Source organism: Ranitomeya imitator, chromosome 3 (assembly GCF_032444005.1).
Source record: "Ranitomeya imitator isolate aRanImi1 chromosome 3, aRanImi1.pri, whole genome shotgun sequence".
NCBI classification, from domain to species: domain Eukaryota; kingdom Metazoa; phylum Chordata; class Amphibia; order Anura; family Dendrobatidae; genus Ranitomeya; species Ranitomeya imitator.
This window is the reverse complement of record NC_091284.1, coordinates 164,336,826-164,408,914: the sequence shown is the minus strand read 5'-3', so window position 1 is coordinate 164,408,914 and position 72,089 is coordinate 164,336,826.

Sequence of the window (72,089 nt, the reverse complement as noted above, 5' to 3'; positions counted from 1 at the left end):
CTGAACACGTTCGCCCATCACTAGTTGCTACTGGCTGTTTTTTGGACAGTTTTTCATAAATCTGATTCACTATTTAGAGTATGTACACATGATATATTTTTAGGGTGGATTTCTCCTGGAATGTGCCTGAAAAGCACTGCAAAAATTACTCAAAAAATAATATAATGGACAGCAATGTAAATGACATTGCTGTGCAATTGCTTAGTCTTTTTTTACTTCTTTTAACCACTTCAGAGTTAAAATAGGGTTGGGGAAATTTTGGCCCAAAGGCTGTTAACAACCCGCAATGTAATTTTATTCATCCCTCAGGCAGATTTCAAGTGGATTGCAATGCCTTGGGCTGCAGGCTCCCTAATTTGTTCACTGCTACTGTTTTCAGCGCTACTGCTATTATTAAGGTTTTTACTACTACCATTACTACAACAGTGTCTCTTATAGTGGCATATCAAAGTTTATGCACCCCTGGTCAAAATTACTGTTATTGTGAACAGTTAAGCAAGTAGAAGATGAAATGATCTCTAAAAGACCTATGTGTCATCTTTAAGTCTTGTAGAGATCATTTGATATTCAGCTTGCTTAACTGTTAATAATAACAACAGTAATTTTGATAAGGGGGGCCAAAACTTTTACATGCCACTGTATTTGATGTATGCAGCAGTCGCAGTGTGTCCCATGGAATATATAAATAGCAACCTCAGTCTCTCCTATGTGATGTAAGTACAACAGTATCCATGTCTCCAATGTGATGTATTTACAGGCGCTTCTCAAAAAATTAACCCCTTTACCCCCAAGGGTGGTTTGCACGTTCTGGACCGGGCCAATTTTTACAATTCTGACCACTGTCCTTTATGAGGTTACAACTCTGGAACGCTTCAACGAATCCCGGTAATTCTGACACTGTTTTCTCATTACATATTGTACTTCATGATAGTGGTAAAATTTTTATGATATTACCTGCGTTTATTTGTGAAAAAAACGGAAATATGGCAAATAAATTTAAAATTTTGCAATTTTCCAATTTTGAATTTTTATGCAATTAAATCACAGAGATATGTCACACAAAATACTTAATAAGTAACATTTCCCACATGTCTACTTTACATCAGCACAATTTTGGAACCAAAATTTTTTTTTGTTAGGGAGTTATAAGGGTTAAAAGTTGACCAGCAATTTCTCATTTTTACAACACCATTTTATTTTAGGGACCACATCTCATTTGAAGTCATTTTGAGGGGTCTATATGATAGAAAATACCCAAGTGTGACACCATTTTAAAAACTGCACCCCTAATGGTTCTCAAAACCACATTCAAGAAGTTTATTAACCCTTCAGGTGTTTCACAGGAATTTTTGGAATGATTAAATAAAAATTAACATTTAACTTTTTTTCACAAAAAATTTACTTCAGCTCCAATTTGTTTTATTTTACCAAGGGTTACATGAGAAAATGGACCCCAAACCTTGTTGTACAATTTGTCCTGAGTACGCCGATACCCCATAAGTGGAGGTAAACCACTGTTTGGGCGCATTACAGAGCTCGGAAGCGAAGGAGCGCTATTTGACTTTTTAATGCAAAATTGACTGGAATTGAGATGGGACGCCATGTTGCGTTTGGAGAGCCACTGATGTGCCTAAACATTGAAACCCCCCACAAGTGACACCATTTTCGAAAGTAGACCTCCTAAGGAACTTATCTAGAGGTGTCGTGAGCACTTTGACCCACCAAGTGCTTCACAGAAGTTTACAATGCAGAACCGTAAAAATAAAAAATTATTTTTTTTTCACAAAAATTATCTTTTCGCCCCCAATTTTTTATTTTTCCAATGGTAAGAGAAGAAATTGGAACCAAAAAGTTGTTGCACAATTTGTCCTGAGTACTCTGATACCCCATATGGGGGTAAACCACTGTTTGGGCGCATTGGAGAGCTTGGAAGGGAAGGAGCGCCGTTTGACTTTTCAATGCAAAATTCACAGGAATTGAGATGAGACGTGTTAGGAATCGAGTTTCCTCTGCTGCACAGGGGGAATCTCGATCCGTCTCCGCTGCGGTCTCCCATTCTCCTCCAGCCGCAGTGGGGTCTGCTCAGCAGGGACGTCGCTCCCAGTGTCTTGCTCGCTCTCACTCTGTACAGAGAGTTACTGCTGCTTCTTCAGCTCCTGCCATTAAAGTCAGTGCTGGTCAGCGGCGAGCGGACTTCCCTGGGACTAAGTCCTTGTTTGCGCACACTGAGCATGCCCAGAGCAAGATCTCCCGTTGGAAATCGAGGGTCATGTGCTCTGGCTCTGCAGCGCATTCCATTGGTCCTCTTGGCAGGCCCTGGAAGGGCAAAGTTTCTGTGGCCACTTCCTGTCCTGAAATTATATAAACTGCGCATGACCGCACGGCCATGCGCTAGTGTACAATTGAATACGTGTGTTTGTTGTGAGTGCAAGTCATTCATTAAATACCCCTACGCTATTGTATGACTGTTCGCGTATGGAGTATGGCTGCTATCTAGCGCCCGACAAATCACTCAATGTGTCACACACGTATCAGCGTCTATTGCTGTGACCGCCAGTGCGGCGCCACGTGCCAGTAGTGCGCTTCCTGACCCACGTCTGGGTGCTTAGTGGTGCCTGCCAGCACGGCACAGTTCGCACTTCGGTGCTCTAATTATAAGAGTTGCCTAACACACCCTGTTGCGGTGTTGTGTCAGCAAGTGGTCTAATCGGACTTCAATCCTAGTTGGGGTTAAGTTCGCTGACTGCTTGCTCGCCTTCTATGTGCGGTACCGTGATCCTGTGACGCAACAGGATCGCTTCCTTCACGTTGGGTGAAGTTTAACCCACGCGAGTATACTTATGAGTACCGCCATATAGTCCGTCATTACTCAGCAGCAGGTTCCATCTCTGCACGGTGGGCCCCGGGCTACGAACGCACCATACACTATCAGTCTTATTATTTGGTGCGTTCCGCTAGCCCTAACATTACACTAGCGCCAGGGTCTGGCTAGTGATGACGGACAAACAGCAATCCCTGCGGTATATACAGCAGCTGGAGGGTAGGTTGGCGGCTCTCGAGAGCGCAACCTCAGCTGTGGATGTTACCGCAGTTGCTGTACAGGCTGCCAGCGTGGCTGCAGCAACTTTGTCCATTGCCACCCCTGTTCCGACATTTTCTCGCCTCCCGCTGCCAGAAAAATTTTCTGGTAATAGCAAATTTTGTAGGGGATTCGTGAGTCAGTGCTCTATTCATCTCGAGCTTCTGGCTGCACGTTTTCCCACAGAGCGGGCTAAGGTGGGATTTATTGTGTCTCTATTGTCGGACAGAGCGTTGGAATGGGCTACGCCGCTGTGGGAGCGTGGCGATCATGTGGTGCAGAGTGCTCCTCTGTTTTTGAGCACTTTAAAACAGGTCTTTTTAGGACCTCAAGTCACCCATGACACTGCGCTCCAACTGCTGGCATTAACTCAGGGTGAGTCCTTGGTCAGTCATTTTGCCGTCCAATTCCGCACTTTAGCATCTGAGCTGGAATGGTCGGATAAAGCTCTTATCCCCATATTTTGGAGGGGCTTGGCTGACCATGTAAAGGACGCTCTGGCCACTAGGGAGATTCCTGCCACACTGGAGGAGTTAATAACAGTCTCCACTCGAATTGACCTCTGTTTTAACGAGCGGAGGTTAGAGCGAGCCCAGTGTAGGCAGAGGTTTCGGCTGGCTCCTACTTTCGCCAAACCTCTGGAATCTCCGGTCCTGGTTCCTGAGTCACATGAGGCCAGGGAAGTGTCACAAGCGGGACCTAAGTCCCGGACCGCTTGTGCACTCAGGGTCTGTCATGTTTGCCAGCAGTCTGGACATTTAGCCACCAGATGTCCTCAGCGGTCGAGGAAACGTCAGCATCTAGTGGTCGTAGGTGGAGGTACACTAGACACGGCGACGTTTGCCTCTAAATTGTCCTTTAAGGGGACAATTACTATAGGCTCATTCTCCCACTCGGTAGAGCTCTGCGTGGATTCTGGGGCGGAGGGCAATTTTATGTCTTCTGCCTTCGCCCAACGCCACGCAATACCTCTGGTTATGCTAGCTCAACCTGTAACGGTACGAGTGGTGAATGGGTCGACTCTGCCCTCACAGATAACTCACCAGACCATCCCTTTTACTCTGTCCATGTCGCCATCTCATCAGGAGATTATTTCTCTGCTCGTCATTCCAGAGGCAATTGATGAAGTCCTGTTGGGAATACCTTGGCTACGGTACCACTCTCCTCATATCGAGTGGTCCTCAGGCAGAATTCTGGGATGGGGTGAATCTTGTGGGGGTAGGTGTCAGAGGGAGTGCGTTCAGGTAGCTACAACTGAGGTACCCGCAGATCTTTCCTCTCTCCCCAAGCAGTATTGGTCGTATGCAGACGTATTCTCCAAAAAGGCGGCGGAGACCCTTCCGCCCCATCGCCCCTATGACTGTCCTATTGATCTCTTGCCTGGTGCTGAGCCTCCCCGGGGTCGAGTCTATCCGCTATCTCTCCCGGAGACGGAGGCAATGTCACAGTACATACAGGAAAATCTGGCAAGAGGGTTCATCAGGAAGTCAGTGTCACCTGCTGGGGCAGGGTTCTTCTTCGTGCAGAAGAAGAATGGGGAATTGCGTCCATGCATAGACTACAGGGGTCTTAACGCCATCACCGTTAAGAATAAATACCCTTTGCCTTTGATATCTGAACTGTTCGATAGGCTTCGGGGAGCAAGGGTATTTACTAAATTAGATCTGCGGGGTGCTTACAACCTGATTCGCATCCGTGAGGGGGACGAATGGAAGACGGCTTTTAACATCAGGGATGGGCACTATGAATATCTGGTGATGCCCTTTGGGCTCTGTAATGCCCCAGCCGTTTTCCAAGACTTTGTGAACGATATCTTCCGGGATATGCTTTCCACCTCGGTCGTAGTCTATCTGGATGATATTCTCATCTACTCTCCAGATATTGACTCCCACCGGAGAGATGTTTGCAAAGTCTTCGACCTCCTACGGGCAAACTCCCTCTATGCCAAGTTGGAGAAGTGTATGTTTGAGCAGGAGTCCTTACCTTTCCTAGGCTACATCATCTCAGCCCAGGGATTGGCTATGGATCCTGCCAAACTACAGGCTGTGATGGACTGGCAGGAACCCCATTCTCTTAAAGCGGTGCAGCACTTTATGGGGTTCATCAATTATTATCGCCAGTTCATCCCGCATTTCTCAACTTTGGTAGCTCCCTTGGTTGCCCTCACCAAGAAGGGGGCGAATCCCAAATTGTGGTCTGAGGAGGTCTCCAAGGCTTTTATCTCTATAAAGTCACACTTCGCTAGCGCTCCCATTCTTCATCGCCCCGATGTTGATAAGCCATTTATCATGGAGGTGGATGCCTCTTCTGTTGGTGCTGGAGCAGTCCTCTTCCAAAAGGATGCTCAAGGTCGGAAGCATCCTTGCTTCTTTTTCTCCAAGACCTTCGCACCAGCAGAGAGGAATTATTCCATCGGGGACAGGGAGTTGCTAGCCATGAAGTTGGCTTTCTCGGAGTGGAGACATCTCTTGGAGGGAGCACGTTTTCCCTTCCAAGTCTTCACAGATCACAAAAATTTGGTGTATCTGCAGACAGCTCAGCGGTTGAATTCTCGCCAGGCCAGATGGTCCTTGTTCTTCTCCCGGTTTCATTTCACCCTCCATTTCCTTTCTGGGGAGAAGAACATTCGGGCCGACGCTCTCTCTCGCTCCGTTGTGTCATCTGCGGAGGAGGAGGAGGAGCCTCGGCTTATTGTCCCCACCGAGAGTTTGAGAACCGTGGCCCCGGTTTCGCTGGAGTCTGTGCCCCCGGGCAAGACTTTTGTTCCATCTAGTTTGCGACCGGAGGTTCTCTCTTGGGCGCACTCGTCCAGGGTGGGTGGACATTTTGGTACTAAAAGGACATCAGAGTTACTGGCGAGGACATACTGGTGGCCGCATATGGCTCGTGATGTCGCGGTGTACGTTCGGGCGTGTGTCTCTTGCGCCAGGAACAAGACTCCTCGGCAACGGCCAGCTGGGTTGCTTTATCCTCTGCCCGTGGCTGACAGGCCCTGGGAGATGGTCGGGATGGACTTTGTGGTTGGCTTACCCAAGTCTCGTAATTGCACCATTATCTGGGTGATCACCGATCATTTTTCCAAAATGGTGCATTTGGTGCCTCTTCCACGGCTACCATCTGCACGGGCGTTGGCTGTCTTGTTTATCAAGCATATCTTTCGCTTACACGGTATGCCAGACAAAATTGTTAGTGACCGGGGTCCCCAGTTTGCATCTCGATTCTGGAGGGAGCTATGTCGTCTACTCAGTATTGAGTTAAATCTCTCTTCGGCATATCATCCCGAGACAAATGGGTTGGTAGAAAGGGCCAACCAGACCTTGGTTACATATCTGCGACATTTTGTTTCTGCCAGACAGAATGACTGGGCATCCTTGCTACCGTGGGCTGAGTTTGCACTTAACAATGCCGTAGCCGACTCTACCGGTCAGACTCCATTCCTCTTAAATTACGGCCAGCATCCGCGTGTTCCTGTGCCCATGCCTGTATCTTCCGCTGATCCCAGGGTGGCAGACTGGGCTGTGGAGGCACGGGACATTTGGGATCGCACGCAGGATGCCATTCGGGCCTCCAAGGAGAGAATGAGGTCCTCCGCCGATGTTCATCGGCGCCCCTGCTCCGACTTTTGCCCCTGGCGACTTGGTGTGGCTCTCCGCCCGTAACATCAGGCTGCGAGTTGAGTCCAGTAAGTTTGCTCCTCGCTACTTTGATCCCTTCAAGGCTCTCGAACAGGTTAATCCTGTGGTCTACCGCCTGGCTCTTCCTCCACGCTTGGGTATCACCGACACCTTTCATGTGTCCCTCTTGAAACCAGTATACATGTCCCGGTTTTCCGAGTCATCTGCCGGGACATCGGTTTCGTCTACGGACGATTACGAGGTGAACGCTATTTTGGGGTGCAAGGTGGTACGCGGCAAAAAGTTTTATTTGGTGGATTGGAAGGGTTATGGTCCAGAGGACAGGTCTTGGGAGCCTGCTGAGAACATTCGGGCCCCACAGCTCATTGCTGCCTTCGAGCGTAGCGAGGCCCAAGGAGGGGGGGTAATGTTAGGAGTCAAGTTTCCTCTGCTGCACAGGGGGAATCTCGATCCGTCTCCGCTGCGGTCTCCCATTCTCCTCCAGCCGCAGTGGAGTCTGCTCAGCAGGGACGTCGCTCCCAGTGTCTTGCTCGCTCTCACTCTGTACAGAGAGTTACTGCTGCTTCTTCAGCTCCTGCCATTAAAGTCAGTGCTGGTCAGCGGCGAGCGGACTTCCCTGGGACTAAGTCCTTGTTTGCGCACACTGAGCATGCCCAGAGCAAGATCTCCCGTTGGAGATCGAGGGTCATGTGCTCTGGCTCTGCAGCGCATTCCATTGGTCCTCTTGGCAGGCCCTGGAAGGGCAAAGTTTCTGTGGCCACTTCCTGTCCTGCAATTATATAAACTGCGCATGACCGCACGGCCATGCGCTAGTGTACAATTGAATACGTGTGTTTGTTGTGAGTGCAAGTCGTTCATTAAATACCCCTACCCTATTGTATGACTGTTCGCGTATGGAGTATGGCTGCTATCTAGCGCCCGACAAATCACTCAACGTGTCACACACGTATCAGCGTCTATTGCTGTGACCGCCAGTGCGGCGCCACGTGCCAGTAGTGCGCTTCCTGACCCACGTCTGGGTGCTTAGTGGTGCCTGCCAGCACGGCACAGTTCGCACTTCGGTGCTCTAATTATAAGAGTTGCCTAACACACCCTGTTGCGGTGTTGTGTCAGCAAGTGGTCTAATCGGACTTCAATCCTAGTTGGGGTTAAGTTCGCTGACTGCTTGCTCGCCTTCTATGTGCGGTACCGTGATCCTGTGACGCAACAGGATCGCTTCCTTCACGTTGGGTGAAGTTTAACCCACGCGAGTATACTTATGAGTACCGCCATATAGTCCGTCATTACTCAGCAGCAGGTTCCATCTCTGCACGGTGGACCCCGGGCTACGAACGCACCATACACTATCAGTCTTATTATTTGGTGCGTTCCGCTAGCCCTAACAGACGCCATGTTGCGTTTGGAGAGCCACTGATGTGCCTAAACATTGAAACCCCCCACAAGTGACACCATTTTGGAAAGTAGACCCCCTAAGGAACTTATCTAGATGTGTGGTGAGCACTTTGACCCACCAAGAGCTTCACAGAAGTTTATAATGCAGAGCCGTAAATATAAAAGAAAAATTTTTTCCCACAAAAATTATTTTTTAGTCCCCAGTTTTGTATTTTCCCGAGGGTAACAGGAGAAATTTGACCCCAAAAGTTGTTGTGCAATTTGTCCTGAGTGCGCTGATAACCCATATGTGGGGGGAACCACCGTTTGGGCGCATGGGAGGGCTCGGAAGGGAAGGAGCGCCATTTGGAATACAGACTTAGATGGAATGGTCTGCAGGCGTCACATTGCATTTGCAGAGCCCCTAATGTACCTAAACAGTAGAAACCCCCCAAAAGTGACCCCATATTGGAAACTAGACCCCCCAAGGAACTTATCTAGATGTGTTGTGAGAACTTTGAGCCCCCAAGTGTTTCACTACAGTTTCTAACGCAGAGCCGAGAAAATAAAAAATCTTTTTTTTCCCACAAAAATTATATTTAGCCCCAAGTTTTGTATTTTCCCAAGGGTAACAGGAGAAATTGGACCCCAAAAGTTGTTGTCCAATTTGTCCTGAGTATGCTGATATCCCATATGTTGTAGTAAACTCCTGTTTGGACACACGGGAGAGCTCGGAAGGGAAGGAGCACTGTTTTACTTTTTCAACGCAGAATTGGCTGGAATTGAGATCGGACGCCATGTCGCGTTTGGAGAGCCCCTGATGTGTCTAAACAGTGGAAACCCCTAATTATAACTGAAACCCTAATCCAAACACACCCCTAACCCTAATTCCAACGGTAACCCTAACCACATTTCTAACCCAGACACACCCCTAACCCTAATCCCAACCCTATTCCCAACCGCAAATGTAATCCAAACCCTAACCCTAATTTTAGCCCGAACCCTAACTGTAGCCTTAACCCTAACTGTAGCCTTAACCCTAGCCCTAACCCTAGCCCTAACCATAACCCTAGCCCTAACCCTAGCCCTAACCCTAACCCTAGCCCTAACCCTAGCCCTAACCCTAACCCTAGCCCTAACCCTAGCCCTAACCCTAGCCCTAACCCTAACCCCAGCCCTAACCCTAGCCCTAACCCTAGCCCTAACCCTAGCCCTAGCCCTAACCCTAATCCTAACCCTAATCCTAACCCTAGCCCTAACCCTAGCCCTAACCCTAATGGGAAAATGGAAATAAATACATTTTTTTTAATTTTTTTATTTTTCCCTAACTAAGGGGGTGATGAAGGGGGGTTTGATTTACTTTTATAGCGGGTTTTTTAGCAGATTTTTATGATTGGCAGCCATCACACACTGAAAGACGCTTTTTATTGCCAAAAATATTTTTTGCTTTACCACATTTTGAGAGCTATAATTTTTCCATATTTGAGTCCACAGAGTCATGTGAGGTCTTGTTTTTTGCAGGACGAGTTGACGTCTTTATTGGTAACATTTTCGGGCACGTGACATTTTTTGATCGCTTTTTATTCTGAATTTTGGGAGGCAGAATTACCAAAAACCAGCTATTCATGAATTTCTTTTGGGGGAGGCATTTATACCGTTCCGCGTTTGGTAAAATTGATAAAGCAGTTTTATTCTTCGGGTCAGTACGATTACAGCGTTACCTCATTTATATCATTTTTTTATGTTTTGGCGCTTTTATACGATAGAAACTATTTTATAGAAAAAATAATTATTTTTGCATCGCTTTATTCTGAGGACTATAACTTTTTTATTTTTTTGCTGATGTTGCTGTATCGTGGCTTGTTTTTTGCGGGACAAGATGACGCTTTCAGCGGTACCATGGTTATTTATATCCGTCTTTTTGATCGTGTGTTATTCCACTTTTTGTTCGGCGGTATGATAATAAAGCGTTGTTTTTTGTCTCTTTTTTTTTTCTTACGGTGTTTACTTAAGGGGTTAACTAGTGGGACAGTTTTATAGGTCGGGTCATTACGGACGCGGCGATACTAAATATGTGTACTTTTATTGTTTTGTTTTTTTTTATTTAGATAAAGAAATATATTTATGGGAATAATATATATATATTTTTTTCATTATTTAGGATTTTTTTTTTTTACACACTTGTAAAAAATTTTTTAAACTTTTTTACTTTGTCCCGGGGGGGGGACAATACAGATCGGTGATCTGCCAGTTTGCACAGCACTCTGACAGATCACCGATCTGTCTCAGAGCGCTGCAGCGTTACCAAGTGCCTGCTCTGAGCAGGCACTTGGTAAGGCACCTCCCTCCCTGCAGGACCCGGATCCGCGGCCATCTTGGATCCGGGACTTGCTGCAGGAAGGAAGGTAGGAGACCCCTGGAGCAACACGATCACACCGCGTTGCTGCGGGGGTCTCAGGGAAGCCCGCAGGGAGCCCCCTCCTTGCGCGATGCATCCCTGCACCGCCGACACATCGCGATCATGTTTGATCGCGGTGTGCCGGGGGTTAATGTGCCAGGGGCGGTCCGTGACAGCTCCTGGCACATAGTGCCGGATGTCAGCTGCGATAAGCAGCTGACACCCGGCCGCGATCGGCCGCGCTCCCCCCGTGAGCGCGGCCGATCGCCTATGACGTACTATTCCGTCCTTGGGAAGTAAGGCCCACCCCACATGGACAGAATAGTACGTCTAATGGCAGAAAGGGGTTAAAATATCATCCAAAGGTAATTTATTTCATTTCTTCAATAAAAAAGTAAAACTCATATTATATAGAGTCATTTCAAACAGAGTGATCTATTTCAAGTGTTTTTTTTTTCAGTTAATGTTGATGATTATGGCTTACAGCCAATGAAAACCCAAAAGTAATTATCTCAGTAAATTAGAATAATTAACAAAAACATCTGCAAAGGCTTCCTAAGCATTTAAAATGTCCCTTAGTATCATTCAGTAGGCTCCACAAATGGGGAAGAGTGCTGACTTGACAGATGTCCAGAAGGCAGTTATTGACACACTCCACAAGGAGGGAAAGCCACAAAAGGTCATTGCTAAAGAAGCTGGCTGTTCACAGTGTTGTATCCAAGCATATTAATGGAGAGTTGAGTGGAAGGAAAAAGTGTGGTAGAAACAAGCAACAGGGATAACCGCAGCCTTGAAAGGATTGTTAAGAAAAGGGCCATTCAAAAATTTGGCGGAGATTCACAAGGAGTGGACTGCTGCTTTCAGTCATTGCTTCAAGAGACACCACACACAGATGTATCCAGGATATGGGCTACAAGTGTTGCGTTCCTTGAGTCAGGCAACTCCTGACCATTAGACAACACCAGAAGCGTCTTACCTGAGCTAAGGAGAAAAAGAACTGGACTGTTCCACAGAGGTCCAAGGTGTTGTTTTCAGATGAAAGTAAATTTTGCATTTCATTTGGAAGTCAAGGTAAAAAGAGTCTGGAGAAAGATTTGAGAGGCACACAATCAAAGCCATTTTAGGTCTAGTGTGAAGTTTCCACAATCAGTGATTGTTTGGGGAGTCATGTCATCTGCTATTGTATGTCCCCTGTGTCTTATCAAGACCATAGTAAGTGCAGCCATCTGTTAGAATCTGTTTAGTTTGTGACTATCCACCATTTTCTTGAGGATTTCTGGTTGCTGGTCTTTTTCCTCTGGTGCTGGGTGTGTCTTGGGTCAGGTGTTTGTTTCACTCTTTATTAACCAGCACCTGCCTCCCAGTCCTTGCTGGACAACAGTGTTAATCTGCTTGAGCTCTAGCTTGGTGCTTTGATTTGTGTTCTGTGTGTTATTTATGCAGTGCAGCTACCCATGGTTCTGCTAGCCTTAGTTTCTCTTTTCTATTGATTTCTGTAGCCATCTCTTTGTTTTCTGTTAGGAGGTGATCCATTTTTGTACCCAGTCCTTAGTTCTTTTAAGGGAACCCCTTCCTCTTATCTATAGGTCTTCACTTGAGATTAGCTAGGATCGTCGATGGGACTATTCGCAAGGAATGAGTCGCCCACTCCATCGTAGAGCTTCAGCCTAGTCATAGTGCAGGGTCAGTTTTCCCCCTTCTACCTTAGTCCTGTTTTGCAGATCCGTAACAGTTTGTCCAGCCAGAAAGAAGTATTAAAAAAACAAACAAAAAAAACACCCCTCCCGAATCTCTGCAATAAGAACAGCGTTCAAGATCTTGCTCAGCGTCTGCAAGGGTTAACGTTGGAAGTTGCCAGCTTACAACAGCAAGTGAGTAATTGCCCCGTAATCCGCTCTAAAGAACTAATTTGTGTTTGCCTGAATGTTTTTCTGGTAAACGGCAGGAATTTTTTTCATTTAAAAATCATATTTACTATTTTTTTCAGCTTACACCAAGTCTTCAGAGGCTGAGGGGATGATTATGTCATTATTGCCAGGTGAGCCGCAAGTTTGGGCATTTTCATTGCGTCTGGATGACCCTTGTTGGATATCAGTAGAAGCGTTTTTTTTCTGCTATGGGGGTATTATATGATAATCCTGATCAGGTCACTACAGAAGAGGCAGAACTCAGGTGGCTGAATCAGGATTCTGGCGACACTGAGAGATATTGTACCCTGTTCAGACGATGGTCTGCAGAGGTCAGCTGGAATGATCCAGCACTCAAAATTCAGTTTTTAGCAGGTCTGAATGACAGGGTTAAAGATTTTCTCATTGCATATCCTGCACCTGCTACGCTTGAGGCTGCTATGCAATTAGCTCTCCGGGTGGATAGAAGGTTGAGAGGTAGACAGAATAGGGAGAAGTTTTCAATTTTGCTTTAAAGCCCCATTGACTTTGGGGAACCGATGCATCTTGGGGCAATGTCCTCTCGTTCCCAGGAAAGGCAGAGAAGATTCTCTGAGGGGCTTTGCCTTTATAGTGGTAAGTCTGACCATTTTATTAAGCAATGTGAAGGATGCAGAAACAAGGAAAAGAGAAAAAAGTTAAATCAGAATAACGCTCCCTTTCACATTGCATTTTTACGGTCGGCAGGAATTTCTTTTTCTGGTACTTCTACCTTTCGTGGTCATTTGATTGATTTTCAAGTGATGGTGGACTGTGGTTCTGCACTTAATTTGATTGATCATCAATTTCTATATAAGTATGAGATTGATTCTGTACCTTTATCATGCCCTTTTCCTGTAGTGGTGATTGATAACACTCCTCTAGAGCATGGGTGCGTTTCTCGAAAGGTCACTGGGTTTTCAGTCACTGTGAATGTGGAACACCAAGAATCTTTAGATTTCTTTGTATTTGATAAATTGCCTTTTCCAGTTTTCCTGTGGTTACCCTGGTAAAAATGCACAATCCTGTACTGGACTGGTCGTCAAGTACGATAAGATCCTGGGGTCAGGAGTGTTATGGGAAATGTTGTGATGTACACATTGCTGCTGTTGTGAAAAATGAGCTACCTGAAGCCATTCAGGAAATCTGGAAAGTATTTTCAGAAGTGGAGTCACAAGCTCTACCACCTCATAGAGATTATGATTGCACTATTGTGTTCGTCCCAGGTGCTACTCTCCCTAAGAGTCGTTTATTTAAGCTAACGATTTCTGAGAGGGAGGCCTTGAAGGAATACCTGAAGACTAGTCTTGCTGCAGGTCATATAAGATTCTCTAAGTCCCCTGTGGCTGTGGGGTGCTTTTTTGTAAAAAAAAAAAGATGGGGGTCTTAGGACGTGTCTGGATATCAGGGAGATTAATAAGATCACTGTGTGCAATCCTTACCCCTTGCCAAGTCGTTGCCTTCCTCTGGATCAACATGTTAGAGCATGTTAGGTTAGGCTATGGGTTGAACTAGATGGACTTAAGGTACCGTCACACTAAGCGACGCTGCAGCGATACCGACAACGATGTCGATCGCTGCAGTATCGCTGTTTGGTCGCTGGAGAGCTGTCACACAGACAGCCCTCCAGCGACCAACGATCCCGAAGTCCCCGGGTAACCAGGGTAAACATCGGGTTACTAAGCGCAGGGCCGCACTTAGTAACCCGATGTTTACCCTGGTTACTGTTGTAAATGTAAAAAAACAAACACTACATACTTACATTCCTGGTGTCTGGTCATGTCCCTCGCCTTCAGCTTCCAGCACTGACTGAGCGCCGGCCGTAAACTATAGCGGTGACGTCACCGCTGTGCTTTGCTTCACGGCTGGCCGGCGCTCACCAGTCAGTGCGGGAAGCTGAAGGCGAGGGACATGACCAGACACCGGGAATGTAAGTATGTAGTGTTTGTTTTTTTACATTTACAACGGTAACCAGGGTAAACATCGGGTCACTAAGCGCGGCCCTGCGCTTAGTAACCCGATGTTTACGCTGTTACCAGTGAAGACATCGCTGGATCGACATCAGACATGCCGATTCAGCGATGTCAGCGGGAGATCCAGCGACAAAATAAAGTGCTGGACTTTCCCCAGCGACCAACGATCTCCCAGCAGGGGCATGATCGTTGGTCGCTGTCACACATAACGATTTAGTTAACGATATCGTTGCTACGTCACAAAAAGCAACGATATCGTTAACGATATCGTTATGTGTGACGGTACCCTTAAAGTCTTCCTTCAACCTTAATAACTATGTTAATATGCTACTATAATATAATTTGCTGCGTGTTGAAGAAGGCGATGAATGGAAGACAGCCTTTAATACCCCGGAAGGTCATTTTGAGTGTCTAGTTATGCCTTTTGGTCTTACAAATGCTCTGGCATTAGTGTTGAGCATTCCGATACTGCAAGTATCGGGTATCGGCCGATATTTGCTGTATCGGAATTCCGATACCGATATCCGATATTTTTGTGATATCGGAAATCGGTATCGGAGTGTGCGGTGCGTATGGTTCCAAGGGTCTGGAGGAGAGGAAACTCTCCTTCAGGCCCTGGGATCCATATTAATGTAAAAAATTAAGAATAAAAATAAAAAATATGGCTATACTCACCCCTCCGAAGAACCCTGGCTGTCACCGCTGCAAGCGTCCGCCTCCGTCCTTAAGAATGCTGTGAATGAAGGACCTTCGATGACGTCGCAGTCAGGTGAGCGGTCACGTGAGCGGTCAGGTGAGCGGTCACGTGAGCGGTCAGGTGACCGGTCACCTGATCGCGATGTCATCAAAGGTCCTTCACTCACAGCATTCTTAAGGACGGAGGCGGACGCTTGCAGCGGTGACAGCCAGGGTTCTTCGGAGGGGTGAATATAGCCATATTTTTTATTTTTATTCTTTATTTTTTACATTAATATGGATCCCAGGGCCTGAAGGAGAGTTTCCTTTCCTTCAGACCCTGGGAACCATGCAGGATACATTCCGATATTTGTGTCCCATTGACTTGTATTGGTATCGGAACTCGGTATTGGCGATATCCGATATTTTGCCGGTATCGGCCGATACCATCCGATACCGATACTTGCAAATATCGGAAGGTATCGCTCAACACTATCCAGCGTTCTTTCAAAATTTCAATAACGACATCCTGAGGCTGTTGATTGGTAGGAGTGTGATTGTTTATTTGGATGATATTTTGATCTATTCACCTGATCTGGAGTCACTTTGGCATAGCATCCATGAGGTTCTGCAGATTCTGAGAGAAAACACACTCTTTGCTAAACTGGAGAAATGCGAGTTTGCGGTACAGAAAATTCGTTTTTTGGGGCACTTTGTGTTAAGGGTCAAGTTCCCACCTCTGCACAGCGGGAATCTCGAGCCATCTCTGCTGCGGTCTCCCATTCTTCTCCAGCCACAGTGAAGATGGCTCAGCGGAGACGTTGGTCCCAGCGTCTGGCTCAGCCTGACACGGTGCGGATGGTTACTGCTGATTTTCCAGGCTCAGCCATTGTAGCCACTGCTGGTCAGTGGCGAGCAGACGTCTCTGGGACTAAGTCCTGCTTTTCCCCTTCTGAGTATGCCAAGGGTGAGACCTCTCATTGGAGGTCAGGGTCACATGCTCAGGTTCTGCAGCAGCTCCCATTGGTCCTATAGGATGGTCCTGAAGTGGCTCAGATACTGTAGCAGCTCCCATTGGTCTTCTAGGAAGGTCCTGAAGTTGCTGCAGCTATGAAAGGTTTGCATGGCCGCACGGCCATGCGCTAGTATCTACTAAGTTGTGTGTTCAGTACCAGTGTGGTCTTATGCATGTGATTTCAGGGTTCGGCTGAAATAAGCCCCTAGAATACCGGCACCTCCGGTGAGGAGTTTTGTGTTAGTGATTCAGGGCCCGGCTGAAATAAGCCTCTAGAATATCTGCACCTCCGGTGAGGAGTTTTGCGTGTGCTATTCTGACTTCATGACCACTGTTCACTCTATTTGGTAGCTGTTTTCCTCTGTGAGGTTAACAGGGCACAGCGTTCTCTTGTCTTAACCCTGCTGTTCTGTTCGCATTTGCTATACACTTGTACTGTTCCTGGGTCAATATGACCCGACCTATTAATTCTTGATTTTTAGCTACTCTAAGTGTTTTATTTGAATACTTTTTTCATTATTATACTGTATGTGAACATGGATGATCATAAACAAATTTAGATTTAAACTTAATAATTTTTTTTTTTTTCATAAAAAGGTTACACAGGCTTTTTACAATTATCTTTGATTGTTGGCATTCTGCACACAAATAACAAAGAAGCTTTACATTACTATTACTAAAACATGAAATTTAACTTTTTGAAAACAATATTTATAAATCAACTAATGAAAAATCATAAAAACTTCAACCTTTTTAGAAAGAAAAAAGAAAAACTGAACATGTTCATGCGTTTTTACACTGAACACAATAATAAGACACATGTCCTTTACACAGATATTTTGAACATCCAGCACATGTCAGATTAGTCTTATTGTCACAGGAAGATGGACAGAAGCAACATCTCTTCCTTTTTTTGCTGGTAGCTGTGCTGCTGGTAGCTGTGCTGGTGGAGGCCGTGGATGTGGAGTCTCTTTCTTGAGCATGCTGGACACTTTTTACAATGGCTGTTGCTCCTTCACTTCTGGGGGTCACTTTTCTGCTCTCAATATATGGCCTAACCAGGGATTTGCCCAATTCCTCAAGAAATAATCTTCTTTTATGAAGCTTATTCCAGTTCCAATCGAGGTCGACTTCTCTCCATAAGACAAATGCATTGTATGCAGAAACGTCCAGTATGTTATAAAATAAAATCATTGGCCACTGATTGGTTTTGCGTTTGCATGTATATGTTGATATTGCTTTGTCCAAAGTTTCAACTGCTCCCTTTGTGGCATTAAAATCCAAAATAATGTCAGGCTTTCTGTCTTCTCTATCACTTACGGCATTGTCATGGTGCACTGTGCTCATTAGAATTAACTAAGTTTGGAAAAGAAAAGAATAGTTGTAAAGATATGTATTCACATCGTCAGTCAATAGACATTTTAGAAACATTTTTATCCAAGTTTTGAAAAAAAAAGAATACTGTAAAGATGTGTATTCACAGCTCAGTGCTCTCTCTCTCACAGATTCCAGTGTCTCTTTCACAGGACTTAGCTTCAGGGTGTAAGTCAAATGACTGGTGTCCAATTTATAAGACAACAGTGTCTTCTCTCACAAACTGAAAATGCATTTGACTAAATAAATACTTGATTACTGATGACAGTGAAACCCCCAGCCTTTAAATGATAGACAAGCAGTCTCCTCTCTCACAAACAGCAAATGGATAAAACTAGATAATTACTTGTTTACTGATAAGAACAGTGAAACCACCACCATTTTGAGATGAAGTACACATAAAAAAACACAACTTTTGCAGTCAGAAATAATCAGAGACCTGTAGAACAGTATAAAATGCTATCGGGTCATATTGACCCGAACAGTACAAGTGTAACAATCAGCGTGTAGCAAAAAGTAAACAAACAACACAAAAAATAGAGCTCCACAAATGAGGAGAAATCAAGATACCACTAGTTTCAAATCCTCATATAAAAAAATCTACAGGGTCTCAAAAATCATTTTGGGTCATATTGACCCGAACAGTACAGCAGGGATAAGTGACTCTGTGAAGTAACAGAGTTCATTTATACTGCTATATAGTACCGTCACTTTCTAGCAGCGGGTTTTACTCCTGCACGGTGGACCCCCGGGTTGCGAACGCACCTATTACTTTATAAATAAGTATTTGTTGGGTACCACCAAACCTTAACATAATACTAGCGCCAGGGTCTGGCTAGTAAATGGCAGATAAACAGCAATCTTTGCAGTTCATCCAACAACTGGAGGGTAGGTTGGCGGCTCTCGAGCGCTCAACCTCAGCAGTGGATGTTACCGCAGTTGCTGTTCAGGCTGCTAGCTTGGTGGCAGTAATCTTGTCCACTGCCACCCCTGTTCCGACTCTTCCTCCCCTCCTGCTGCCAGAGAAATTTTCTGGTTTCATGAGCCACTGCTCTATAGATCTCGAGCTTCTGACTGCACGTTTCCCCACAGAGCGGGCAAAGGTGGGATTCATAGTGTCTCTCCTGTCGGACAGGGCGTTGGAGTGGGCTACGCCGCTGTGGGAGCGTGACGATCAAGTGGTGCAGAGAGCTCCGCTGTTCCTGAGCACTCTGAAACAGGTCTTTTTAGGACCTTGAGTCACCTATGATACGGCGCTCCAACTGTTGGCATTGACTTAGGGCTCGTCCTCGGTCAGCCATTTTGCCGCCCACATACCCTGGCATTTGAGTTGGAGTGGTCGGGCAAAGCCCTTATCCCAATATTTTGGAGGGGGCTGGCTGACCATGTGAAGGATGCTCTGGCCACTAGGGAGATTCCAGCCACACTGTAGGAGTTAATAGCTGTATCCACTCGTATTGACCTCCGTTTTTACGTGTGGAGGTTAGAACAAACCCAGTGTTGGCACAGGTTTCGGCTGGCTCCCACCTTTGCCAAAACTGTGGAATCTTCAGTCCTGGTCCCTGAGTCACTTGAGGCCATGGAGTTTTCACGAGTGAGATCTAAGTCCCGGACCACTCGTACACTCAAGGTCTGTCATGTTTGCCAGCAGTCAGGGCATCTTCCCACCAGGATGTCCCCAGCGGTCAAGGAAACATCAGCATCTAGTGATAGTAGGTGGAGGTACACTAAACACGGCAACGTTTGCCTCCAAATTGTCCTTTAAGGGGACAATTACTATAGGCTCATTCTCCCACTCGGTAGAGCTCTGTGTGGATTCTGGGGCGGAGGGCAATTTTATTACTTCTGCCTTCGCTCAACATCACACAATTCCCCTGGTAATGCTAGCTCAACCAGTTACCAAACGAGTGGTGAATGGGTCAACACTGTCCTCACAGATAACACACCATACCATCTCTTTCCCTCTGTCCATGTCGCTATCTCATCAGGAGATTATATCTCTGCTCATCTTTCCTGAGGAAATTGATGAGGTCCTGTTAGGGATACCTTGGCTACAGTACCACTCTCCTCATATTGAGTGGTCCACGGGCAGAATTTTGGGATGGGGTGAATCTTGTGGGGGTAGATGTCAGAGGAAATGCGGTTAGGTTGCTACTACTGAGGAACCCACAGATCTATCCTCTCTCCCCATGCAATATTGGCACTTTGCGGACGTGTTCTCCAAAAGGGCTGCGGAGACCCTTCCGCCTCACTGCCCCTATGACTGTCCTATAGACCTCTTGCCTGGTGCTGAGCCTCCCCGGGGTCGAGTCTATCCGTTATCTCTCTCGGAGACAGAGGCAATGTCACAGTACATCCAGGGAAATCTGGCAAGGGGATTCATTAGGAAGTCAGTGTCACCAGCAGGGGCCAGGTTCTTCTTTGTGCAGAAGAAGAACGGGGAACTATGTCCATATATAGACTACAGGGGTCTTAACGCCATCACCATAAATATCCCCTGCCCCTGATATCTGAGCTCTTTGGTAGGCTTTAGGGAGCAAGGGTAGCAACTAAACTAGATCTGCGGGGTGCTTACATCCTGATTCGCATCCGTGAGGGTGAGAAATGGAAGATGGCTTTTAACACCAGGGATGGGCACTATGAATATCGAATGATGCCCTTTGGGCTCTGTAATGCCCCAGCCATTTTCTAAGACTTTGTAAACGATATACTCTCCACCTCGGTCGCAGTCTATCTGGATGATTTTCTCATCTACTCTCCAGATATTGACTCCCACGGAGAGATGTTTGCAAAGTCTTCGACCTCTTTCGAGCTAATTCCCTCTACGCCAAGTTGGAGAAATGTGTGTTTGAGCAGGAGTCCTTACCTTTCCTGCGCTATATCATCTCCACCCAGGGATTGGTATGGATCCTGCCAAACTACAGGCTGTGATGGACTGGCAAGAACCCCATTCTCTTAATGGGGTGCAGCGCTTTATGGGGTTCACTTCTATTAAGTCCCATTTTGCTAGTGCTCCCATCCTACATCGCCCGATGTAGAAAAGCCACTTATCATGGAGGTGGATGCCTCTTCCGTTGGTGCTGGAGCAGTCCACTTTCAAAAGGATGCTCAAGGTCGGAAGCATCCTTGCTTCTTCTTTTCCAAGACCTTCACACCAGCGGAGAGGAATTATTCCATCGGGGACAGGGAGTTGCTGGCAATGAAGTTGGCCTTCTCAGAGTGGAGACATCTTTTGGAGGTGGCTCGCTTTCCTTTCCAAGTATTCACAGACCACATGAATTTGGTTTACCTACAGACAGCCCATAATATATATAAAACTCCTTTCAAATACCAATGCCCACTAAAGAGGCATAATAATACTGCATATGTGTACAGGATGAATTCAAGCGCAATACATCAATTAATACCCTATACCATAATATTAATTCAGAGAGGATGTACTCCAAGACCCCCTCCAATAGCAATAAATATATAATCTATAGATAAATACATCCCATATGAACCCACTATAAGTCAACCCCTGAAAAATACCTAAAACATACATAAATACTAAAAACTAAAAACAAATATTCTAAAATTATTTTCTTCCTTTTCTTTCTTTTCTTGCTCATCTTCTCCCAGGGAGATAATCGGAACCACTGTACCAGATGAAATGGTCAAAAGACTCCTAGACAGGCCAATAAGCAAAAAACTCTCATATACTAAAAAACACAAAAATAACTGTTAGAAGATAAAAACAAATAACACCAATATAATTAAATACATAACAAGTAATACCCCTCAAACCCCTAAAAAGATACCAATTACACAAATGCAGAGAAACCCATGCTTTCATTCAATCCTGCAGGGCTCATGGTACCTAAACGAAAAATCCAACGGCACTCCAATTGTGCCAAGGCTTTAATAACATCACCACATCTAGCTCCCCGATTCAATTGATCATTGGCTTTAATTCTTAAACCCCGAGACTTGCATTTGTGGTATTTCTTGAAATGCCGTGGTAGCGTTTTCAAAAGAGTGTCATTCTCAATGGTTGCAGCTTTCTCAATATTCAACACATGTTCTCTTACCCTCAATTTTAATTCTCTGGTGGTGAGGCCGACATATATTTTCCCACATGGGCATGGCGCATGGTAAATTATTTCTTTGGAGGAGCATGTGAGGTGCTTACGAATGTCATATATTCGTGAACCATCAGCATTGGAAAATTTCCTTGAGTTATCCAAGTTCAAACAGACTTTACACAGCCCACAGGGGAAGAAACCAGGGGATAGCTGTCTATGGCTAGATGGACGTTTCGGGTTATAGTTAGGGTTGAGCAAAACGGATCGGACAATTTCAAAAATCGCCGACTTTTGGCAAAGTTGGGTTTCCTCATAGCTGCATTGCTGTTTGTATGCCGCTGTGCAAACCAACTGCTTTTTTAAAAGCAAAAATCCTGTTGCTCCTTTCTGCACAGTTCTCTTGTTTCTTTGTCCACACTTTTGTGTGCAGCAGTCCTTTTTTTTGCTGCCATACTTGTCCTTTGATCATTGTAGGGAGATTGAAATTGTACTACGGCCCTTGTATTTTTTAATATATCTGCCAGCCACGTTCTGCCACTTACATTGTGTAGTGTAATACACATGGCCTGTTTTTTGCTGCAGGCTCCCCCCCAAAAAAGTGAGATCTAAATTGACAACAAGCTTCTATACGTCAGTTCTGTTGGTCGTATATCTGCCAGCCACGTTGTGCCACTTACATTGTGTAGTGTATTACACAGGTCCTGTTTTTTGCTGCAGTCTCCCCCCCAAAAAAAGTGAGATTTAGTAACATAGTAACATAGTTAGTAAGGCCGAAAAAAGACATTTGTCCATCCAGTTCAGCCTATATTCCATCATAATAAATACCCAGATCTACGTCCTTCTACAGAACCTAATAATTGTATGATACAATATTGTTCTGCTCCAGGAAGACATCCAGGCCTCTCTTGAACCCCTCGACTGAGTTCGCCATCACCACCTCCTCAGGCAAGCAATTCCAGATTCTCACTGCCCTAACAGTAAAGAATCCTCTTCTATGTTGGTGGAAAAACCTTCTCTCCTCCAGACGCAAAGAATGCCCCCTTGTGCCCGTCACCTTCCTTGGTATAAACAGATCCTCAGCGAGATATTTAAACTGACAACAAGTTTCTATATGTCAGTTCTGTTTGTCGTATATCTGCCAGCCACGTTGTGCCACTTACATTGTGTAGTGTAATACACAGGGCCTGTTTTTTGCTGCAGTCTCCCCCCAAAAAAAGTGAGATTTAAATTGACAACAAGTTTCTATACGTCAGTTCTGTTGGTCGTACATTTACCAGCCACATTGTGCCGCTTACATTGTGTAGTGTAATACACAGGGCCTGTTTTTAGCTGCAGTCTCCCCCCCAAAAAAGGGAGATTTAAATTGCCAACAAGTTTCTATACTTCAGTTCTGTTGGTCGTATATCTGCCAGCCAAGTTGTGCCACTTACATTGTGTAGTGTAATACACAGGGCCTGTTTTTTGCCGCAGTCTCCACCCCAAAAAAAAGGGAGATTTAAATTGCCAACAAGTTGATATACACCATCTACCTTGTTTTACAGTAACATATAACGGTTGTTATTTTGGTTAGATTTTAACAAAAAATGAGGAAGTCTGGTGGAAGAGGCCGTAGGTGCTCGTTGCCAGCTGGTACGGATGGTGGTGGTGGTGGAGCATCTGGTGGTAGTGGGAAAAGCAAAATAGCACCTAAGGCTGGAGGTGTTGAGCCAGCGTCATCATCTGGCTACACAAGGCCTCGAAGGCTCCCTTATCTGGGAGTAGGAAAACAGCTTTTTAAGCCGGAGCAGCAGAAAAAAGTTTTGGCTTTCCTTGCCGACTTAGCCTCTAGCTCTTTCACCTCCTCTTCCGAAGTTCAAAATATAAAAACAGCGAGTCGTCAGTGGATGCTCCCGGTCAGGACCAAGTCGCTTCCTTGTGTCGTTCACCCAAAGCAAAAGTGAAGGATGCGGCAGGCGACACTACAGTTTACTCCATTGAGCTCTTTACACATACTGTGCCAGGGTTAGAAAGGGAAATAGTTAACAGCCCATTACAAGATGAATCGGACATGGAGAGCACAGATGCACACTCACAGCTAGATTACTATGCTGTTCCATTGACTCAGATCACTATATTGCCCTCACAGTGTACTGAGCCAGAATCTGACCCTGATGAGACTATGGTGCCCCGTTCCAAACACTATAGCACCTTACACAGTGACACAGAGGAAGCTGCACATGACATTGAAGAGGAGGTGATAGATGACCCAGTTGTTAACCCAGATTGGCAGCCATTGGGGGAACAGGGTGCCACTGGCAGTAGCTCTGAAGCGGAGGAGGATGATCCGCAGCAGGTATCAACATCGCAACAGCTTTCATCTGGCAGGCCCGTATCTGGCCAAAAACATGTGTCAAAACCAAAAACAGTTGTAGGACAGCGTGGCCATCCAGTTAAAGTAGCTCAGTGTGCAATGCCTGACAAGGTATTCGATAGTAGGAAGAGTGCAGTGTGGGAATTTTTTAACCAAGATCCGAATGATCCGCGTAAAGTTATCTGTAAGAAATGCTCAAAGACCTTTAGCAGAGGTTTAAATACAACGTGCATGCGTAGACATTTATCCAACATGCACTTGCAAGCCTGGACTAACTACCAAACGTCCCGTACTGTTGGTGCACCCGCTCAAAATGAAGGAAGTCAGCAACGCTACATTGCTGCCCTTACTGGAAGCCCACCGCTTAGGACACCACCAACAGCAACGGTGGAGGTATTGTCGCAAGGCCAAAGCAGTCAGGGAATCACAAGGTTCTTGGTAGGAAACACTGTAGGTAGGCAAACATCAAGAATACCATCACCATCCCTCTCTCAATCTGCCATGTCCACCACCACCATCGCTTGTTCCACCATATGCAGCTCTCCACTCCAGCTCACACTACAAGAGACTCTCATTAGGAAAAGGAAGTACTCATCCTCTCATCCGCGTACACAGGGTTTGAATGCCCACATTGCTAGACTAATCTCATTAGAGATGATGCCCTACCGGTTGGTTGAAAGCGAAGCTTTCAAAGCCCTGATGGCCTACGCAGTACCACGCTATGACCTACCCAGTCGACATTTCTTTGCGAGAAAAGCCATCCCAGCCCTCCACCAGCATGTCAAAGACTGCATTGTCCATGCACTCAGGCAATCAGTCACTAGAAAGGTGCACCTCACAACTGATGCATGGACCAGTAGGCATGGCCAGGGACATTATGTGTCCATCACGGCGCACTGGGTTAATGTGGTGGATGCAGGGTCCACAGGGGACAGCCATAGTGGGACAGTTCTGTCTAGCCCACGGTCTAGGAAACAGTTGGCAGTAGGCGTTCGACACCCCTCCTCCTCCAGAAGCAAAAGCTCGTCCACAGAGCGCAGTCGCCTGACCACTCCATCTGCAGCTGCCAGTGTTGCACACGAGGTGTCACATTATGGAACAGCTAGTGGTAAGCATCAGCAGGTTGTGTTGGAAATGAAGTGGTTAGGCAACAACAGAATCACCGCGAAAGTACTGGCCGAGTACTTGTGGCAAGAAACTCAGTCATGGCTGAGCAGTGTACATCTTGGGGCAGGCAAGGTAGTCAGTGATAACGGAAGGAATTTTATGGCTGCCATAGCCCTTTCAGAACTGAAACACATTCCTTGCCTGGCTCACACCTTGAACCTGGTGGTGCAGTGTTTCCACAAAAATTATCCGGGGTTACCAGCCCTGCTCCTGAAGGTGCAAAGACTTTGCTCGCACATCCGCCAGTCGCCCGTACACTCCAGCCATATGCTGAACCATCAGCGATCGCTGAAGCTTCCCCAGCACCGCCTAATTTTCGACGTTGCAACAAGGTGGAACTCCACACTGCACATGCTTCAGAGACTGTGCGAACAGAGGCATGCTGTAATGTATTTGTGGGAGGATACACATACATGGGCAAGGAGTTGGATGGCAGACATGGAGTTGTCTCGTGTGCAGTGGTCGAAGCTCCAAGACCTCTGTCAAGTCCTTCACTGTTTTGAGGAGTGCACATGGCTGGTAAGTGCAGACGACGCCATCATAAGCATGAGCATACCACTAATGCGTCTGCTGATGCAAAGTTTGATGCACATTGTCTCCTCAGGGAACTCTCCTGGAAGAGGTGGCGGATGAAGAGGAGGAGGATGAAGAAGATGAATATTTATGGGAGGAGGATGCTTCTCAGGGGGCAATAGAAACTGGTGGCGTTGCAAGGTCAGGTACAGGGTTTTTGCGGGACACAAGTGATGTAGATTTTCAAGAAAGTGCTCCTCAACCCAGCACAATCAGTGAATTGACACCTGGAACATTGGCCCACATGGCTGAGTATTCCTTGCGTATCCTAAAAAGGAACCCCCGCATTATCAAAATGATGACCAATGATGATTACTGGTTGGCCTGCCTCCTGGATCCATGATATAAAGGAAAATTACAAAATATCATGCCACATGAGAACCTTGAGCAAATATTGGCTACCAAACAAGCAACTCTTGTAGACCGGTTGGTTCAGGCATTCCCAGCACACAGCGGTGGTGATGGTTCTCACACGAGCCATAGGGGGCAACATGGCAGAGGTGTTAGAGGTGCACAAATCCGAAGTGGCGTTGGACAGAGGAGTTTTATGACCAGGTTGTGGAGTGATTTCGCGTTGACCGCTGACACGACAGGTAGTGCTGCATCGATTCAAAATGACAGGAGACAGCATTTGTCCAGTATGCTTATGAACTACTTTTCCTCCCTTATCAATGTTCTCCCTCACAGGTCATTCCCCTTTGATTACTGGGCATCTAAAATAGCCACCTGGCCTGAATTGGCAGACTATGCATTACAGGAGCTTGCTTGCCCTGCTTCTAGTGTGCTATCAGAAAGAGTCTTCAGTGCTGGTGGTTCATTACTGACTGACAAAAGGACACGTCTGGCTACCCAGAATGTTGATGATCTAACCTTCATTAAAATGAGTCAATCATGGATTTCAAATTATTTTGCCCCACCTTCTCCTGCTGACACGTAGCTTGCCTGAAAAATGTCTTGATTTTGGCTTCCTCTTACTGACTTCTCCAATTCCGCCATTTGCAGCTGCTGAATGTCCACCATAGGCCATTTTTATACCTCCCTAAATGGGCTGACTCCTCCCACAGGGCTGTGGTCACCACCTGGCACAGGCACCCGTGCGAATGCCGTTTGCCTGGACAGGTGGGTGCGCCCACTCTCGAGCGATGGCACTGGCACAGGGTCCCTCATAGCACAATGAATTGTCTCTAACGGTGGTGGTGCACAACCAACGTCAGACACACCATCGTGATATGAGGGGCCCTGTGCCAGTACCGCCGCCCACGAGAGAGTATTCCCCCCAGCAGCTCGAACAGTGCTCTACCACTTGCAATACTTACCTCTCCCTGCTCCACCACTGTGTAGTCTGTGCTGTTAAATTCTTCAATGGCACTGCCAATACAAATTTGTTGAAATGATAGATGATAGTTAAAATATACAGGAGCCCTGGCCTCCATTTAGACCAGTTAATACTTTGTGCCTACTACCACTGTCTGCTACTCAGCATAGGAGCCCACCCCAGTACCTAGCTATGCCACCTGTTTAGTCCTAAAGCCAATTTTGAACAGCTTTTAGCCTACTTTTGTATTTGGGCCTACTAACTGTGTCTGCGCCAGTCATTACAATTGTCCTCCACTGAACAAAGCTAGGCAGCCTGTTTAGTCCTGTTACCAATTTTGAACTGCATTTAGCCAACTTTTTTTTATTTTGGACCTTCTAACTGTGTCTGCGCCACTCATTACAGTTGTCCTCCACTGAACAAAGCAATGCCACCTGTTTAGTCCTGTTACTAATTTTGAACTGCATTTAGCCTACTTTTTTATTGTGGGCCTACTAACTGTGTCTGCGCCACTCATTACAGTTATCCTCCACTGAACAAAGCTATGCCGCCTGTTTAGTCCTGTTACCAATTTTTAACTGCTTTTAGCCTACTTTTGTATTTGGGCCTACTAACCAGGTCTGCACCATTCATTACAGTTGTCATCTACTGAACAAAGCTAGGCCGCCTGTTTAGTCCTGTTACCAATTTTGAACTGCATTTAGCCAACTTTTTTATTTTGGGCCTACTTACTGTGTCTGCGCCACTCATTACAGTTGTCGTCCACTGAACAAAGCAATGCCGCCTATTTAGTCCTGTTACCAATTTTGAACTGCTTTTAGCCTACTTTTTTATTTTGGGCCTACTTACTGTGTCTGCGCCACTCATTACAGTTGTCCTCCACTGAACAAAGCAATGCCGCCTGTTTAGTCCTGTTACCAATTTTCAACTGCATTTAGCCAAATTTATTATTTGGGCCTATATCTGTGTTTCCTCCTCATCCTGCCCATTGCCCAGCCACTGCTAGATGAGTCTGCTGGTACATTGACCCAGACCACTACATTCCCCTTGCACTCTACACAGCCTGAATCTGACCCTGCTGAAAGTCAGGTTCCTCTTCCCGCATACTATACCACGTTACACGGGGACAAAGAGGAAGGTGCAGATAAAAGTGCAGGTTCCTTCATCAGGTAGGGGGGCATACTCATTGGTGACGTCACTGGCACAGGGCCCCTCATAGTACGCAAAAGTGTCTCTGGCAGTGGGAGGTGCCACCCGCCGTCAAACACACCGCCATACTATGAGGGGCCCTGTGCCAGTGCCAAGTGCCAACGAGTGGGCCCCCCTGTTTGCTCAGGATCACAGCACTTGCAAAGTTGAAATACTTACCTCTCCCTGCTCCACCGACGTGACGTATTCCGCGTTTCCTGGGCCCACAAAAATCTTGAGCCAGCCCTACCTCCCCCCCCACAACTTTAGCCAAATGACCCCCTGTTTTCAATGCCTAACTATTATTATAAAGTAAATTAAGATTGACAAGCATAAGAAATAAGAATTGATGTTTTTGGCATTAAAATGGACACTGTGGGTGTTTTCCTGTCCTCCCCTCACTGCCGACTTTGATTCCCCAGTGACTTGCATTGGGTTTCGTGTTTCGGTCGGCCCCGACTTTTCGAAATAATCGGCCGATTTTACCCGACCCAACTTTTGACAAAGTCGGGTTTCACGAAACCCGACTCGATCCTAAAAAAGTAAAAGTCGCTCAACTCTAGTAATGAATCTATATAATACATGAGTTTCACGTTTTGTATTGAAGAACTGAAATAAATGAAGGATATTCTAATTTTGTGAGAAGCACCTGTATGTGCTATTTAGTGCATGTATAAAGAATTACAATTCCCCATTTTTCCAATGTGTTTTCTTGCCTGTTTAATTTCCAGTAAGTCTTTTCTGAAATCTACATCATAAATATTTTCTCAATCATTTTCTGCTTTGCATATATTTCCATCTTTTTAGTCAGTAATTGAAGATTGTGGGTTTTATGTTTTATTTTATGCACATGTGACTTGTAGGAAAATGAAAATAGCATACAGGTATTAGCCTAGGAGAAAATAATAATCATAAATAAATGGAGCTTGTCGTAGCAGACACTTCAATTTCCAGAGTCTTCAATGATTTGCTCCAGTAGGTATGAGCTAAGTGACCTGGCTCATTGAAGACATTTGCAGAAAATGCACAAGGCTATGGATTACATCATTGAGCAAGCTCCAGTTTCAAGTCATTTATGGGCCACATGTATTACATATATAGTGGCAGAAAAAGGTTCTTACCGTTTACAGATGTTACATTTCCACTCAACTTTCAAATTATATCACACACATAGTCATAACCTTTCATTGCGTGTGCTAAATTGCATGGACATCTTTTCTCTTTTCTCATTAAAAAAAGATGAAATACATTTTTATTCACTTGTCTTTCACAGATATATAGAAAATTATTAGAAGCAAAAATATTGAAATAATTATGTTATGATATTATACTGGCATAATGCTAATAGTATAACACTCATTCATCTCTTCTAATAAACACGGTCAGTAAACTGAGACAATTTTGTTTTTTAGACTTTTAAAGAATAGGTAACACCTTTATTATGCAATACATAAAACTGTTTCATTTATTCTTTAAAAACAGCAAAAGATAATATCATAAAAATTATAAACATGCTCAACGGCATAGTAGATTGCAAGTGTGCGAGCCATAATATGTGTTGAATTATGTGTTGCTCTGTAATGTTTGTTATTGTCAAAATTTCCACTCTTAATTGAAAAGTGCTGTGGAATATGTTGATGCTATAGGAATAAAATTACTTTTATTTATCGGATAAGCTTTGTATTTTGGTGATTGGCTTTTACGGTGCACACAAAGCTTACAACTATGGAAATCGCAAAAATGAAAAGTGAAAGAAAAGAAATGAGCCCGAACACATGTAGGTATGTGCAATGTGTAGCTACTGTGACCATTTAACAGAGAGAACATCCTGATTGGGTACACCTTGTCGCTGTGGGATGGCTTTTACGCTCTTTTTGTGAAAATAGTATCGTCTAGTTTTTAAAAATGGAAAATGTAAGTGAATTCTGTCTTAGTAATACACATATCTGAAGAAATGCTGCAAACTTACTGTGAATTTCACAGTTTGCATTGCAAAAAGAAAAATACACTGCATTAATATTCTGCTTATTTCAAATACATAGCACTGGTCAATTCACACTTTAGATTTCCATGCAGTACATGGATGAGATTATTGGGAAATCTCATCTACCATGAAGATATTGTAGTGTGCACTGAATTTTCTACTTTGAATATTCTCTTTGTATGTGCCCCGTGTATACATACCCTTACATTATTCTTTGTATATTGCATGGTAGTATTATTAAATGAGGCAAACAATTTCATAAGAGCTATATGAATTGTGATTATAATAGAGATGGTCTGCAGATTTAAATATTTTCTTTAAAGACCTCTGCTTATCTCTGCTCATTATTAGAAAGTCAATTATTTCAATGGCAATTTTGTATTAATTTCTACTTTTGCAATGTTCTCCTCCTTATGCAACAAAAGATGATCAGACAAATCTTGGAAATCACTATGGATCTGTCTGCTTAGAACCCCACAGTCCTGAGATTTACCGGTTTGGGAATGTAGCAGCCCTTGGATCAAATCACCTCTCTACCAAACCTATAAATATCCTGTAAATATGCCTAAAGCTTTCACGTATATATTTAAAGTATAACTTTCAATTATAGGAATAGTCATTCATTGCAATTCCTTCTGTATTTTTTCTGTTTTCCTAAAACAGCAGCATTCCAAGCACATTAGCCCAAAAACTTCAGTGCATAATAGTACAGGGAAGATAGCAACACTACAAAAAATAGTCAAATATTAAAGTTAATATATCAAAGGTGCTGCTAATCAAGAACGTCAGAAACAAAAACATTCTTCTCAGAAACGTCACAAAGATACCCCACCGCTGTCAACAGTTTGTCAGAAACAGCCCTCCGATTGCCACCAATTAGTCAGGGACCGATACTGCAAATCCCACCGCTGTCACCAATTGTCAGGACTATCACACGATTGACTGTTTATATATATATATATATATATGTATATATATATATACACAAATATACTTCGGTTCATTTACAGCCAAGCTCTGCAATAACCAAAGAAAAAAATAGCTGCCACTACCAATCAATTATTACCGTCCATTTGGACACCCATTACTGGTAACGTTGAGCCTCGAGAGGCTTAAGGGGTTTTTATTTATAGAGCAACAGGAATTAAGTTATTGAATTTTGTATATTTAATACAACAATTAGGTAGTGCTCATAAAAATATACATAAGATGTTACAATGGAGGCAAGACAAAACGGTATAAGCAGTCACATAAAATTAAAAGGGATATACAAAAGAAAGTTGCTAGAAATGTTATAGGAATGGCACAGATTTTGCGAAGAGGAACACCCCATTTAGAAAATGACGCAGTCCTTACAGCACACTGTATCTGCCAGCACTGAATAATGGCACTAGGTTAGAACATGCTTTTACCAGATACTAGCCACTCCCACCTTCCTTCCTTGGTGACCTAAGATGTGGGCTGGTAAATGAGATGTGGGGTCAGGTATGAATAATTTTGAGATTCCAGCTCTAACGACAAATTTCCTATCACAATTTTAGCTTTCTATGCATATGAGACATGGCATATACAACTTTATCCATCTGGCCGATATTAATTCTGGATAATGAGCGGGCTGCACTGCAATGCAAGTAAATACATTGCATTTGACAGTGCACCATGATGCCAAAAATATGCTTCCCATCTCTATAGATCCTATGCCTGTCACAAAAAATCTGATATTCCTATGTGGTACATGGCTCTTTCACACCTTTGCCATTGCCCTTGTGTTGCTTTGAAGTCAGGGAGGACATAATTACACAGGAACAGAAAAGTGTCACTGTTGTCTACTTTTCATGCTGACCACTAGAGGGGACGGGAAGAAAAACATTAGACTCGTACAAAGACGACCCAGGAAAACATACTCAGAAGGGAGGTAAGAACATTTCTAAAACAATCCACAGTGAGGAGATTGGAACAAAACAAAATCCTCTAAACTGCATGCTCGCAAACGCCAGAAGCCTGACAAACAAGATGGAAGAACTAGAAGCAGAAATATCTACAGGTAACTTTGACATAGTGGGAATAACCGAGACATGGTTAGATGAAAGCTATGACTGGGCAGTTAACTTACAGGGTTACAGTCTGTTTAGAAAGGATCGTAAAAATCGGAGAGGAGGAGGGGTTTGTCTCTATGTAAAGTCTTGTCTAAAGTCCACTTTAAGGGAGGATATTAGCGAAGGGAATGAAGATGTCGAGTCCATATGGGTCGAAATTCATGGAGGGAAAAATGGTAACAAAATTCTCATTGGGGTCTGTTACAAACCCCCAAATATAACAGAAAGCATGGAAAGTCTACTTCTAAAGCAGATAGATGAAGCTGCAACCCATAATGAGGTCCTGGTTATGGGGGACTTTAACTACCCGGATATTAACTGGGAAACAGAAACCTGTGAAACCCATAAAGGCAACAGGTTTCTGCTAATAACCAAGAAAAATTATCTTTCACAATTGGTGCAGAATCCAACCAGAGGAGCAGCACTTTTAGACCTAATACTATCTAATAGACCTGACAGAATAACAAATCTGCAGGTGGTTGGGCATTTAGGAAATAGCGACCACAATATTGTGCAGTTTCACCTGTCTTTCACTAGGGGGACTTGTCAGGGAGTCACAAAAACATTGAACTTTAGGAAGGCAAAGTTTGAACAGCTTAGAGATGCCCTTAATCTGGTAGACTGGGACAATATCCTCAGAAATGAGAATACAGATAATAAATGGGAAATGTTTAAGAACATCCTAAATAGGCAGTGTAAGCGGTTTATACCTTGTGGGAATAAAAGGACTAGAAATAGGAAAAACCCAATGTGGCTAAACAAAGAAGTAAGACAGGCAATTAACAGTAAAAAGAAAGCATTTGCACTACTAAAGCAGGATGGCACCATTGAAGCTCTAAAAAACTATAGGGAGAAAAATACTTTATCTAAAAAACTAATTAAAGCTGCCAAAAAGGAAACAGAGAAGCACATTGCTAAGGAGAGTAAAACTAATCCCAAACTGTTCTTCAACTATATCAATAGTAAAAGAATAAAAACTGAAAATGTAGGCCCCTTAAAAAATAGTGAGGAAAGAATGGTTGTAGATGACGAGGAAAAAGCTAACATATTAAACACCTTCTTCTCCACGGTATTCACGGTGGAAAATGAAATGCTAGGTGAAATCCCAAGAAACAATGAAAACCCTATATTAAGGGTCACCAATCTAACCCAAGAAGAGGTGCGAAACCGGCTAAATAAGATTAAAATAGATAAATCTCCGGGTCCGGATGGCATACACCCACGAGTACTAAGAGAACTAAGTAATGTAATAGATAAACCATTATTTCTTATTTTTAGTGACTCTATAGCGACAGGGTCTGTTCCGCAGGACTGGCGCATAGCAAATGTGGTGCCAATATTCAAAAAGGGCTCTAAAAGTGAACCTGGAAATTATAGGCCAGTAAGTCTAACCTCTATTGTTGGTAAAATATTTGAAGGGTTTCTGAGGGATGTTATTCTGGATTATCTCAATGAGAATAACTGTTTAACTCCATATCAGCATGGGTTTATGAGAAATCGCTCCTGTCAAACCAATCTAATCAGTTTTTATGAAGAGGTAAGCTATAGACTGGACCACGGTGAGTCATTGGACGTGGTATATCTCGATTTTTCCAAAGCGTTTGATACCGTGCCGCACAAGAGGTTGGTACACAAAATGAGAATGCTTGGTCTGGGGGAAAATGTGTGTAAATGGGTTAGTAACTGGCTTAGTGATAGAAAGCAGAGGGTGGTTATAAATGGTATAGTCTCTAACTGGGTCGCTGTGACCAGTGGGGTACCGCAGGGGTCAGTATTGGGACCTGTTCTCTTCAACATATTCATTAATGATCTGGTAGAAGGTTTACACAGTAAAATATCGATATTTGCAGATGATACAAAACTATGTAAAGCAGTTAATACAAGAGAAGATAGTATTCTGCTACAGATGGATCTGGATAAGTTGGAAACTTGGGCTGAAAGGTGGCAGATGAGGTTTAACAATGATAAATGTAAGGTTATACACATGGGAAGAGGGAATCAATATCACCATTACACACTGAACGGGAAACCACTGGGTAAATCTGACAAGGAGAAGGACTTGGGGATCCTAGTTAATGATAAACTTACCTGGAGCAGCCAGTGCCAGGCAGCAGCTGCCAAGGCAAACAGGATCATGGGGTGCATTAAAAGAGGTCTGGATACACATGATGAGAGCATTATACTGCCTCTGTACAAATCCCTAGTTAGACCGCACATGGAGTACTGTGTCCAGTTTTGGGCACCGGTGCTCAGGAAGGATATAATGGAACTAGAGAGAGTACAAAGGAGGGCAACAAAATTAATAAAGGGGATGGGAGAACTACAATACCCAGATAGATTAGCGAAATTAGGATTATTTAGTCTAGAAAAAAGACGACTGAGGGGCGATCTAATAACCATGTATAAGTATATAAGGGGACAATACAAATATCTCGCTGAGGATCTGTTTATACCAAGGAAGGTGACGGGCACAAGGGGGCATTCTTTGCGTCTGGAGGAGAGAAGGTTTTTCCACCAACATAGAAGAGGATTCTTTACTGTTAGGGCAGTGAGAATCTGGAATTGCTTGCCTGAGGAGGTGGTGATGGCGAACTCAGTCGAGGGGTTCAAGAGAGGCCTGGATGTCTTCCTGGAGCAGAACAATATTGTATCATACAATTATTAGGTTCTGTAAAAGGACGTAGATCTGGGGATTTATTATGACGGAATATAGGCTGAACTGGATGGACAAATGTCTTTTTTCGGCCTTACTAACTATGTTACTATGTTACTACACAGGAGTTGGCTGCATCCTAGCTGGTGGTTGTAGAGCAAATGGGAAGAAGAAACTCTCAACTCTTCATTTTCATGACCCTGATTTACAATTTATAGTGAAGCCCGACTCCTATGGTTGATATGAGGCTAACAGTTCTCTTGTGATAAAACTTGTTTGGAGGGCTCAATAGCAGTAGTATATAAGGCTACATTACATTATAATGCAGTATAGATGGCTACATAACATTTCAGAGAATAGACGAACGCTAAGTCTCTAGAGGATATCTATCAATAGCACATCAAAACTGCTAGATAGGTAGATGTTCATGCTAATAATATGCCAGAGGTAGACTAGTTTTAATCAACTATTTACTGTGATCGCATGTGTTCTGAGAGCCATAGAGGAGTGAGAGAAAGATGGAATGGAGCTCTCTTCAATCAGGGTATCCTTGACTTTCTGCTCTGAACTGAATCTCAGATCTACAGTTCTCCCAAGTGATAGCTTTATGATCACTCTAGTGTTTTCAGGTATGGACACCAAAGTTGTCACTCAAGGGGAGTCGAGGAGCTGTGGAGCCGTAGATTGCCCAGGAAATGTAAAATGAAGAGAACACTTCACCCTTGGATATTTGAAATTTCAGCATGAGGTTAAAACTTTATTTTCTTGGTCTTTTTAAAATGTATTAACACTCGCTGAGCAATGACAGCAGTTCTGAGAGTTCAAAACTGCTGTCATATTTCATTTATGGCTACACTTATGCATGCAGTTTATTTGAGTCAAAACCAGAAGTGGATATATTTTCAGAGGACAGGTACAGCAAAAAGATTGAAACTTCTCTTTTCTTTTTATCAACACTTTTGTTTAGCTTAACAAAATGCAACAAAACTGAGTTTAAAACGTATGAGAATAAGGACAAAGATTTGTATCAAGAAATATTGGGTCAAAACCTGAAGCAAAATATTATATTAAATATAACAATCCAATTGTAAAACCATTACAGATTTAGTGGCATAAATTAAAACTACTTTTCCCACTTTGGAACTCCCTAGAAAAAAAAACATTCTTTATTAGTGTTGAGCGATACCGTCCGATACTTGAAAGTATCGGTATCGGATAGTATCGGCCGATACCTGAAAAATATCGGATATCGCCAATACCGATATCCGATACCAATACAAGTCAATGGGACATCAAGTATCGGAAGGTATTCTCATGGTTCCCAGGGTCTGAAGGAGAGGGAACTCTCCTTCAGGCCCTGGGATCCATAGGGATGTGTAAAATAAAGAATTAAAATAAAAAATATTGATATGCTCACCTCTCCGGCGGCCCCTGGACATCACGCTGCTAACCGGGAGGCTTCTGTGTTTAAAATGCGCGCCTTTAGGACCTGCGAATGACGTCCCGGCTTCTGATTGGTCGCGTGCCGCCCATGTGACCGGCACGCGACCAATCAGAAGCCGCGACGTCATTCTCATTCACTAAACTCCTAATTCTAGGAATTGAGGACCTGCGAATGACGTCACGGCTTCTGATTGGTCGCGTGCCGGTCACATGGGCGGCACGCGACCAATCAGAAGCCGGGACGTCATTCGCAGGTCCTAAAGGCGCGCATTTTAAACACAGAAGCCTCCCGGTTAGCAGCGTGATGTCCAGGGGCCGCCGGAGAGGTGAGCATATCAATATTTTTTATTTTAATTCTTTATTTTACACATCCCTATTGATCCGATACCCATACCCGATATCACAAAAGTATCGGATCTCGGTATTGGAATTCCGATACCGCAAGTATCGGCCGATACCCGATACTTGCGGTATCGGAATGCTCAACACTATTCTTTATGTATTTTAACTTTTGTAAAAAGTCTTTTTTCAGAAAAGCCTATATGAGTAGCAAATTTACCAGAAACATAGGCATTAATGAGAAAATATATTTAAGCAGTTACTGGAATAATAGCGATTAATTAAAATAAAGATGACTACCATAAAATTGTTATCGTATATACTCGAGTATAAGCCGAGATTTTCAGCCCAAATTTTTGGGCTGAAAGTGCCCCTCTCGGCTTATACTTGAGTCATGGTCGGCAGGCAGGGTCGGCGGGTGAGGGGGAGAGAGGACTGTCGCATACTCACCTGCTCCTGGCGCTGTCCCTGCATGTCCCACGGTCTTCGGGTGTCGCAGCTCTTCCTCCGTTCAGCGGTCACGTGGTACCGCTCATTAAAGTAATGAATATGGACTCCATTCCCATAGGGGTGGAGCCGCATATTCATTCCTGTAATGAGCTGTGCCACGTGACCGCTGACAGAGGAAGAAGCTGCCGTGCCCAGAGACCATCTGTCCGGGAGAAGGAGCCAGGGACCGCGCCGGGAGCAGGTGAGTATTTCATATTTACCTGTCCGCGTTCCACACGCCGGGCACCGCTCCGCCTTCCCGTCCTCTTGCTGTGACTGTTCAGGTCAGAGGGCACGATGACGTATTAGTGTGCACGCCGCCCTCTGCCTGAACAGTGACTGCGGAGAGACGGGACGCTGAGGAGCAGCGGGCAGTGACGAGAGGTGAGTATGTCATATTTTTGTTTATTGCAGCAGCAGCAGCATTGGGCAATAATGAACAGTATGGAGCATTATATGTGGCACAGCTTTATATGGAGCATCTATGGGGCAATAATGAACGGTATGGAGCATTATATGTGGTACAGTTTTATATGGAGCATCTATGGGGCCATAATGAACTGTATGGAGCATTATATGTGGCACAGTTTTATATGGATCATCTATGGGGCAATAATGAACTTTATGGAGCATTATATGGGACTCCTGATTCAATATGGATATTCAAAAATACTTAACCTACTGATGTCTCAATTAATTTTACCTTTATTGGTATCTATTTTTATTTTTAGAAATTTACCTGTAGCTGCTGCATTTCCCACCCTAGGCTTATACTCGAGTCAATAAGTTTTCCCAGTTTTTTGTGGCAAAATTAGGGGTGTCTGCTTATACGCGGGTCGGCTTATACTCGAATATATACGGTAAATACAGCATTTTCTGTTGATTTTCAATCATAATTTCTAAAGTCATTTCACAATCCTTGTGCATCATCTAAGTGCTTAGTTGAAGTGTACTACAATGAATTAGACCAGAATGTAATATGATGTATATAGAATGCATCTGGTTATCTGTCACCACTGCTCTCTAATCAGCATGTCTTTTTGTCTAACTCTTCCTGCAGGTATGTTTGCTTCTGCTACCCAGCTTTTCCAATGTGTGATATTCCTTGTCTCTACTGCTTGTATCTATCTGGTATAGTTGCAACTGGCTACTCCACTACCCCCTCACTATATATCTTTACAACCTGCTGGTTTACTCTGCCTATGATTTCCTACATCTGGCTCAGCTTTGATCAACTGATTAAGATGAGTCCAGGCCTCTCCCCTCTCTTTCACACCTGAATGCATTCTAAGCATATGTATTGTGAGCAACAAGTCTGCATACACTTTAGTCTGCTTGTGCATCCTCTAAGTGCATATTTAAGTATAATACAATGAAATAGGCCAGAATTTAACCAGAAAGGAAACTACGATAACTGGATATACAGTAATTATTAAATACCCTGCAGTAAATAAATAAATATCATAGTGCATGAAAATAATGTTCAGTTATTACTAGTTAACATGATTTTGCTAAAAAAAAATCCAAAAGCTATCCCGCCTCGTCACGACAACTGTAATTAGGATGGTCCTACAGTAACCTTAAACCTTAAGTAATATTAAAACCTTACCATTTGCAAAATGACGTGCATGTGGATAAGGGCTGAGGGAGACCACATAAATAATACTCATCTCAATACAAAGGCAGGCCACACCTTTATATGCACATGATGCAATCAGACACAAAAAAATGTATGAACTGGAATTCAAACTGATGTGCAATTACTGTTACTGTGATGAGGCGTGGATGGCTTTCACATTTTTTTGATCAAAAAACATGTTAATTAAATACCGTACATTATTTCCATGCGCAATCTTAGTTACTTATTTACTGCAGGGAAATAAATCAATATGGTCCTGTCTTTGTTTTTTTTCTGTATGATGACCTGTGTGGTCATGTGCTTGCATCCTGCATGCACACCAGTTTGTATATCAATTCATACCTTCTGTTTTGTTCTGTCTGATTGCACCATGTGCATTTAAAAGTGTGGCCTGTCTTTGTATTGCACTGGGTAGTATCTATGTGGTCTCCCTCAGCCATGCATCCACTAGTTGGTCGCAGTCTCTCAGTCCTTATCTACATGCACATCACTTGACAAATGGTAAGGTTTTAATATTAGAGTTAGGACAGTTCCAATTACAGTTGCTGTGATGAGGCGGGATGGCTTTCGCACTTCTCATCTCTCATGCTTTCCCTATTTCAAAACCCTAAACAGTTATTCAACACTTTCAATTGTCCCCTCCATCCCCCAGCACCTCTTCCCTCTCTTCTCATCTCTGCTGAATACTGTGCCTCATTCTTCAACATCACATCAATATCAGGGAAAGGTTTGGTCTACATTCCCCACAACCCCTCCTCAGAACTACTCTGTGCTCTTCCTCCATGCCCAGCTTCTCTGCCATTTATGCTATAACAGACCTATTCATCAAAGTCAATGGCTGCTCACTCTCCCCAGTCCTGCAAGCTCACTGCCTAGGAGTAACCCTGGACTCTGCGCTGTTCGTCAAACCACATATCCAAGCCATTTCAACCCCCTACCGCCCGCCTCTTTAAAATATTAACCGGATCCATACATTCCTTAACCAAAAACCCCTATTCCATGCCCTCATCATCTCTAAATTTGACTACTGCAACCTCCTACTCAGTAGCCTCCCTTCCAACACCCTCAAACCCCTCCAATCTTTCCTAAAATCTGCTGCCAGACTAATTTGCCTGTCTCTCCACTATTTCCTGGTCTTGTGTCTCTGACAATCTCTTCACTGGCTTCTCATTGCCCATAGACTCCAGTTTAAAACCCTAACCATTACACACAAAACCATCTCCAACTGTCTCCTCCATACATCTGTGACCTAGTTCTACTTGTAACACAACCTCCAATCCTCACAAGATCTCCATCTCCTTTACTCCCCTCTTATCGCCTCTTCCCACAGTCACATGCAAGATTTCTACTATGCATCTCCCTACCCTGGAACTCTTAACCCAACATGTCAGCCTCTCACCTACCATGGAAACTTTCAACAGGAACCTGAAGATCTACGTATTCCGACAAGCCTACGTCATTCAGTAGCACTTGCTCTACTATACTGCTGTACAACTAGAACTGCCATCACATGCTGTATCCTCTCCCTTCCCTTGTAAACTGTGAGCTCTATTGGGTCCTCTTTTCTCCTGAATCAGTCAGTGACTAGAATTTTCTATGATTATTGTACTTGTTCTTTTATTATGTATACCCCTTTTACATGTAAAGTGTCATGGAATAAGTGGTCAATAATCATAAAGATGAAATCCTTATTTGAGATGTAATGAACATCTTTAATTTTTCAGATGATTACACATCATTGAGTTAATTTTTTGAGAAGTTCTGAAGATTATTCCAGTAATATTTGTCTCATAAATATACTGCATGATATAACAAAACAGTTAAAACATTCAAAATCTCATTAAAAAGGTCATATAAAATTCAGTGAGTAAGTGAACTGGGCAGTTAGCTCTTACTTTTAATTTAATTTTAATTGTATACACTGTTCTCACTGGACATATAATTTCAGCAATTCAGATTAAAATATTATTCTGCACTAGCCCCTAAAAAGTAGATTACACTTCCGAGATAGAGGAAATAGATTCTTAGAAAGTTTCCTTGTGGCTTTATATGTCTGTAAGAGGCAGAAAGGATTTAGAGAGTTTTCTGTGAGGGTGTGCAAGTTTGTGGGGTGGGAATTGTGGACCTGGAGAGGAAAGGTAAAGAATGTAAGTAGGTTGTGATCAGAAAGAGGTAGAGGTGAGTTAGAGAGGTTAGATAGGGCGCAGAGACGGCTGAAGATGGTGTGCGACCATCTTTATGAGTGGCTGCAGAAGACCATTAAGCGAGGCTGATGGAGGAAGTGAGAGATAGTTTAGTGACAGCTGAGTGGGATGTGTCAAAGGGGATGGTGAAGTCACCCATTATGAGAATGGTTATAATAGATGAAATGTGGATTACATCCGCGCTGCTGCGACAAATAATAGATCCAGATATACTTGTAAAATGTTCGGGTGGTTTATTCAACGCGTTTCGAAGCTCATGGCTTCTTCTTCAGGAAGTTTCTACACAAAGATATGTAATCCACATTTCATCTATTATAACGGTTCTGAGAGGTCGCAGCGCCGACCTGTGGATCTGCAGCAGCTGACAAACTACACGCTAGTACTGTGTACTACCAGGTGAGTAGTTCTCTCACAATTGATCAGAAACAATCCTGGGGATAAGACCCTATTTGCGCTTTTTTTGTCTCCTATCTTTCAATACTAATTATGAGAATGGAAATGTCAGCCGAGAGGAAAAGAAGCAGCAAGGTAGTGAAGTGGTTGAAGAAGGTGGTGGCTGGTCTTGGGGGGCGGTAAATGACAGCTAGTTGGAGGATGGAGTGGGAGTAGAGATACACATAGTGTACCTCAAAGGAAGGGAGAGTAACAGAGGGTGGCAGTGGGATGTGAGTGAAGGAGCAAATATCTGACAGGAGAAAACCGACTCCACCATGCTTGCTGTTGTGTGAGAAAGGTGGAATCCACCATATGAAAGTGCAGCTGGAGAAGTTGTGTCAGAAGGGGTGAACCAGGTTTCGGTGATAGCGAGGAAGGAAAGTTTATTACTAATAAAAAGATCATGGATGCAGGAAAGTTTGTTGCAGACAGAGCGAGCGTTCCATAGAGCTCCTGTTAGTGTGACTGGGGAAGCCAGTGCAGCAGGATTATCCCCAAAGTTAGTGAAACATGGTTGCTGAGCTGACCCTTTCACTGCTATCACCTGCACTTCAAATGAGTATATTCTGATATCAATGCAATTACATTTAGACAAATTGACTGGTGAAAAGCAAATTAATACAAATCCCGTAATGAAGTTATTTGCTCAACTTTCTATGCTGGGCAAAATTGTAAAAAAAAAAGCAGTAGTTCAGCAACTCTTTAAGTAGTGTGTTTGCTCCATAAACATTTAAAGTAAAGGATCTCATTAAGCTTGAAAGAAAAACAAAGGTAGAGAAAGACTTGGGAGATGGTGCCAAGCGATCTGGAAGTTTGATGAGATTCATAAAAATCTGTTAGAGCCTGAGGTTATAGCTAAGAAATATGGAAATGAAAGGGAGCTGGAGACTTGAAACAAAGATTTAATTACCTGTGGAATAGAGGTGAATTCTGGCAGATAAAATGTACCATTTTCAAAGGCTGTATACCACCGCCTTCATTATAGACTTTGCCACTGTTAGATCAGTTATGAAGTCATGAACATATAATTCCAGCTCTTTGAGGAAAGCAAAGTCAAACATAAGTCTATAACATCTTGCCCATGAAAAGGTCACCTGCATTATCCTTCTAAAATATACATAAGATGTATCCAGCTAGAGTGGCAATATGAAGGATTGTGCATAGTGTTGAACCTTTAGACAAAGTACATGGCACAAAGGTCAAATTGGTAAGCAATTGGAAAGAAGAGAAGCACAAATGAGCTAAGAAATTTTGTTGTTACATAGTGTGTACTGGACAAGAGCGTTCCGCATCAAATAAGTGAGGGAACATCGACCCTACAATTCTTGTTAGTTGCCTTATACATGTGCGTTAATGCAGAACACATTGCGTAATACTGATGTCATAACTAAGAATAAGCCTTCAAAAGTGCTTCAGCCAGAAGAATAGAAGAAAAACTTGTAGGCATCTCTAGAAATTAAATATTGCTCAAAAAATAGGTTCTCCAGTTGCTTAATAGGAAACTGGATTATGTAACTGAATACAAAACAGTATATATAGATAGGTGTAAAATGGTGAGAAGATTGAAAAACCTGCAACAGAATTATTGTAGTAGTGTACCAACCAAATCTTCTTGAATAGGCAATTTGTTCACAGGCATTAGGCCAGATGTGTCCAAAAGTAACATACAGATAAGGAATGAAAGTTTTAGGCCATATAATATACTAAAAAATTACCCTTAGGTTTTGGGTCATTGAAGCTTCAACACAAGTTGATGAAGCACTAAGGATTACAGATCAGTTAATCAAATCATAACAATCAAAGTCCTTACAAATTTCCACAAAATTTTGGATTCTATGGAATCTGATATTTGGGGGATTTGATTGAAAAGAATCCAGCAATATAGTAGCCATCCGGCCACCATTTTACTGTCTTATATTTATGCTTAGGAGAAGATTATAAAGTAATATAAATAACAGGAACTAAGCCTGTCCCTGACCTTTCTTTATACTGCTGCAGCTCCTCTTCTGACAGATTTTGCATCCCACACATTCAATATTTTACATCAGTATTTGTGAGCCAAAACCAGGAGTGGATGAAAAATGCAGGACTGGATGAAAAATGCAGAAGTGGTGATGCGTTTCTATTATACTTTTTTTCTGACTTTCACTCTTGATTTTGGCTTACAAATACTGTTGAAAAACAGTGAACATATGAACCTGGCCATACAATGATTTACAGTAAACCTCAAAGGCAACCTCATAGACCCAACGTTTTAGAAGTATGTTCACACTATTTGAAATTATTTTCTTCACTACTTGGACAACTCCTTCTAAATCAGCATGTTTCCCCCCCAGTTAAATAATAAAACCTATACTGATTTCCAATGCTGGCACCAATCTAGCTGGGATTGCAAGACCTTGTAATGTAATGTGATCTCCCCACCTTCTGATGAATCAGACATAAGGGGAAGTGATAGAGCAGCCCCACCATGTCCATTCTATACCAGGAATTACCTTTACATCTGAGGAATCCAAAACTGGTGTGGCAATACATGTGGGGTATCTGGTCCACATTATATTACATGACCTATTCAAGGTTTTCCTCCCTATATTTACTTCAGCATATCCATTCACTTTTTATCCTCTACTATAGGTTTTTGCGCTCATTTGCAATTTTACTATTCAGGTTGGATTTTCCTAGCTATTTATTGCCTACTAGATGGTGGCCCGATTCTAACAAATCGGGTATTCTAGAATATGCATGTCCACGTAGTATATTGCCCAGCGATGTAGTATATTGCCCAGTCACGTAGTATATTGCCCAGTCGCGTAGTATATTGCCCAGCCACGTAGTATATTGCCCAGTCAAGTAGTATATTGCCCAGTGATGTAGTATATTGCCCAGTCACGTAGTATATTGCCCAGTCACGTACTATATTGGCCAGTCACGTAGTATATTGCCCAGCCACGTAGTATATAGCACAGCCCACGTAGTACGGTATATTGCCCAGTCACGTAGTATATTGCCCAGCCACATAGTATATAGCAGAGCCACATAGTATATTGCCCAGTCACGTAGTATATTGCCCAGTCACGTAGTATATTGCCCAGCCATGTAGTACATTGCCCAGCCACGTAGTATATTGCCCAGCGATGTAGTATATTGCCCAGCGACGTAGTATACAGCACAGAGCCACGTAGTATACTGCCCAGTCACGTACTATATTGGCCAGTCACGTAGTATATTGCCCAGCCACTTATTATATAGCACAGCCCACGTAGAACGGTATATTGCCCAGTCACATAGTATATTGCCCAGCCACATAGTATATAGCAGAGCCACATAGTATATTGCCCAGTCACGTAGTATATTGCCCAGGCACGTAGTATATTGCCCAGCCACGTAGTATATTGCCCAGCCATGTAGTATATTGCCCAGGCACGTAGTATATTGCCCAGCGACGTAGTATATTGCCCAGCCACGTAGTATATTGCCCAGGCACGTAGTATATTGCCCAGCCACATAGTATATTGCCCAGTCACGTAGTATACAGCACAGCCCACGTAGTACGGTATATTGCCCAGTCACATAGTATATTGCCCAGCCACATAGTATATAGCAGAGCCACATAGTATATTGCCCAGTCACGTAGTATATTGGCCAGCACAGAGCCACGTAGTATAGAGAATTAAAAAAATAAAAATAAACATATACTCACCTATAGCCCGTTGAAGTCTTGCTATACTTACCATCCGCCGCCTTTCCCACTCCTCTCCACGCTCCCGGGACCGCTCCATTGCAAGCGGCAGCTTCAGATCCCTGGGCTGGTGTGAGCAGGAACTATGATGACATCGTGGTCACATGACCGTGATGTCACGGCAGGTCCTTGTCACACACCAGCCCTGGGACGGGACCGGAAGCTGCCGCTTGCAATGGAGCAGTCCCGGGAGCGTGGCAAGGAACGACAAAGGCGGCGGAGGGTGAGTATAGCAGGTTTTTTGTTTTTTTTAATTATTTTTAACATGACATATTTTTACTATTAATGCTGCATAGGCAGCATCAATAGTAAATAGTTGGGGACACACAGGGTAAATAGCAGCGGTAACGAAGTGCGTTACACCGTGAGCTGTTACTGCTGCCATTAACCCTGTGTGAGCGGTGAGTGGAGGGGATTACAGAGCGGGCGCCAGGCAGTGAGTGCAGGGGAGTAGGGGAGGGACTAATCGGACTGTGGCCATCGCTGATTGCTCGCGGCAGCCATGACAGGCAGCTGCCGAGACCAATCAGCGAACGAATAACCGTGACAGAAGGACAGACAGACAGACGGAAGTACCCCTTAGACAATTATGTATATAGATTAATCCTACTTCAGCTTATTATGGGATATCTCTCTTTCACATTTTGATTTCCCTATTGGGGTAAGTTCACATCGGGATTATCTGGCATGCCTGACTTTCATATCTATATATATAACTAGATTGTGGCCCGATTCTAACGCATCGGGTATTCTAGAATATGCATGTCCCCGTAGTATATGGACAATGATGATTCCAGAATTCGCGGCAGACTGTGCCCGTCGCTGATTGGTCGAGGCAACCTTTATGACATCATCGTCGCCATGGCAACCATTATGACATCTACGTCGATACTGGGCCCGTCGCTGAATCAGAAACGTGAGATGTCTACGTCCTTTATGACATCATCGTCGCTGTGCCCGTTGCTGATTGGTCGAGGCCTGGCAGCCTCGACCAATCAGAGACGCGGGATTTCTACGTCGATGCTGTGCCGGTCTCTGATTGGTCGAGGCCTGGCGGCCTCGACCAATCAGAGAGCCGGGATTTCCAGGACAGACAGACAGACAGACAGACAGACAGACGGAAAAACCCTTAGACAATTATATATATAGATTGTCTAAGGGTTTTTCCGTCTGTCTGTCTGTCTGTCCTGGAAATCCCGGCTCTCTGATTGGTCGAGGCCGCCAGGCCTCGACCAATCAGAGACCGGCACAGCATCGACGTAGAAATCCCGCGTCTCTGATTGGTCGAGGCCGCCAGGCCTTGACCAATCAGCAACGGGCACAGCGACGATGATGTCATAAAGGACGTAGACATCTCACGTTTCTGATTCAGCGACGGGCACAGTATCGACGTAGATGTCATAATGGTTGCCATGGCGACGGTGATGTCATAAAGGTTGCCTCGACCAATCAGCGACGGGCACAGTGTGCCGCGAATTCTGGAATCATCATTGTCCATATACTACGGGGACATGCATATTCTAGAATACCCGATGCGTTAGAATCGGGCCACAATCTAGTTTACTATAGTTATCTCAAATAGCCCAATATTGAACCTCCCTACCAATTATAATATTACTATATTTTTGTTAAGATTTTTAATATACTTTATTGTATCTGTTGTTCATTTTTGTATGAAATATATTTATTACCATTTATATTCAATACTGTTGTTTTGGATACCTTGACTATAATTAGATTGGCTAATGAGGATAGGATTTAACCCTATTATGGTGTCTCACCTCTGTGTATAAATGCAGGGCTGAACAGCTTTTTTTAAATGTTTTTAATTTTTGTGTTTTTGTGTCATCAGTTTAGTGTCATTTTTGGTAATAATAAAAATTTAGTTTCTATGGTGATCCCATAGTATTTTGCGTATTTCATCTTCGCTTCCTTCCATTAGGCCAGAACTTCTGGCCACGATCAGGCCCCAGAGTCCAATGCATGTCACACTTCTTATAAATCACAATGTGCCATGCACAATACCCTCTGAGGTCTGGTCACGGCCACAAGACTCAGCCTAGAGTGAAAAAACTGGGAGACACAGTGAGGCGAGTATAAGCTTTTTTTTAAATTTTACATCTTACGTTTATTATTCTTTGGGGTCTCGGGAGACCGACAGAGCATAATTAGGGATATTTAGTTTGATTTGCAGAGGATATTTTCACTGCAAATTGAATTTAGCCACTTTTGAGGACAATTTTTTTTACTCTTCAACAGCATCCATTTTACGGAAAGAAGTTGTTAGGGCTGGCAGAACGCACCAAATAATTATAAGGATCGTATAAGGTGCGTTTGCAGCCAGGGTCCACAGTGCTGAGATGACACCTGCTGCTCGGTAATGGCGGACAGTATATGGCGGAATAATGTGAACACACACAGGTTAGCTTCACCCGGTATGTAAGGAAGAGAACCCTGTTGCTTCACAGGGCTGCAATACCGCAGAGTAAACACTAGTATTGGGTCACAGGACTCTGCCCCAAGGACACCGGGTTAGAGTCCCTCTAGACCACTAGCACTCGGTGCCGCAACTGCGGTGCCAGGGAGTAACCTAAATAATGATTTACCACACTGAGTACATGCAGCACTGCTCTGGCGAACACCACTAACCGCCCTAACTAGGGACAGGTAAGCGCACTGGTTGCACACGGTGCCGCACTGGCTAACACTGCTGTTAGATGCTATAGATCATGCCTGGTGCTCGATGGCACTATCTGGCTCTGGACAGCTCCAACATTTGCGAGCATTCATCAACACTAGGAATGGGAATGATTCGGAGCTTTCACCAGAACAGGCACACATACACACACAATAACTGATTTATACCAGCGCATGGCCAAGCAGCCATGAAACCTTTTATATCTGTAGCCTTCCAGGACCTTCCTAGTGCTCCAATCAGAGCCGCTACAGGACCTGAGCATGTGACCAACGACTACCAATGAGAGGTCCTCCCATGGGCATGCTCAGTAGAAGAAAAGCAGGACTTAGTCCCTGGAATGTCTTTTCGCCTCTGATCAATGCTGGTTACAAAGGCTGAGCCTGGAATGGCAGCTGTAACCAAACGCACAGTATCTGCTTGAGCCATTCGCTGGGATCGATGTCTCTGCTGAGCAGGCATCACTGTGGCTGAAGGAGAACGGGAGACCACAGCGGACATGGTTCGAGATTCCCCCTGTGCAGCTATGGGAATTCGACACCTAACAGAAGTGTTGGTCAATTCTTCAGGAACATTGTATTAACAAGAAAAAATGGCCAGCTGATTTAACTGAGAATCCATCAGCTAGCTTGTTCTGACTGGAAAGTTTGTAACTTCTTTTTATCTACCTTTTTCTGAGCGGCCTCTCAGCTAATTTATGGCTACACACTAGATTAAAGTTGAAATAAATAACCTGTAAAAGTCAAATAGCACAAAATTTATAATTATATAAGTAAAAAAAAGTCCCCAAAGGTGGCCAACCCCTTTAAAAGGACTTGGGTGTTGATGTCAGAGAGCTACATAAACAACTTGTGTTCCCAACATGGAGCACAGCAAAGGATGGCAGCCATAGGGTAAGTGAATGAAGACCATCCTTATGTAGCAATTGGCTCTGTCACTAAGGGGTTCAAATATACTTTTGTCCATTGCACATCCCCTGTAAGGATACACCATCAATTACGTATTTGTCCTGACTTTAAGGAAAGACCAGTAATAAAACAAATTACTGGCTAACCCATTTATTAAGTTTGAGTCATGTTTGAACTCTTGATCCTGTGTTTGGGATCAGCTTCTCTGTCCACCGAGCCACAGAAGACACAATTTTTTCCAGTCTTTAGGTTATCCTATTCTGGCTGCAGTCTGTTTAGCATAACACAGGCATTTTCATTTGTCTGCTCTATCACCTTTTGGGCATTTCCTGCTGGTGATAGTCATTTTTGGATGTTCAGCCATTCTGTTGTAGTTTAAATCCTGTAAGTGAAATTCCAGCTAGGGTTTATCTCTTTGCTATTTCTGTTGTGTACTCTGCTCCTATCTTTTGTTGCTGTGTAGGAGGTAGGCTGCATATCATCTAACAGTTTGCACTTTATACTTTCTTTTGTACTTTATGGTTTTGTTTGACTCATTCTAGGATCTCTCCTTTTTCAGCACACTTATCCTTTTGCAGGTAATTCACTCTTCTCTGCCCTCTGGTTCTCTAGGAGGAATGTCAAGCACTTAATAGCCTTTCAGGCAGTATAGATCCGAGTTACCATCTTTTAGTTTGTGGTTAGGGGTAGCCCAATTCATGCAGAAACCACTGGAGACTGTGAGGTCAGGATCTTCCATCATTACCTGAATCTGCAGGGTCAGTTGCAGTTCCTTTTAGCTTTACCTATTATTTTGAGTGCGTTGCTACTCTAGCATAACAGGTTGTGGCTAAAGGAATGGAAAAGATAGGTCTTTTGCCTGTCTGATTTTTTTTCATTTGTGTGTTACTATGTGTTAATATAAATAGAGTAAGATGAAGAAATGTACATACTTTTTGGGTTTAGAATCATTTATTTACCTAAGCGTCTGGAATGTTAAGTCTAATAAAGACAGACTATTGAAGAAATTTTAATGCAACCAATATATTTGCATTCAAGTGAATTATCTTTTGTTTCCATATGGATATTATCTGTTACTGTCAGGGATAGAAAATGTCAATGAAAACTTGGCAATGGTTTTATGTATTTAATCTTAGACAAATACTTTTTATTTTTAACTGCAGGGGATCAAAGATAAAATATTAAGAAAATACTGTATGTCAAAATGAATCTTTCAAAACCAATGAGATGTAAACAATTAGTAAAACTAATTTTGTTTTTTTATTTAATAGCTAATTGAAAATAAAATGAAAAGCCAGTCAGTTTTAGTAAAACATCAAAATAGCTTAATCTTGGGAGAAAAGTGAATAATTATATTTTATTTCAGACACTAGGGTTGTTATGGTGCTATTTGCTTTAGACACTTAAAGTTGTTAATGTTATACATGATATATTTCATGTCAACTGTTGAATATGAAATACAGTACATAGCCAACAGCATGCAGATTTAGAAAAATCATATCCAGGATCAGACTGGACCACTAATGTACCATATTTTTGTGAGCCAAGTCCATAGCACAATAATGATCCAACAGAAGACATGTGGAACTAGCTATAGTACTATATAGCTAGAACTATAACTGTATATTTAAAATCAATCAAATTTACCTTTTGATAACTTTTGATAGCTAGTCTATGTGTTCAATGACCAAAAAATATATAACTTGTTTAATTACTATTGAAAATAGCTTTGCCATCAGTCTAGCATTATCTATGTCTAAGAGATTTTGCCCTTCTTTACAAGGTTCTAAGCAAAAAAGTCTGGACCTAATTGTTCAGATATTCAAGTCATGGCTGCAGAGTAGTCACTTTCTGGCAGTAAGTAGAGATGACTAGACCTGTCAAAATTAAAATTTTCCTGATAGTGCATATCTTTCAGGAAAATGTATTCACAGCAAAGTTATTTTCCTATAATTAAATCTCTTATTATGCCCTGTGGTCTATCCTGCACCCAGATCATATTTAAATGTAATTTGTAAAAAAAAAAATACTTATAGTGTACTCACTTTCCAGTTAACCTCTTTGGCCCCTCTGCTCCTAACAGTCACCCTTATCACATCTTATTATCATCACCATGAGTGCTGAAATCATGAGCCTTTACATGCCATGCTTGTCCTTTTAGCTCTGTTGAGGCATACATTTGCATAAGGTCGTGGCGCATGTTGTGATCTTAAATACTCATGATCAGAAAGGCTGCAGAGTGCAGGAAATAATGCCTTAGCTTCAAGACACCCAGGATTTCAACACTCAGCCGTGAAAGGAAGATGCAATGAGGAACAGACTGGGGATGGTGAGTGGTAAGATCAGTCTATGTACTTTTTCAAATGATTAATCTTTTGATGGTCCTTGATAGCTTTGCTGATCTTTTTGGCATCTTTATGTGTTTTCTTCTCTCTTGAATACCATAGAAACTTGATGCCATGTCTATCTGTGCACCTTGAAAATACCCTGCAACAGAGGGTGAGCTGACATATTTACATTCGCTAATGAGGGGAAATATTTTGCTTCCTTTCTGCAGACCTAAATCTATATATAACAATCTCCTTATAATATGTTAAAAAGTATGACAAAAGAGTTAAGTTACAGATAAAAAGGAATCCATCAAATCCATTAAATACAGTAGTTGATACATTCAATGTGATAGTGCCATTAACATTTTGTATTAATGTATTATAAATGTATAAAGCCAATGTGCATACTGTTGTTGCCATCAGATTTAAGATACTAGACATGTCCAGTACTTTGGATTGATAACATTTAAGGGTGATTATGAAATATATATATATATCTATATATATATATATATAGATATATATATCTATATATATAATTGTCTAAGGGTTTTTCCGTCTATCTGTCTGTCTGTCTGTCTGTCTGTCTGTCCTGGAAATCCCGGCTCTCTGATTGGTCGAGGCCGCCAGGCCTCCACCAATCAGAGACCGGCACAGCATCGACGTAGAAATCCTGCGTCTCTGATTGGTCGAGGCTGCCAGGCCTCGACCAATCAGCAACGGGCACAGCGACGATGATGTCATAAAGGACGTAGACATCTCACGTTTCTGATTCAGCGACGGGCCCAGTATCGACGTAGATGTCATAATGGTTGCCATGGCGACGATGATGTCATAAAGGTTGCCTCGACCAATCAGCGACGGGCACAGTCTGCCGCGAATTCTGGAATCATCATTGTCCATATACTACGGGGACATGCATATTCTAGAATACCCGATGCGTTAGAATCGGGCCACAATCTAGTTATATATATAGATATGAAAGTCAGGCATGCCAGATAATCCCGATGTGAACTTACCCCAATAGGGAAATCAAAATGTGAAAGAGAGATATCCCATAATAAGCTGAAGTAGGATTAATCTATATACATAATTGTCTAAGGGGTACTTCCGTCTGTCTGTCTGTCCTTCTGTCACGGTTATTCGTTCGCTGATTGGTCTCGGCAGCTGCCTGTCATGGCTGCCGCGAGCAATCAGCGATGGCCACAGTCCGATTAGTCCCTCCCCTACTCCCCTGCACTCACTGCCTTGCGCCCGCTCTGTAATCCCCTCCACTCACCGCTCACACAGGGTTAATGGCAGCAGTAACAGCTCACGGTGTAACGCACTTCGTTACCGCTGCTATTTACCCTGTGTGTCCCCAACTATTTACTATTGATGCTGCCTCTGCAGCATTAATAGTAAAAATATGTCATGTTAAAAATAATTTAAAAAAACAAAAAACCTGCTATACTCACCCTCCGCCGCCTTTGTCGTTCCTTGCCACGCTCCCGGGACTGCTCCATTGCAAGCGGCAGCTTCCGGTCCCGTCCCAGGGCTGGTGCGTGACAAGGACCTGCCGTGACATCACGGTCATGTGACCGCGACGTCATCATATTTCCTGCTCACACCAGCCCAGGGATCTGAAGCTGCCGCTTGCAATGGAGCGGTCCCGGGAGCGTGGAGAGGAGCGGGAAAGGCGGTGGATGGTAAGTATAGCAAGACTTCAATGGGCTATAGGTGAGTATATGTTTATTTTTATTTTTTTAATTCTCTATACTACGTGGCTCTGTGCTGGCCAATATACTACGTGACTGGGCAATATACTATGTGGCTCTGCTATATACTATGTGGCTGGGCAATATACTATGTGACTGGGCAATATACCGTACTACGTGGGCTGTGCTGTATACTACGTGACTGGGCAATATACTATGTGGCTGGGCAATATACTACGTGCCTGGGCAATATACTACGTGGCTGGGCAATATACTACGTCGCTGGGCAATATACTACGTGCCTGGGCAATATACTACATGGCTGGGCAATATACTACGTGGCTGGGCAATATACTACGTGCCTGGGCAATATACTACGTGGCTGGGCAATATACTACGTCGCTGGGCAATATACTACGTGCCTGGGCAATATACTACATGGCTGGGCAATATACTACGTGGCTGGGCAATATACTACGTGCCTGGGCAATATACTACGTGCCTGGGCAATATACTATGTGACTGGGCAATATACCGTACTACGTGGGCTGTGCTATATACTACGTGGCTGGGCAATATACTACGTGACTGGCCAATATAGTACGTGACTGGGCAGTATACTACGTGGCTCTGTGCTGTATACTACGTCGCTGGGCAATATACTACGTCGCTGGGCAATATACTACGTGGCTGGGCAATATACTACATGGCTGGGCAATATACTACGTGACTGGGCAATATACTACGTGACTGGGCAATATACTATGTGGCTCTGCTATATACTATGTGGCTGGGCAATATACTACGTGACTGGGCAATATACCGTACTACGTGGGCTGTGCTATATACTACGTGGCTGGGCAATATACTACGTGACTGGCCAATATAGTACGTGACTGGGCAATATACTACGTGACTGGGCAATATACTACATCGCTGGGCAATATACTACGTGACTGGGCAATATACTACGTGGCTGGGCAATATACTACGTGACTGGGCAATATACTACGTGACTGGGCAATATACTACATCGCTGGGCAATATACTACGTGGACATGCATATTCTAGATCACCCGATTTGTTAGAATCGGGCCACCATCTAGTATATATATATATATAGTGCCTTGCAAAAGTATTTAGCCCAGTGGAACTTTTCAACCTTTTCCCACATATCATGCTTCAAACATAAAGGTGCCAAATGTAATTTTTTGGTGAAGAATCAACATGTGAAACACAATTGTGAAGTTGAGCGAAATTTAATGGTTATTTTAAGTTTTTGTGGAAATTCAAAAACTGAAAAGTGGGGCGTGCAATATTATTCTGCCCCTTTACTTTCAGTGCAGCAAACTCACTCCAGAACTTCATTATGGATCTCTGAATGATCCAATGTTGTCCTAAATGCCTAATGATGATAAATATAATCCACATGTGTGTCTCCTTATACATGCACCTGCTCTGTGATAGTCTCAGGGTTCTGTTTGAAGCACAAGGAGCATCATGAAGACCAAGGAACACAACAAGCAGGTTCGTAATACTGTTGTGGAGAAGGTTAAAGCCAGATTTGGATGCAAAATGATTTCCAAAACTTTAAACATCCCAAGGAGCACTGTGCAAGCGATCATATTGAAATGGAAGGAGTATCATACCACTGCAAATCTACCAAGACCGGCCGTCCCTGTAAACTTTCATCTCAAACAAGGAGAAGACTGATCAGAAATGCCGCCAAGAGGCCCATGATCACTCTGGATGAACTGCAGAAATCTATAGCTGAGGTGGGACAGTCTGTCCATAGGACAACAATCTGTCATACACTGCACAAATCTGGCCTTTATGAAAGAGTGGCAAGAAGAATGCCATTTCTCAAAGATATCCATAAAAAGTGTCATTTAAAGTTTGCAACAAGCCACCTGGGAGACACAACAAACATGTGAAACAAGGTGCTCTGGTCAGATGAAACATAAAAACAAAATTTTTGGCAACAATGCCAAACGATATGTTTGGCGTAAAGGCAACACAGCCTGAACACATCATCCCCATTGTCAAACATGGTATGGGCAGCATCATGGTTTGATCCTGCTTTTCTTCAGCAGTGACAGGGAAGATGGTTAAAATTGATGGGAAGATGGATGGAGCCAAATACAGGACCATTCTTGAAGGAAACCTGTTGGAGTCTGCAAAAGACCGGAGACTGGGACGGAGAATTGTCTTCCAACAAGACAATGATCCTGAACATAAAGCAAAATCTACAATGGAATGGTTCACAAATAAACGTATCCAGGTGTTAGAATGGCCAAGTCAAAGTCCAGACCTCAATCCAATCGAGAATCTGTGGAAAGAGCTGAAAACTACTGTTCACAACCGATCTCCATCAAACCTCACTGTGCTTGAGCTGTTTGCCAAGGAAGAATGGGCAAGAATTTCAGTTCTTGATGTACAAAACGAATAGAGACATACTCCAAGTGACTTGCAGTTGTAATCACAGCAAAAGGTGGCGCTACAAAGTATTAAGTTAAAGGGGCTGCATAATATAGCATGCCCCACTTTCAGTTTTTAAATTTCCACAAAAATTTAAAATATCCAATAAGTTTCATTCAACTTCACAATTGTGTTCCACTTGCAGTTGATACTTTACCAAAAATTTACATTTGGTATCTTTACGTTTGAAGTAAGGCACTGTATATATATATATATATAAATATATATATACTTATATATATATATATATATATATATATATATATATACATATACGATGGGTACGGAAACGGAAAGTATCCAGACCCCTTTCAATTTTTCAGTCTTTGTTTCATTGCAGTTATTTGGTAAATTCAAAAATGTTAATTTTTTCACACTAATGTACTAATGTACACTCTGCACCCCATCTTGACTGAAAGAAAAGCAAAAATGTAGAAACTTTTCCAAATTTATTTAAAAAGAAAAACCAAAATATCACATGGTCATAAGCATTTCAGACCCTTTTCTTAGACACTCATATTTAAGTCACATGCTGTCCATTTCCTTGTGATCCTCCTGGAGATGGTTCTACTCCTTCACTGGAGTCCAGCTGTGTTTAATTAAAATGATAGAACTTGATTTGGAAAGGCACACACCTGTCTATATAAGACATCACAGCTCACAGTGCATGTCAGACCAAATGAGAATCATGAGGTCAAAGGAACTGGCCAAGGAGCTCAGAGACAGAATTGTAGCATGGCACAGATCTGGCCAAGGTTACAAAAGAATTTCTGCAGTACTCAAGGTTCCAAAGAGCTCAGTGTCCTTCATAATCCTTAAATGGAAGACGTTTGGGACCATCAATCTTTCCACACCTTGCCATCCAGACAAACTGATCAACCATGGGAGAATAGCCTTGTGACAGAGGTAAAGAAGAACTCCAAGATCACTGTGGATGAGCTCCAGAGATGCAGTAGGGAGATGGGAGAAAGTTCCACAAAGTCAACTATCACTGCAGCCCCCACCAGTCTGGCCTTTATGGCAGAGTGGCCCGGCGGAAACCTCTCCTCAGTGCAAGACATAAGAAAGCCCGCATAGAGTTTGTTAAAAAAAAAACACATGAACGACTCCAAAACTGTGATAAATAAGATTCTCTGGTCTGATGAGACGAAGATAGACCTTTTTGGTGATAATTCTAAGTCGTATGTGCGGAGAAAACCAGGCACTGCTCATCACTTGCCCAATACAATCCCAACAGTAAATCATGGTGGTGGCGGGATCATGCTTCTTTGGGTGCTTTTTAGCTGCAGGGACAGGATGAATGGTTGCCATTGAAGGAAACATGAATACAGCAAAGTGCAGAGATATCCTGGATGAAAACCTCTTCCAGAGTGCTCTGGACCTCAGACTTGACCGAAGGTTCACCTTCCAACAAGACAATGACCCTAACCACAAAGCTAAAATAACAAAGGAGTGGCTTCAGAACAACTCTGTGATGATTCTTGACTGGCCCAGGCAGAGCCCTGACCTATACTTAATTGAGCATCTTTGGAGAGACCTGATAATGGCTGTCCAACAACGTTCACCATCCAACCTTACAGAACTGAAGATAATCTGTAAGGAAAAATGGCAGAGGATCCCCAAATCCAGGTGTGAAAAACTGCAATGAAACAAAGAGTGAAAAATGTAAATGGGCCTGAATACTTTCGGCACCCACTGTATATATATATATATATATATATATATATATATATATACAGTATAAAGAGAACAAATTATAACAGCACCTCATATTACCTCAAGTGTCGTGCAAAGCTTTCCCAACCAATGATCAAATGGCTTTAAAAAATAAAAATAGAAATAAAAAAGGAAAACAGCACAAAAAACTGAATAAAAAGTGGACTTCATCACCAAGACGGCATGGCAACGTTTCGGGTGTGATATCCTTTCTCAAGCTTGATATACATATCTATAATATAACGCTGGGAGCGTCACTCTGTCCGAAGCCTTAATAGACTGCGCAGGCGCGACGCTCCTAGCGTTACATTATAGAAAAAATGCTGCCGAGAGCAGGGGTCGGGAGCACGGGGACGCCGTCTACATATTTGCGCCCTGATTATGCAAATAATCCACCGCCATAGTAAGTTTTTACTTACGCTATTCGTTTCGGGCGCCATTGTCTTGCTCCTGGTGCCGGAATCGGCGCCTGCGCAGTCCGCGCTTTCCGGCGCCATTTTCTTGAAGACACACAGCAGTGTGTCTTCAAGAAAATGGCGCCAGAAAGAACGGACTGCGCAGGCGCCGATTCTGGCACCAGGAGCAAGACAATGGCGCCCGAAACGAATAGCGTAAGTAAAAACTTGCTGTGCCATGTGGCTGTGGCACTTCATGCCACAGCAATTTGTTACTTACGCCATTCCTTTCCGGCGCCATTGTCTTGCTCCTCCTGGTGCCGGAATCGGCGCCTGCGCAATCCGCGCTTACCAGCGCCATTTTCTTGAAGACACACAGCAGTGTGTCTTCAAGAAAATGGCACCAGAAAGCGCGGACTGCGCAGGCACCGATTCCGGCACCAGGAGGAGCAAGACAATGGCGCCGGAAAAGAATCAGGAAACGTAAGTAACAAATTGCTGTGCCATGAGGCTGTGGCACTTCATGCCACAGCTATTTCTTACTTACGCCACCTGATGGGGGTCATAAACCTTTATGGAGCAGCGTATGGGGCATATGGATGGCAGCAGCACATGACAGAACGGGGGCACAGGATGTGAGCAGCACATGACAGAATAGGGCAGCACATGACAGAACGGGGGCGCAGGATGGGAGCAGCACATGACAGAATGGGGGCGCAGGATGGGAGCAGCACATGACAGAACGGGGTGCAGGATGGCAGCAGCACATGACAGAACGGGGGCGCAGGATGGGAGCAGCACATGACAGAACGGGTGTGCAGGATGGCAGCAGCACATGACAGAACGGGGGTGCAGGATGGAGGCAGCACATGATAGAACGGGGGTACAGGATGGAAGCAGCACAAGTCAGAATGGAGGCGCAGGATGGGTGTAGCACATGACAGAATGGGGGCACAGGATGGGTGCAGCACATGACATGATGGGAACGCAGGATGGAGCAGCACATGACAGGATGGGGGCGCAGGATGGAGCAGCTCATGACAGGATGGGGACGCAGGATGGAGCAGCACATGACAGGATGGGGACGCAAGATGGGAGCAGCCAGTGACAGAATGGAGGCGCAGGATGGGTGCAGCACATGTCAGAATGGAGGCGCAGGATGGGTGCAGCACATGTCAGAATGGAGGCGCAGGATGGGTGCAGCACATGACAGAATGGGGAGCAGGATGGGTGCAGCACATGACAGGATGGGGACGCAGGATGGAGCAGCACATGACAGGATGGGAGCGCAGGATGGAGCAGCTCATGACAGGATGGGGACGCAGGATGGAGCAGCACATGACAGGATAGGGACGCAGGATGGAGCAGCACATACCAGGATGGAGACCATATACCAATATAAATGCTCACCACCCGGGCGTAGAACGGGTTCAATAGCTAGTATATATATATATATATATATATATATATATATATTTATTTATTTATTTATATATATATATATATACACAGTATATCCAAACTGCATATATGGGCATGCAGGTATGTTACAGCTCAAAAATAAGCATTGTAATTTAAATGCAAATGAGGCATTAAGTTCTCTTGATTTGACAGAACACTTCCCACTTCTGAGGTTTTTTCTCTGCCTAGCATCAGAAGCTTTAGCCTGATTGATAGCTGACTGTCTGTGAGATATCAGGTGCAAAGCATGGAAGTCAGACAGTGAGCAATCAATCAAGCTGAAAGGACATGATTTTGTAGTATTTAAAAATAGATAGGTAAAACGAGTTCTGAATATGTTAGTACCTTCTTCTTCACAGAGAACACAACCGCCTCCTATTCTCAAAACGGCAGTTGATGGAGGGGCAAGTGACCAGACACATTAATCAGCCTCCAATTGAAAAAGATCTTTCCCATGTGCAATGCTTATCAATCAAAATAGGAGTCGAATGGAGAGGTTTTGTACATTCCTCACCGTCAAAAGCATTTTCTACATTCACCTTATGGAAACATATTTATTAGCTCTAGCTACTCTTCACTTGGTAATATCAACATTATTCTTAATTTTTTTATTTTTAGACATTTTGCTAGTTAGGTTTGGGAAAAAGAGAGAGATAGTAAATATATTAAGCTTTTAGTTTTTTCATACTTTTAAATATTTTGGCACATTTTTTAGAATTTTAATTAGTTCCATTAACCTGTTGTCTCTTGATTGCCTATACCATACACTACAATATTGTAGTACTCAAGTGTATTGTGAAATTGATGATGTCCTATGTAACTCATCCAGAAGCTGGGGCCTTTAATTAGCCCACGGTATCATGGCAACAAAATGGCACCATGAGATTATTTGGCAATTGGTGTGGATAGCCATCAGAATCAATGGACTTCATATGCCTTTTAACCCCTTTCTGGCATTGGATGTACTATTCTGGTCATGTGACCTGGGACTTAATTCTCATGGATGGAATGGTACGTCCAATCAGATCAGCCGTGCTCTCAGGGGTTTGGGTTATATTTACAGTTGGGATTACGGTTGGGATTAGGGTTAGGGATGTGTCAGGGTTATGGGTGGGGTTAAGGTTATGGTTAGGGTTGGGATTAGGTTAGGGCTGTTTTGGCGTTAGGGGTGTGGTTATGGTTGGGATTAGGGTTAGGGGTGTGTTCGGGTTAGAGGTGTGGTTAGGGTTATGGTTAGGGTTGGGATTAGGGTTAGAGGTGTGTTGGGGTTAGGGATGGAGTTAGAATTGTGGGGTTTCCACTGTTTAGGCACATCAGGGGCTCTCCAAATGCGACACGGCATCCGATCTCAATTCCAGCCAATTCTGCGTTGTAAAAGTAAAATGGTGCTCCATCCCTTCTGAGCTCTGCCGTGCGCCCAAACAGTGGTTTACCCCGACATATAGGGTATCAGCATACTCAAGTCCAATTGGACATCAACTTTTGGGGTTCATTTTCTCCTGTTACCCTCGTGAAAATACAAAACGGGGGGCTAAAAAATCATTTTTGTGGAGAAAAAAATGATTTTTTATTTTCAAGGCTCTGCGTTACAAACTTTAGTGAAACACTTGGGGGTTCAAAGTTCTCGCAACATATCTAGATAAGTTCCTTGGGGGGTCTAGTTTCCAATATGGGGTCACTTGTGGGGAATTTCTGCTGTTTAGGTACATCAGAGGCTCTGCAAACGCAGTGTGATGCCAGTGTGACAGACCATTCCATCAAAGTCTGCATTCCAAAACAGCACTCCTTCCCTTCCGAGCTCTGCCATGGGCCCAAATGGTGGTTCTCCTCACATATGGGGTATTGTTATACTCAGGACAAATTGCACAACAACTTTTGGGTCCGATTTCTCTGGATATCTTTAGGAAAATAAAAAATTGCTAAAATGTTAATTTTGTAGAAATTTTTTTTATTTTTTTTTATTTTTCACGGCTCTACATTATAAACTTTAGTTTAACAATTATTGGTTCAAAGTGCTCACTACATATCTAGTTAAGTTCCTTGTGTGGTCTAGTTTCCCAAATGGGGTCACTTGTGGGGGGTTTCACTGTTTAGGCACATCAGGGGCTCTCCAAACGCGACATGGCGTGCTATCTCAATTCCAGCCAATTTTGCATTGAAAAGTCAAATGGCGCTCCTTCCCTTCAGAGCTCCGCCTTGCAAGAAACAGTGATTTACTCTCATATATGGGGTATCAGCATACTCGAGACAAATTGATAAACAAATTTTGGGGTCCAATTTCTCCTGTTTCCATTGGGAAAACTAAAAATTGGGGGCGACAATATCATTTTTGTGAAAAAATATGATTTTTTTATTTTTACGGCTCTACATTATAAACTTCTGTGAAGCAATTGTGGGGTTCAAAGTGCTCACCACCCATCTAGATAAGTTCCTTAGGGAATCTACTTTCCAAAATGGTGTCACTTGTGGGGGTTTCCACTGTATAGGCACATCCAGGGCTCTCCAAATGTGACATGGAGTCTGATCTCAATTCCAGCCAATTTTGCATTGAAAAGTCAAACGGCGCTCCTTTCCTTCCAAGCTCTGCCATGCGCCCAAACAGTGGTTAACTGCCACATATATGGTATCGACGCACTCAGGACAAATTGCACAACAATTTTTGGGGTCCAATTTCTCCTCTTACCCTTGGTAAAATAAAACAAATTGGATCTGAAATACATTTCTTGTGAAAAAAAGCTAAATGCTCATTTTTTTAAACATTCCAAAAATTCCTGTGAGGCACCTGAAGAGTTAATAAACTTTTTGAATGTGGTTTTTAGCACCTCGAGGGGTGAAGTTTTTAGAATCGTCTCACTTTTGGGCATTTTCTATCATATAGACCCCTCAAAGTGGCTTCAAATTTGATGTGGTCCCTAAAATAAATGGTATTGTAAAAATGAGAAATCACTGGTCAACTTTTAACCCCTTCACGACATGCGCTGTACTAGTACGGCGCATGTCATGTCACCCCCTTTGATCTGGGCTCCGGCGGTGAGCCCACATCAAAGTCGCGACATGTCAGCTGTTTTGTACAGCTGACATGTGCGCTCAATAGCGGCGGGTGAAATTGCTATTCACCCGCCGCTATTAACCTGTTAAATGCCGCTGTCAAATGCAGACAGCGGCATTTAACCGGTGATTCCGGCCGGGCGGCCGGAAATGATGTCATCGCTGACCCCCGTCACATGATCCTCTATGGTTACTGATGCCGGCCTGCTGTGAGCGCACCCCTGTGGTCGGCGCTCACAGCACACCTGCATTTCAGCAATATAGCAGCGATCTGATGATCGCTGCTATGTAGCAGAGCTGATCAGGCTATGCCAGCATCTAGCCTCCCATGGAGGCTATTGAAGCATGGCACAAGAAAAAAAATGTTTTTAAAAATATGAAAAAATATAAAAAATATAAAAGTTTAAATCACTCCCCTTTCGCCCCATCCTAAATAAAACAATTAAAAAAAAAAAACCTACACGTATTTGGTATCACCACGTTCAGAATCGCCCGATCTATCAATTAAAAGAAGCATTAACTTGATCGCTAAACAGCGTAGCGAGAAAAAAATCCGAAACGCCAGAATTACGTTTTTTTGGTCGCCGTGACATTGCATTAAAATGCAATAACGGGCGATTAAAAGAACGTATCTGCACCAAAATGGTATAATTAAAAACGTCAGCTCGGCACGCAAAAAATATGCCCTCACCTGACCCCAGATCACGAAAAATGGAGACGCTTCGGGTATCGGAAAATGGCACTTTTTTTTTTTTTTAAGCAAAGTTTTGAATTTTTTTTCACCGCCTAGATAAACAATAGCCTAGACATGTTAGAAGTCTAGGAACTTGTAATGACCTAGAGAATTACAATGGCATGTTAGTTTTAGCATTTAATGAACCTAGCAAAAAAGCCAAGCAAAAAACAAGTGTGGAATAGCACTTTTTTTGCAATTTCACCGCACTTGGAATTTTTTTCCCGTTTTCTAGTAAAAGACATGGTAAAACCAATGGTGTCGTTCAAAAGTACAACTCGTCCCGCAAAAAATAAGCCCTCAAATGACCATATTGATGGAAAATTTAAAAAGTTATGGCTCTGAGAAGGAGGGAAGTGAAAAATGAAAACGCAAAAACGAAAAAGGGCCGCGACTTGAAGGGGTTAACCCGTATAACTTCCTAACAAAAAAATTTTGATTAGAAAATTGTGCTGATGTAAAGTAGACATGTGGAAAATGTTACGTATTAATAATGTTGAGCGATACCTTCTGATATCCAAAAGTATCGGTATCGGATTGGATCGGCCGATATTCAAAAAATATCGCCGATACCGATACCCGATACCAATGCAAGTCAATGGGACCAAAATATCGGAATTAAAAAAACCTTTTCTTTCCTTGTAGGTTAATTCTACATGAAGGAAAACAACTAAGAATAATGTAGGATGTATTGGGGGAGGTGGAGGAGACATTAAAGGCATAGAGGTTTAGCCCAATGAAATGGAATAGCAGGAATTAATTTTTTTTAAGATGTTCGGAGTTACAAAGCTATTGACTATATTACGATTTTTTATATTTAGTCAGATATTTATGTTTCACTACTTCCTTGCTGTTCACCTTCTTTTTAATTTCACCCACACTTTCTTCTTCATCATCCTCAGCAGCATCATCTTTTCCATCAACTTCTCCTTCACCTTATTCATCTTCTTCTTCTTCACCTTCTTCATATTATTTTTTTTTTACATTCTTCATATTCTTTTTATTCAACTATTATTATTCTTCTTAACCCTCCATCAGGAACAATGGATCTGACAGGCGCAGCTCTTCTACTTTCATTTCTCCCTTCTCATCAGATTTTCAGGAAACCCCCTCCCTCTAGATAGTCTCCTGGCTCTAGCTGCTGTGTTAAACCTGATACCACAGTTGGTCTGCAGAGCTTCAGGAAGGAAGATATAGCTGTGCTGGCTTCTCAGGCTCATTGGTCCCGAACACATCACACTTTATAAGGTTGGTATGTAATGTTTTTAGTCATTACTATTGTTTATTTAGCTTGTTTTATGAATGGATAGAGAAAGGTTTGTGGATATTTCATATAAATAAGGCATGATACTTGATATCATTGGGGGCTATTTGGTGGGAGTTTTGAAATTTGTGTATATCAAAGTTATTACTTTTATGTTGAGTAGATGGGTTTGTTTCGCACCTGATAATGTGTAGTCTCTTTTATTACATCCCTATGAAGGTCTATGATCACTTTTATATCACTGAATTTGAGAAAATTAGATATTCTAGGCATTTTTCCAGCCTGCGCTTGACAGGCACATTGTTCCATTACGAGTTAGTGTGAATATTGTTCCTGACGGAGGGATAATCAACTTCTTCATCTTCTTCCTCTTCATCTTATTCTTAATTGTGAAAGCCAGGCCTTCCTGTAGTTGTTTTCTATAAAAGTTTGTACAAAAGCAAAAGACACTGATGAGAACCAGCTGACGGTACTGGAACACGGATAGCTAGCCGAAGGTAGAAGAGCCAATGGAACTACTAAGGACCAGCTGACGTTACTGGATCCCGGTTACTAAACAGGAGGTACCTGTGCCAGAAAGCACTACCAAGGACCACCTGACGTTAATGGAACTCAGATACCCAGAAGGAGGCACCTAAGCCAAAGGTACTGCCCAGAACCAGCTGACGGTACTGGAACCAGGAGGGGCAGGAGGGACTACCTGTGACAAAGACACTTCTGAGTAGCAACTGGTGGTGTTGGAGCCCAGGGAATCCAGGAGAAGCAGAGTATAGGCTGAGGCCTAAATGGAGCCAGTTGAAAGGGAACCTTTAACCCCCAAAGGTGTTTGCAACTAAATGAGCCTCCTTGTGCGGTACTAATGCTGCACAAGGAAAAGGTGACTCTTTTCATTATCCTCCTTGTACACGCTGAAGTTAACACTTATAAAATGTGTCCCCTCATACCCTGAAATCGTCCTGGAGGTGGGACTTTCCTTCTTAATGACACGCAGCACAGCTGTCATTCACACCCCCTTGGTGCCGTGCACCGCCTCTTCAGCATTGTTTGAATCTGTCCCTGGCGGTATTGGAGCCCAGGGAATCTAGGAGGAGCACAGTGTAGGCCGAGACCTGCACTGGAGGCAGTTTAATGTCTGTTGTTTTGTCTGCGTGGTGGTCGCAGGACACGTTGCTGGCTACACAACAGGGGAACAGCTGGCGTTACTGAACCCCACTGACACAGTGGAGAGTGTTTTTCTCAGTGCAGCCAGCACTTCCGAGCACCAACTGACGGTATTGGAGCCTTGGGCATCCAGGAGGAGCAGAGTGTTGGCCGTATCCTGCACTTGTGGCAGTTTAATATCTGTTGTTGTGTCTGCGTGGCGATCGCAGGACACATTGCCGGCTACACAGCAGGGGAACAGCTGACGTTACTGAACCCCACTGACACAGTGGTAAGTGTTTTTCTCTGTGCAGCCAGCACTTCCGAGCACCAACTGGCGGTGTTAAAGCCCAGGGAATGCAGGAGAAGCAGAGTGTAGGCCGAGGCCTAATTGGAGCAAGTTAAAAGGGAACCTTTAACCCCCCCAGGTGTTTGAAACTGAAAGAGCCACCTTGTGCAGCAATAATGCTGCACAAGGAAAAGGTGGCTCTTTTAATTATGCTCCTTTCAAACGCAGAACTAAACACTTCTAAAATGTGTCCACTGAAACCGTCCCGAAGGTGGGACTTTCCTTTGTATTGGGACGCAGCAAAGCCTTCATTCCTACCCCCTTGGTGCTGTGCGCCACCTCTTCAGCATTGTTTGAATCTGTCCTGTAGCCTGCGCTGTTATGTTCAACCTTGGCCATGCGCAGTTAGCGCTGCCCGTCTTCTAACAACATTTGGTGTCAGGCTGATTGCACCTGTGCGGCCGCGTTGCCCGAGATCCCGCCTCACAGTGTGTTCTGATTTAATCACACTGCGGGCCTGGGATTCATGGGCATGCGCAGTGCATATCTTCGCCTCTCACTTACCTCCTTCTGGCTTCTTCAGACTGTGCGGCGTCATGGGCTTGTCATCAGCTGACGGTTGTAGTGTCAGCGTGGCGGTCGCAGAACACATTGCCGGCTACACAGCAGGGGAGCAGCTGGGGTTACTGAACCCCACTAACACAGGAGCGAGTGTTTTTCTCTGTGCAGACAGCACTTCCGGGCAACAGCAGGCGGTGCTGAAGCCCAGGGAAAGCTGGAGCAGACTTTAGTTTTTGCCGCACACACAGCAAGGGAGCAGCTGGCGTTACTCAACCCCAATAACAGAGGAGCAACTGTTGACTGTGCAGACAGCACTTCCGGGCAACAACTGGCAGTGTTGAAGCCCAGGGAAAGCAGGAGGAGCAGACTTTAGTTTTTGCCGCATACACAGCAGGGGAACAGCTGGCATTACTAAACCCCAATAACAGAGGAGCAACTGTTGACTGTGCAGACAGCACTTCCCGGCAACAACTGGTGGTGTTGAAGCCCAGGGAAAGCAGGAGGAGCAGACTTTAGTTTTTGCCGTGCACACAGCAGGGGAGCAGCTGGCGTTACTGAACCCCACTAACACAGGAGCAAGTGTTGACTGTGCAGACAGCACTTCCGGGCAACAACTTGTGGTGTTGAAGCCCAGGGAAAGCAGGAGGAGCAGACTTTAGTTTTTGCCGCACACACAGCAGGGGAACAGCTGGTGTTACTGAACCCCACTAACATGGCAGCAAGTGTTGACTGTGCAGACAGCACTTCCGGGCAACAACTGGCGGTGTTGAAGCCCAGGAAAAGCAGGAGGAGCAGACTAGTTTTTGCCGCACACACAGCAGGGGAGCAGCTGGCATTACTGAACCCCACTAGCACAGGAGTGAGTGTTTTTCTCTGTGCAGACAGCACTTCTGGGCAGCAATTGGCGGTGTTGAAGCCCAGGGAAAGCAGGAGGAGCAGACTTTAGTTTTTGCTGCACACACAGCAGGGGAACAGCTGGCGTTACTGAACCCCAATAACAGAGGAGCAACTGTTGACTGTGCAGACAGCACTTCCGGGCAACAAATGGCAGTGTTGAAGCCCAGGGAATGCAGGAGGAGCAGACTTTAGTCTTTGCTGCACACACAGCAGGGGAGCAGCTGGCATTACTGAACCCCACTAACACAGGAGCGAGTGTTTTTCTCTGTGCAGACAGCACTTCCGGGCAACAACTGGTGGTGTTGAAGCCCAGAGAAAGCAGGAGGAGCAGACTTTAGTTTTTGCCGCACACACAGCAGGGGAGCAGCTAGTGTTACTGAACCCCAATAGGACGGCAGCAAGTGTTGAGTGTGCAGACAGCACTTCCGGGCAACAACTGGCATTGTTGAAGCCCAGGGAAAGCAGGAGGAGCAGACTTAATTTTTGCCGCACACACAGCAGGGGAACAGCTGGCGTTACTAAACACCAATAACAGAGGAGCAACTCTTAGCTGTGCAGACAGCACTTCTGGGCAACAACTGACAGTGTTGAAGCTCAGGGAAAGCAGAAGGAGCAGACTTTTTTTTACAGCACACACAACAGGGGAGCAGCTGGTGTTACTGAACCCCACTAACACAGGAGCGAGTGTTTTTCTCTTTGCAGACAGCACTTCTGGGCAACAACTGGTGGCGTTAAAGCCCAGGGAAAGCTGGAGGAGCAGACTTTAGTTTTTGCCGCACACACAGCAGGGGAGCAGCTGGCGTTACTTAACCCCAATAAGACGGCAGCAAGTGTTGACTGTGCAGACAGCACTTCCGGGCAACAACTGACGGTGTTTACGCCCAGGGAAAGCAGAAGGAGCAGACTTTAGTTTTTGCCGCACACACAGCAGGGGAACAGCTGGCATTACTGAACTCCAATAACAGAGGAGCAACTGTTGACTGTGCAGACAGAACTTCTGGTCAACAACTGGCGGTGTTGAAGCCCAGGGAAAGAAGGAGGAGCAGACTTTATTTTTTGCCGCACACATGGCAGGGGAGCAGCTGGCATTACTGAACCCCAATAACATGGCAACAAGTGTTGACTATGCAGACAGCACTTCCGGGCAACATCAGCAGGGGAACAGCTGGCATTACTGAACTCCAATAACAGAGGAGCAACTGTTGACTGTGCAGACAGAACTTCTGGTCAACAACTGGCGGTGTTGAAGCCCAGGGAAAGAAGGAGAAGCAGACTTTAGTTTTTGCCGCACACACAGCAGGGGAGCAGCTGGCGTTACTGAACCCCACTAACCCAGGAGCGAGTGTTTTTCTCTTTGCAGACAGCACTTCCGAGCACCAACTGGCAGGATTGGAGCCCAGGGAAAGCAGGAAGAGCAGACTTTAGCTTTTGCCGCACACACAGCAGGGGACCAGCTGGCGTTACTGAACCCCAATAACAGAAAAGCAATTGTTGACTGTGCAGACAGCATTTCCGGGCAGCAACTAGCGGTGTTGAAGCCCAGGGAAAGCAGGAGAAGCAGAGTGTAGGCCGAGGCCTAATTGTAGCAAGTTGAAAGGGAATCTTTAACTCCCCCAGGTGTTTGTAACTGAAAGAGCCACCTTGTGTAGCAGTAATGGTGCAAATGGAAAAGTTGGCTCTTTTTATTATGCTCCTTGCAAACGCAGAACTAAACACTTCTAAAATGTGTCCCCTGATAACGTGAAACCGTTCCGGAGGTGGGACTTTCCTTCGTAATGGCACGCAGCACAGCCGTCATTCATACCCCCTTGGCGCAGGGCGCCGCTTCCTCAGCGTTGTTTGAATCTGTCCCAGAGCCTGCGCTGTTATGTTGAACCTTGGCCATGCGCAGTTAGCGCTGTTCGTCTTATGACAACATTTGGGGTCAGGCAAACTGCGCCTGAGCGGCCGTGCAGCCCGAGATCCCGCCTCGCAGTGTCTTCTGATTTCATCACACTGCGGGCCTGGGATTCATGGGCATGCGCAGTGCATATCTTCACCTCTCACTCACCTCCTTCCGGCTTTTTCAGACTGTGCGGCCTCACGGTCGTGGCATGCTATTAGGGATCAGCTGCCGGTGCACAGTCTGAAGAAGGCGGAGGGAGATGAGTGAGAGCCTGAGGTGAAGATATGCACTGTGCATGCCCATAATTCCGAGGCCCGCAGTGTGATTAAATCAGAGGACACTGCGGGGCGGGATCTCGGGCAGTGCGGTCGCACAGGCACAGTCCGTCTGACACCAAATGATGTCAGAAGACGGACAGCGCTAACTTCACATGGCCAAGGTTGAACATAGCACAGGTTATCGGACAGATTCAAGCAACGCTGAAGAGGCGGCGCCTGGCGCCAAGGGGGTAGGAATGATGGCTGCATTGCGTCTCATTAGGAAGGAAAGTTCCACGTCTGGGCAGTTTTCACGGTGTGAGGGGACACATTTTATAAGTGTTAAGTTCAGCGTGTGCAAGGAGCATAACTAAAAGGGCCACCTTTTCCTTGTGCAGCATTACTGCAGCACAAGGTGGCTCTTTCAATAACAAAAGCCTGGGGGGGACAGGTTGCCTTAAATTTCAAATGTAGTGTCAGCGTGGAGGTAGCAGAAGACATTGCCGGATACACAGCTGGGGATCAGCTGACATTACTGAAACCCAATAACACTGGGTCATGTGTTTTGACTGTGCAGACGGCACTTCTGAGCAGCAATTGGTGGTGTTGGAGCCCAGGGTTTACAGTTCAGGTGGTAGAAATATTAACGCAACAGGAGACCTGGATACTTTAGCCAACCATTTTTTTAATTTGGAAGAGGAGTAGCAAATTCCTGCGAGATCCAGGCCTTGTTGATTTTCAGAAAAGTAAGCCGGTCAACGTTATCGGAGGATAGTAGCATGCAACGGTCTGTTAGTACACCACCTGCGGCACTAAAGACGCGTTCTGATAATACACTAGCAGCAGGGCAAGCCAGCACCTCCAATGCATACTGGCTAAGCTCTGGCCATGTATCCAGCTTAGAGACCCAAAACTGGAAAGGCTAAGAGCCGTCGGGGAGTACACTGAGAGGGCAAGCCATGTAGTCTGTCACCATCTGATGGAAACGTTGCTTCCTGCTCACTGGAGCCATCTGTGATGGTGTAGACATTTGTGGTGGGCACACCAAAGGTTGCCACAGTTGAGCCATGGTGACTTGTCCACGCATTGGTGGTGAGTAGGGTTGAGCGAAACGGGTCGTTCATTTTCAAAAGTCGCCGACTTTTGGCAAAGTCGGGTTTCATGAAACCCAATCCGACCCCTGTGCGGGGTCGGCCATGCGGTACGCGACTTTCGCGCCAAAGTCGCGTTTCAATGACGCGAAAAGCGCCATTTCTCAGCCAATGAAGGTAAACGCAGAGTGTGGGCAGCGTGATGACATAGGTCCTGGTCCCCACCATCTTAGAGAAGGGCATTGCAGTGATTGGCTTGCTGTCTGCGGCGTCACAGGGGCTATAAAGGGGCGTTCCCGCCGACCGCCATGTTACTGCTGCTGATCTGAGCTTAGGGAGAGGTTGCTGCCGCTTCGTCAGAAGCAGGGATAGCGTTAGGCAGGGTCCATTAACCACCAAACCGCTTGTGCTGTAGCGATTTCCACTGCCCAACACCACCTTTGGTGTGCAGGGACAGTGGAAGCTACATTTTTTTTTTTTCCCTCAGCGCTGTAGCTCATTGGGCTGCCCTAGAAGGCTCCCTGATAGCTGCATTGCTGTGTGTACGCCGCTGTGCAAACCAACTGCTTTTTTCAAAGCACAAATCCTCTTGTTCCTTCCTTTCTGCACAGCTATCTTTTTGGTTTGTACACACTTTTTATTTAATTTGTGCATCAGTCCACTCCTTATTGCTGCCTGCCATACCTGGCTGAGATTACTGCAGGGAGATAGTAATTGAAGGACACTCCCTGTTTTTTTTTGTGGGAGATTAAGATTGACATTTCTGCTAGAGTGCCATCCCTGTCTGTGTCATCTCTCACTCAGTGGGCCATAGAAAGCCTATTTATTTTTTTGCTTGATTTGGGTTATAAAATCTACCTGAAAAAATCACTATATCAATCAGTGGGAGAAAAATATTGGCCTCAGGGCTTGTGTGCCACTCTTGACTCCTGTGTGCATCATCACTCACTCAGTGGGCCATAGAAAGCCTATTTATTTTTTTGCTTGATTTTGGTTCTAAAATCTACCTGAAAAAATCACTACATCAATCAGTGGGAGAAAAATATTGGCCTCAGGGCTTGTGTGCCACTCCTGACTCCTGTGTGCATCATCACTCACTCAGTGGGCCATAGAAAGCCCATTTTTTTTTTTTTTTGCTTTATTTGGGTTCTAAATTCTACCTGAAAAAATCAATAAATCAATCAGTGGGAGATTAATATTGACCTTTGGGCTTGTGTGCCAGTCCTAAGCGTGCCATCTCTCTCTCTCTCAGATAGTGGGCCATAGAAAGCCTATTTATTTTTATTTTTTTTTAATGGGTTTATAAATTTTCCCTGGAAAAAAAAAAAAAAGTGGGAGATTAATATTGGCCTCTGGGCTTGTGTGCCAGTCCTGAGCGTGCCATCTCTCTCACAAATAGTGGGCCATAGAAAGCCTATTTATTTATTTTTTTTTGGTTTTATAAATTCTCCCTTAAAAAAAAAGGGAGATTAATATTGGCCTTTGGGATTGTGTGCCAGTCCTAAGCGTGCCATCTCTCTCTGTCTCTCAGATAGTGGGCCATAGAAAGCCTATTTATTATTTTTTTTATTGGGTTTATAAATTTTCCCTGGAACAAAAAAAAAAAAGTGGGAGATAAATATTGGCCTCTGGGCTTGTGTGCCACTCCTGACTCCTGTGTGCGTCATCTCTCACTCAGTGGGCCATAGAAAGCCTTTTTTTGTTTTATTTGTTTTCTAAATTCTCCCTGAAAAAATCATTTTATTTTATTTGGTTTCTAAATTCTTCCTGAAAAAATCATTTTATTCTATTATTTTTTTTTCCTAAAGTCTCCCTAAAAAAAAAAAAAAATCAAATCAGTGGGAGATTAATATTTACATTTGTGCTTCAGTGACAGTCCTGCGTGTGTGGCATCTCTCTCATTTGTTGCCACCAACAACAGAGTGTGTATCATTGTGCCTGATTTTCGTTGTGGTCTCACTCACATGTAAAGGGGTAGCTAAATCATACTGAAGTTATAGCTCACCGTGTAATTTGTGTGACAGCAACAAATACCGTTAGTTTGTTTACGTTTTTAAAACAATGAGGAAGTATGGTGGAAGAGGTCGTGGCCGGGGGCGTTCATTGTCAGCTGGTAATGAG